The following is a 72,089-nucleotide window of genomic DNA, read 5'->3' on the forward strand; positions in this document are numbered from 1 at the left end:
GTTGCCGCTGGAGAGAAATTCTTGAGGGACCTGGTGCTCAGGGCAGCACGCCACCACATCCCCGCTGGCCGTATTCGCCACTTCACTCCCTCTCTTTCCCCCGAGTCCACTGCCCTAGCCGCCGAAAGAGATTTAAGCCGAAAACAAAATCTCCCCCCAGAAGTCATATCCCAACTGAACTGTAGACTCATGAAACAGACAGCAAAGGACAAAGAAAATAAATGGCGAGAATTCCTCCGGACTTGCGACTACCGCACTGGTGCCAGAAAGTTCTGGAAAGTGGTACGCTCCTTAAATGGATCTAAGCCCGTGGCAGGAAGACACCCCATTACTTTTGGTTCTAAACCCATACACTCACCTCGTGATATTACCAGCTCTTTTAACAAACAATTCACCAATGCCAGACCCCACGCCTCTGACAAACTCCTTCGTATAACGAGAAGAAAAATTGCCAAACTACCACTGTCAGACAGCCCAATTTTTACCCCTGAAAATACTAAACAAGCCATTGCAGACAGCAAACCATCGCGAGCGCTAGGTCCCGACGGCCTCTGTAATATCCATCTTAAACATCTCGGCCCACTTGCTACTCAATACTTAACATACCTTTTTAATATCTCTTTGTCCGAAAACATTATCCCCCAAATTTGGAAAAATTCAAAAATTGCACCGCTTCCAAAGCCCAATAAGGATCTTAAACAATCAACATCTTACAGACCTATATCCTTACTCTGCCCAGCAGTTAAAATTCTGGAGAGGCTCGTTCACCCCATCTTTACCAAACATCTCCCCAACGCCAAACACCAACACGGCTTCCGCCCTTTTCACTCCACCACCACAGCTCTCTCCACTCTCGAATTTTACATTTCAGACGGTTTTAACCAAAATCGCCCCCCTAAACGTACGGTACTGGCCACACTTGACTTATCTAAGGCTTTCGACATGGTGTGTCATCGCTCACTTGTGGAACTCGTTCATGACACTCCCCTCCCAAGAAGTCTAGTCCGCTGGCTAAGTAATTACCTTAATGGTCGACAGGCTGCCACCTCATTCCGTGAACACACATCCCCCCATCGAATAATCCACTGTGGCGTACCCCAAGGTTCTGTTTTATCACCCACACTCTTCAATTTTTATGTCCATGATGCACCGCCACCTCCCGATAATGTAAACCTTGTTTCGTATGCAGACGATTTCCACCCCTTCGCAAGCAGTTCCAATATTGATATCGCCTCAAACTCCCTCAATAGCTACCTAAAAAGGCTCTACGATTTTTTCACCTCACGCAAACTAAGTTTCGCGTCCTCTAAAGGATCAGTTACACTTTTCTCCTCTTATAACAAAGAATTTAATAAAACACCTAGTGTTCTTTTAAATAACGAGGCGCTACCCCTAAACAAAAATCCAACAATCTTAGGGGTGACATTTGATCCAACACTTTGTTTTGCCACTCACTGCAAACAATCCGCTGAAAAGGCCAGACGCAGGATCGGAATCCTGAAGGCATTAGCAGGATCAACCTGGGGTCACTCCAAAGAAACCCTCCTCCTAACTTTTAAAGCTTTAATTCGCCCCATACTTGACTATGCAGCCCCCGCATGGTCCCACGCATCAAGTAACACCTCCATAAATTGCCTGCAGGTTGCCCAAAACCAATCCCTTCGCGTTGTTACTGGATCAAATCTAATGAGTTCAACTGCCCACCTGCACAGTGAATCTGAAATCCTAACGGTCAAAGACCACCATACCCTTCTGTCATCTCAATTTTTTATCTCTACCTATCGTTCCCACCATCCCATTAATTTTATACATTCACATCCCCCTCCTCCCCGTCTACTTCGCCCCTCAATTATAAGCTGCTTCAAAGAAGACACCCAGAAAATTTTAACCGACTTTTCAGTCTACGCAAACCACCCTCTAGTTCTGGACGACCGAGACGAAGTCTCCACTTTTATTTTTAACTACTACAAACCAATTTTAAAAGACAACCATACCTCCCTTGTAACCAAGTTCCTAGCCGAAACCCCTCCGTCTAAAGTTATTTGTATCCCTCCCCCAAAGATTGACCCCTCTGAAAAATCTCTCCCACGTCCCACGCGCTGTAAGCTCTCCCAACTCCGGTCTGGCTACAGCCGGCTCCTTAACACTTACCTATCCCGCCTCGACAGCTCCATCTCCCACCTTTGCCCAACCTGTTCCCTTGCCCCCCACACAACATGTCACCTTTTCAACTGCTCCCAAAACCCCTCCCCACTCACCCCAGCAGACCTGTGGCTTCGGCCGGTAGAGGTTGCTAAGTTCCTTGACCTGGAGACAGAAGAGCCCAACCCGACCCGCGTGGGCTAACAACAACAACAACAACAAGACGGAAGTAAATCCTGCGTTTATAAATCCTTCGTTTATTAACTGTCCAGTTAGTTTGCCTCAAATAAATTTGGAACGATTGTGAGTGCGGGATATTTTGCAGCACGTAAATAATTCGCGTATGAGCAAATATTGTTCAGTTTCTCAACAATTTCAAACTAGTGCAAGTTCACTCGCTAGTCAATCCGAAACTTTTCTGACTGATTCTCGCACGCTGTAAATTTTCTCTGTAAAATAGGTATGAGTAAAAACAACAACTCAAGCATACATATTTCTCACGTTCTCGAAAGTCGGAATAACACGAATGCTCCTATCAGGTGAAAACCATAATTGTTATCACTTCCCTTCAGAATTCATGGAATAGTTTTTGTTAAAATTTTAGATGAACTTGAAACTTGATGAATATTCAAAAAAAACGTTGTTTTTTTTTAATCTTCCACCACGCTCTATGAAAAAAAAACAAAGTGATGCAGTTAGCGTATAGCATTGTAATATTAATTTCAAACACTTGCCTCGTGTAAGTTTGGAATAATTTTGAGCGCAAATAGGTAGCCGCCTACGCCTTAGTACCGCAAAATATATCGAGCCTTAGTTGTCTCAAATTAGCTAAGTTGGCTATTTTTAAACCTCTCAACTTTACGGAAATTGATTGTAGATGATAATTATAAATATTTGAACTTAAAACGTCAATAACTTTCAAATGGAATAGAAAAAGTCCGTTTGAAAGCAGCTAGTTTAAAATGTCAAAACTTTGACTTATGAAAAAAAACCTCGCCTGGCTAAACAATGTTATTCTCTTTGAAAGTCGAAACAAACTCAGACTATTTTTTTTTTAAAAAACTGGGTTATTTGTAGTTTGAACATGACGAAAAAAAACATTTGCGGGAAATTTAACTGGAATCTCTTTATGGACAGTTCACTAATTTTCACCCAAAATGCTTCGCTCAACTAGTTTTTTGTAAGCTTGCACAAAAACAATTGAGCTATTTCTTCATTAAAGCATTCAAAAAATTAGTCCCATTAATGGCCGAAAAAATCAATTTGGATGAAATTTTTGATGCGTAAACATGTAATGCGTAAAAAAGGCCGTTTTAATAGAATAGGATAAATTTTTAGAGCGAACATAGTTTAGGAAAACTTTTTACCAATTGTGTTTTTTTTCATCATCATTTGGCCAAGTATGAGTTTTTTCGTCATCATTTTTGGCCACGCATGAGGCTCACTTTTATGCAATTCGTTCGACAATTAGTCCGGCATTGTTGCACTTTTTGATCTTAAAGTTATATGTTATTTTTTAGAGAGAAGCGCAAATAGGAAAACGCGATCCTTTGTCTAAATTTTTAAACCTTCCAATAATGCCCGAAAATGGCGTTTGTGGCATACTTCGCCTAAATAGTGCCTGGTTAAGTTAAAGAGCGTTTTACAAGTGTTTGTGAGAGTTCAAACTTTCAATGTGGTCGATCAAAGAAGTATTCAAAAAAATTTTAATTTTAAAACCACCCCTCTCCTAGCAAAATCCTAGATCTGCCTCCTTTTTCATTGTGTTGATTATTTGAGTATTTGTCTGGAGGTTTTCTTGCCGGCTACTAATGTGTGTAAAACATGGAATTGAGTATTGTTTTCTTTGAAAAATCTGCAATCCAGAAAGCATTTAGATTGGTTTTGGTGGAGACCTTTAAGCTTATCGGTCAAACTAGTAAATTCAAATCTATAATAATCTAATTTAGACGCGATTGTCAATCAAGGTGAATTTAGTGGTATTTGTGAACAAACTTCATTGCAAAGGTCACCTTCTACTGGTTGTGCAGTTCAAGTGTGTGTAAATTCCGAGCGATTTGGGCAAACATTCGTTTTCATGTCGAACTTATATAGCCTGAACTGAAAGTTTTTGAAAGAAAATCAACACCATATAAGTTGCAGCGTGAAATTAGCCGACTTAACCAAATTGAGACACAAATTGCGTAAAGTAAAATAAAAAAACATTAACTTTTAAACAACAAAAACAGCTAATTTTTTTCGTAAAAACGGAAATTCGGGTATTTTTCTGATCTAATTTGTATATTTTTCAGGTGTAGTCTAGCTGCCTAGATTTTTTACTACTATTCTTAGCGAAAGAGTTTATTGTAGAAGAAAACTCTAATTTTGAATCGTTCTACAAAATTGAATTCGTCTCTGCTTATCAGTTATTTGATGTGTGTGATTTGCTTGTTCGGGTAATATTTGGCATCTCATTTGACCTTTTAAGTGGTGATGTCCGAAGTTGGATTTACCTCAAAAGGTCAACAAAAGCGAACTTTGAGATAAAAATAACAAGATGAAAGAGATTTAAACTCAACTTAGTTCGCAATTTAGACTTTGGATTTGAGATTAAGAATTAAACTACTAACTAAACACACCCCTCTAGAGTAGTGTAATTAATGATTTGAAGACTGGGTGGGGGGAGGGGGGCTGAGGAGAATTCTCTATCCAAACGAACAGAGATTTTCGCTTCGTTTTGAAATTTCTTATCCTGACAACCGTGATTTTTTTGCTGTCAATCCTACAAACTTTTTGCAGTTCTCATAAAATTTAGTATATAAACCGAGGAATTACTGGTATCTAAAAACACAAAGTTGATCTGTTCAGATTTTCAGCTCGAATTCAACCAAGTGTTGATTCGATTTAGTTCAAAATGGCCTTCATTTTCTATGCATCGGCTCTCAACTGAGAAGCAGGAATCAAAAAGTATTATTTTGTCAACATGATTTGCATAAATTTCTAAATATCCACTGAATTATTCTATCTCCCGGTAGACGACAAGAGTTTTTTAATGGCAGAAAGTTCGGACCAAGTTAACATCCTCCCCCTTAAACCGATTTAGGAGGGAGGATGTTAGCTTGGTTCAAAGCTGGAATTATTAGCTAAACAATTCTTGTTAACGATTCACCCCTCCTAACAGTTTGTTTGATTCCAAAACATGGCGTGTTGTGAATCACAACAAATAGCGCCATTCAATCCAAATCAATTCAACCGTATTCCGTGTCTGAAGCGGTTGAAAAAATGCAAAAACGTGCAAGATTTAGGAAAAATAAGCTGGTACAAGAGCTGAACAGTTTTTGTTTCTCTTTAGTGGAAGAATGGAAGTGGAATTGCGAACAAAAAATGATTTCAATGGAATGCGACGACGTATCATATCATTGTTTTTATTTTATTTTTTTTCCATTTTTGTTTAGGAGGTCATTTATCTTGCACATGTGTGTCTGTGACACTTGTTTGTTCACGGGAGGAGCTCCCCTCACTCACAATTACAATTACCCCGCCGACAGTATCTAAGAGCAGAGAAATAATTGAAAAGCACGTAGAATAAGGAGAAAAATAGAAAAACAACAAGGGAACGACAGTTGTTTGCTGAAACGAAACTACAGTTCAATTTTTGACTTCTTATTTTCAATTATTTTCTCGCTCTTTTTCTCTCGGTCTCTCGCTTTTGTTGCGTTTGTTGATTCATCAAGCCATCTTGTTTATTTGTGATTATCAGGTTGTTCAAAAAGAAAAAAGCTGAAGAGCTTTTACCTTTCATACAAATTTTCATCAGGTGAAAATTTGAGAGCGTCTGTTTGCAGTTTCATTCGAATATTTAGAACTGAAACAAACTCAAAAACAAAAATTGATTATTTATCGCGTACCTACTAAATTGGTGCAAAAATTGGTGCAAAAAATACAAAACGTTCATAACTTTTTCTCAATTCAAAACGTTTCTCAATTTTCTCAATAGTCCTTCTTTTTCGTGTGTGACAAGAAATCGTAGTTCCTGCTCTTCAAAAGTTTCCGCAAGGTTCGTACAAAATCATCACGTGTTGTTCAATTTTCAGTTTGCGTTTCAAGTAGCATGAAAAATTATACAAGCTTCTTTGCTTTCTAAATATATTTTCATACGTTTTCGTAAATATATTTCGCCAACTTCAGGGCCATATTAAAAGAAGTGGTATGGTATACCATCCTCTTTTCAAGTTGGGTTTATAAAAATTGAGCTCTTCTTGATTTTGATTTCGAACCATGCAAAACCTCTCCTGAATTTTCGACTGCAGCTTGAATCAGGACAAGTTTTTCGCATGAGACCTCGCTCGAACCTGTCTCAAGCTTAATTTAAGCAACTGATTTTATGTTAAACAAAACCCGAATACAATGTTTCATCCTCCGGTAGATCTAAAAAAAAGTTTCAAACATTTTTTCAAAAAAAATGTCTGGAAAATTTGCGTTGCCGCGGCAGCTCAAATAAGGTCAGAAAAGGTTTTCACTCCAAATTATTTTGCCGTTATTTGTAGCTCCTTATACTGAATAAAAAAGAAGAGAAACAGTAAAGTTCAAAAGTGGTAATATCTCAAAAAATACTTTCAAAAAAGGATAGCCGGTTACTGTGCAAGTAGCACAGAACTTTCCGACCACAGTTTTGAATTTTCAAGTTTTTGATTCCCAAAATTGCGCTAAAAAACTCCAAAACTACTTTTACTTGAGTAAAATTAAGTTTTCACGGCTTAAATTAAGCTTAAATAAGCTATTGCATTTATTAACTACCTCACTAATCAGCTCGAAGTTAGACCAAAAATCAAAAATTTCACATCGGTTTTTCTCGACACTGTGAAAACTTTTTTGAAATTTTCAAATGTGTCGTTCAAATCACGACTAAAAGTGCTTCAATATGATAGATCACTCAATCTTGTCCGATGATTATTTGTGGCAGCTGATTTTGCTTGGAAAACAAAAAGTTGAAAAAAAACTAAAACACCCGAATACAAAGTTCCTACCCATTTTCAATGGTCGGAACAACAATCTTGCTAGAGAAATTCATATGCCATAAAATTCATTTGGTTGCACAAGCGAAGCGTAGTATATTAGTAGGCAGAATTTTTTCTAAACTAACTCGCAAATAAGAGAGTTCCTTTGGTGGCACTTTTGGTATATTGCAATTTAATCATAATTAAGCTTCTTTAAGCATAATAATGGCAAATGTTGCTGCTTTATTTTTGGCTATTGTTAGGTCCTGTTTTAAAAAGTACATGTATTATGAAAACTTATGGGATTTGTTGTTTAGTTTTTTTTGCGACGCTTGGAAAATTTTTGCACTTTTCGCAGAACTTTTCAATAGGGGGATTTTTGGTATATTTGATTTGAATTCTTCATTTTCTCAAAATATAGAAGCACAAATCTAAGATGAAAGTTTCAATAAAAAGAAACAATTTATGGGGCCTCGCCTTCTCAAGCAACTATTCTGTTAATTTGGTGGGAAAAAAATGTTTGGCCTCAAACAAGCCCATTTTTGATATTTTGGTTTTTTTTTCTCAAAAGGGTGTTATTTCTCAAAAACTATCCGGCTAAATCGTAGATTAAGGAATTTACCCAGAAAAAAATCTTTTATGCGAATCTGATCTGCGCAAGCGGCCATGCCCTTCTTTTTGAAAAAAAATCTGGCCTTAGAAAATGACCAATTTGTGAAAGTTTGCCCGTTTTTTGTAAATGTATTCTTTTTTTTTCTTCAAAAAGTAAGCTGCTGATTTTGATGTTGATAGTTCATTGAAACTAACATGGTAAACGACTTTTCCCTGCGCAATATGTTTTAACCTGTTTTGTATAGAAAAGCTCATATGGACTTCGGAAAAATTATTTTTTAAGTTCTTACCGTTTTTTAGTAATTGAGGCACTATTCTCGAAAACTCCTAGCTAAATCTGATATTCAGTGTTCAAAAATGAGGGTGCGTAATTCTTCAATCCAAAATTCAGATTGTGGAAAGCAGAGGCTATTCCTTTGCTTTAGAAGAGAAAAGATTATGAATCTAGGCAGCACAGCAGTGCGGAAGTTCAACAGTGCCGAAAATAATTTTATTGTTAATCAGTGCCGAAAATCTTTTTTTTTTTCATTTTCGGCAATGTTGCACTTGGGCACTGTTGAACGCCCCCAACTAAATCAACCAGTGCTATCAGTATGTTGTTCTCAGCATTTATCCAAAAAATATTACAGAATCGCAAAAGTACGAAATTTGGGTGGAATAAGTAAAAAGATTTGATGAAAATTTTTGGTCGATTTGATGAAAATTACTCAATAAAGGGCTATCGCAATATGGGTCAACTTGTAAATTGTCATATATCAATTGCATTGAGACAGCAGCTTCAGTCGGTGTTTCTCAACCCAGTTATTTGTCTAAACTTTTCTGTTGAAAATATCCTCTGATCTCTAGACTTTACTTTTCGCAACTTTTGCTATGTTGTCATGTATCCGTTCTAAAATGATACCAAAAATGCCTATTACACACGGTTAATTTCCTTTAGAGGATAACACCGGCTTACAATGCCCTCAGAGCGAACGATTCGATGGTTGCTAGAATTATAAAAAGCGACAGCAGAAAGAGCACGGCTGTGTATTTTTGAGGCAGGCAGCAAGTCGAATTTCGATCAGCAGTACATCAAAAAGTTTTAGTCAAAAAATTACTTTGATGCATAATAGGGTCTTTGCAGTGTTTTGGGCGTGCTCGGAACAATCTATTTGGAAAGAAACAAAAGAGGAAATAAAGAAAGATAAAGCTAAAGAAAGAACATCAGCAGGGTTAATATTAGAGCATGATAGCAGAGCATGATCCAACATTAAAAAGGCAAACTTCAAAGTTCGGACAGTGTTCGACGCATTTTGACACATTATTGTGAGCAATTGTGAGAAAAAAAACTGAAAAACGAAAAACTATAAGATAAAACCGTCGGAGGTGGGTTTTAGATGAGCTGTATTCATTTTTCTCTGCACTAATTTAACAATCTGCTTTTTTGATAAAATTGGTCCCATTTTTGAATAAATTTTTTTGTTTTCCATATCATTATTTTGAGGGCACGGAACGGGTATAACCGAAAAGACTCATTAAATGAAAAGGTTGTTCGTATTATGCAGATGCCTTCATTGTTCCAATTGCCCTTTAGTTTTTCCTTATAACTTTTTGTCCTCAGTTTTTTTCCGGTAATAAAAGAAATATTTTGTTGACTTTTCTTCTTCCATCAGCAATATCATTTAATCAGTTGCAGTGATATAACTTGAGGCTAATGAGGAATTATTAGCATTTGAAAGGCTGGAGAATTTTTAAGCATCAAATTTACCCTTAAAAGCGGCAATCATAATAACAGTCTTCTGCCAAATCGGCGCCCATGCATCATCTATAACTCGATTTCGTCTAGTATTTTTTAAATTTCTTGTTTCCTCTACCTTTCCTCGTACTGCTTCAATAATTGATTCGATTTGATGGCCGAGCGGCGAAAACAAACAAACAGTTGGTTGTTTGGTGTGAACAAAATGGTAAATCATTGATTACTCTTCTCTTTTTTCTTCCTTTCATGCTCTTCGCTGTTTTCCTTTTCGATCATCCAAACCGATATTTGTTCACACCGCCACCATTTTTTTTTCACTTCATTCCTCTTTATCATCGTACATTAAAAAAGAATGGGAGCTACTGTACTGCGATGGCTGACGTTTTCAAAATTTGCAACCAATCAAAAACCTTTAAATTGACCAAAACTGCTTGTTTACAGATTTTTAAGCTGAAAATTCCTGAAAAATCATTGGATTGTTTTTCAAAAAAATAGAGCACAGTGAGACCTGTGAAAGAAAAAGAAGCGGTCCAAAAGAAGAATTACTTGAATAAATGTTACGCAGCTACTAGTTTTTTGACTAATGTCTACGCCATTTTTTCGGGTTCTTGTAACAATAATCGAAGGCCTCGTCAAAAAAAAATGTTACATTTTTGAGATCTTGTTATATATCCCCCCATTTCGATTTTCAGAAATTCAAATTTGGTGGCCACATTTTCAATAGCTTAAAACAATTTTCAGAAAATATATATATTTAAAAATTTTTACGTGGGTATTATATAAATAGTGAGTAATACAAATACGAACGCGCGAATGTGAAAACTCACTTAATTGTTGACATTTTTGAAATGCATATTTAATGCAGAAATGGTTGTCAAAAATAATACATGCATAGGGTGGAAATTGTTAACTAGGTCCAAAAGGGGGGGGGGGATAGTTAACAAGATCCCATTTTTGCATTTCAAAAATTATTTGATTATAAAGGAGATGCCTTCTCGTTCTAGGACAGGGCTTGGAGCGGCACACAAAACAAATTTAACAGACTGAAGTTATTTTGAGCGTGTGGGCGTCAAATGTATCAAAATATGTCCTGAATTTTTTGCAACAACCATCCCGCTTTAAAACTTACATTTTTCATTGCCCGAAAAACAATAATATTTGGCCGAGATGGGGGCATTCAACAGAGCCGAAGTACAAGAGTGCCGAAAATAAACTGATTGTTCAACAGTTCCAAAAATGATCATTTTCGGCACTGTTGTACTTCGGCACTGTTGAACGCCCCTTTTTGTATATTTAACAAGTGGCATCAATTAAAATGGCCACTTTTGACTTTTCAACTTCAGTCGATTTGAATTAATTTACTTGTAAGAGATTTGGGATGAGTAAAAAAAATCAAAATAATTTTCGGCACTGTTGAACAACATTTTGATTTTCGGCACTGTTGTACTTCGGCAGTGTTCAAAACTTACATTCTTTTGCCCGAAATACAATAATATTGGGCCGCTATCGCGACGAGATTGTCTTTCTTCCACTCATAGAATAAACGCAGTTTGTTTTTATTGTGTTGTCTTTTTTCGCGCTCTTGTGCCCTTTCTAGACCGGTATTTCAGCAGACCAATCTTTTAGCATAGAAAATGGAAACAGATCAAAAATGGAAACAGGTCTTTTAGCAGATCAACATGCAACTGATTCACACGCGCACTACGCCAGATTGTAGACGCAGGGGAGCAAGCGATCGCTACTTGCCATAGCTGCGTTTGAAAGTTAGCTTTCTTCTGACAGTTGATTGTTTTCAGTCTGCTAAAAAATTGGTATGCTCAAAGTCTTATTACGTAAGATTTATATCCTGTAATATTGTATGTATTGTATTATGGTAGAGCTGCCTGTAGCCGATAAACTTTACTGCAGACGGCAAAAGCAGTTTTTTTTTTACTAATTACTTCAGAAGACTGTTTTCTGAATTTCTGATAATGTGGTGGGTGTCCGAAAATTAAAAGATTAGTAGGGTTTAAACGTATCCAATATCCGAATCAAGAGGAGTATAATTGCACTTGTGTCAAGAAGAAACTTTTCGATAAAGATCGCTGTTGTTTCATGCGGTTGGGTTTCTCTTTGAATTCAAGTCTCCGAACATTACGCGACTATCGGCAATTTGACCGGGTCCATGAATATTAAGGTCACCATACCAGACTAAATTAAATACTTGGGATCAAGTTAACATCCTCCCCCCAATTAGACCAAGTTAAGATCCGCTACCCCCAGCGTTCAATAAATTAAATTTGCTGTGCTGCATGTAAAAATGCTAGATTCTGATTGGCTCAAAGTTCGAACTCAGAAACAAGTTAACATCCTCCCTCCTAAACGGCTTTGGGGGGAGGAGGATGTTAACTTGGTCCAAAGTTTGTCTAATCTTGAACTAGTATGCCTTTTAAGCTGACTGCCCGCTCACTGGCTCTCACTGTAAAGTTTACTTGTTGACCGAGCGAACGCGCGGCTTGAATTTGTTTTTAAGGATTTGCATGCATTATGATAAGATAAACGATACGTGCTCTATTTTCTTTGCTCTTTTCTCTGTTATAGGTCGAGATTTAGTGCATTAAGCAGATAGATGTACTTATCGAGCGGGAATAGAGTTTAAAAAATTAGAAACTGAAAGTTTGAGTTTTAGATTTATTACTGCTATCTATTTAAAATTCAGGTCCTAATTCAAAATAATGGTAAAAATTCTAGAAAAACAAACATTTGGTTGAGTGTTTTTGGGACGAATAATACAATGGATTGTAAGTTGCGATTACTCTCCAATTCCCGAGGCCCGTAATCCTTTTTCAATATGTCCTTTTATCAATTTGTTCTTGTAGCGGAACCGAACTACCATAACATCACATTAAAAAAGAGAAATGGAACAAGAGATTCTTTGTGAATTATTCTAATAAATTACAATACAGCCGCTAGCACAGTAAGCGAACAGCAAAAATGCATTAAAAATTTGCTCTAGCGGTCGATTTTTTACTTGCACTTTAAACCAAAGGCCAAAAAGAACGATCTGTCCCGTCCTGTATTGTATTCTATTCACCGTATTCGCTTATGCTCTGATCTTATAGGTGACTGTTTATTTGTAGCTTTAAAAACCGATAGCAACTTCAATGGCCAAAAAAAGTGAATGAATTAGATAATTCGGTGCGCGATGGTCGTTATTATAAACGCAGTTCTTGATTATTTAACATTGTTAATATGAAGAGGTTAGTACTTCACTTATAGAAACAAGCGTTCGTTTTTTGAGCATAAATTTATTTGTACATCGAAGCTTATTCAATTGAGGTGAAACAGGTTCGTTGCTTATTTCGATGCCCTGATCCTGAACCCAAAATTTAAAAAAAAACCAAAAACCGTTCAAGAATAGTTGGGTCCCTGGTAAAAAAGCTAGTTTGAATAATGGCAAAAGTATGCTAGTTGGGTCTGAAAAATCTAGATGGGTCTCTGTCTCTGAAGAATTTGCTTGAGCTTAAGATCTGCAGGGAACAAGTATGATAGTTCCCTAACATTTTGGTGGGTCCCTGAAGCAATTTTTTTGTGCTTAAAATGTTCGGAACAGGTTTAGAATTTGTTGGCTTTCATACTTGCTTTTTTCAGGTACCCAACTATCATACTTGTACCATCTGCAGAAACAAGGGTGATCATTAAAAATGAGGAGGAACTGTGTTCGGGTGTGTTAGTGTTTTTTTTTTCACGCAAACCACAAATAATCATCGGAATGGGCCGAGTGATATATCATATTAAAGCCCTTTCAGTCATAATTCAAACATTAGAAAAAAATCAATAAAAAATTCCCGGTGCTGAGAAAAACAGGTTTGAACTTTTGGATCAACCGTACAATCTCCTCCCTAAGTGACCTACCCTGGAATTTCCTCCCCAAGCATGCATTCTGAAAAAAAAATAATTCTGAAAAACCATGCATTTCATGCTAACTCGCAAAATGTATATATATATTTTTTTTTATACAAATAGTATATTGATTGGATACAGAATTAGTTAAATTGACGTTTTAATGAAGTTTCGATAATTAAATCCGTTGTTGGTGATATAACTATTCTATTCTAAGTGATTGTGGTGAAAATTCGTGATTAGAGGTGGGGGGGGGGGGGGGGTCGAACGATTAATCCGAAATTTTTGAGATGTAGTCTAATTTCGAGCTTGTAACGCGATCAAATACTGCACGTCAAATGGAAATTGACTTTCTTCCAGACTTATAGGATAAAAAACTTGATTTTACTGCATCAAAAAACTAGCTTTGGGTGTTTCATTCAGCGCTTATTTGGAAATGAATGTTTTCTTAGAATTTTTAAAATTATTCTACAAAAATGAAAAACAAAAGTAGTTTTTTTTTCACGTTTTTAATTGGTATTCAATTTTTAAATACAAGTGTAGATCATACTTATACACTTATTTTCTACGCGATCATATAGTTCTCGAATCACAACACCCACTAAAAACGACACTAATTTGAAGAAAGTTTTAAAAATAATTTCCCTTTTTTCTATGAATATGGTAGGAGCATTCTGGGCTACTTGCGCAGCAACAGGCTATCCTTTTTTACATTGGTTTTTGACATTTTATCAAAAATCGCGTGGCCCATTTTTCATACTTGATATTTTCAGTGTGCTTCGTTAATAAGACGACATGCCATGAAGACGACATGCCATTAAGTCAAATAAGTGTTTCTACATGTAGAATGAGCAATTCGAAATTAAGCCGTTTAATTTCATCGGAAATACGGTGTGGAGAATTGCGTATAGCGTCGTCGTAAAGTCCCATCAAAAGCGGTTGTCTTAAGAGCTGTCGTCTTATTGACCGGTCACCTATTTTAAGGGACCAAACTATCATGCTTGGATCTACTTAAGAATCACGTAGTATCTGCTAAACAAATGCCACCCCTATAAATAAAAGCCGTAGAGCGTTCTGTTCAAAATTCGAATTTTGCTACATCCTGATTGGTCGAAAATTTGACTTATGTAATCTACCTAGCAATTACCCCACCCTCTTTCTTGAAGGGGTTAATTGTTAAGTATATCCTCATACTTGTACCTGAATGACGAGTCCGCAACTTTTCTCACAACCTCAATAATAGTTTAAAATTTTGCATCAAATTAAAACTCTCCCGTTTTCAAAAAATGGAGGGGTATTGTTAATTAGATTAAAATTGACGAATTTTCGGACAATCAGAAAACAGTAAAACTAGAATTCCCAATAGAAAGTTGTAGTGCCAATTTACTGTATTTATTTATAGGGCTGGATATTTTTACTGTAATTTACTGTATTTTTTCTAATGTCACTTTATATTAATAGGGGGATTTTTTTAAACTAGATACCATAGGGGGAGTTGTTAAATATATCAAATGTTTTTTTAACCCTTTTTGCCGAGCATTTTAAAGACCTTAGAAAATTTCTTCAAGGGTCTTTTGTTATACGGCCCAATTTTAGAACTCTTAATTAACCTTCTGTTTTTATTGAAAACGCTGAAGTTTCTTTTCGCTGCTATTAATTTTAATCAACCAGATTTGAGTATCAAAATAGCAAAAAAATTAGTTTTTGGGCCGTATAACAGAAAAAAGATCCCCATGTAAAATTTACGCAACTATAATATTAGTAGCGAAAGTTTTTTTTTTATGTATGGATCTCATTACTTGTACGTAAGGATCCCATCGCGTATTCTTTTTCCGTAGGAAATTCGTTTTTTTTTTCAGTTTTGGTTTCTGTTGAGCTCAGCATAAAAAATCGCAATGCGCAAAAAGAATAGCCGTTTGCTAAGCAACTAGCACAGAAAACTGACCACCTTGATAAATTTGTGCCGTTTATTTGTACGTAGTTTGATGAGAAAAAGCTTATAACGTTAGAAAATCGGTCATAATTGACTACAATGTAATTTTTGCAGGATTTTTGAATTTAAAAATTTTAATACCAAGAGGCGCCTTAAAAAACATTAGTAACAAAAGTTTTTTGCGCCCTAAATAAAATTGTTGCCTATTATCGAGGCTACTTGGTTCACTCGAGTTTTTCACGACTGAAAGGGCTTTGATATGATATATCACTCGACCATTGATAAAATGTGCTTACTATACGATGCTTCCCTTTTGGTGAAATTTCATCGCGTCAATGATCAAAGCTTCAGGCAAAATATACTATCTAATTTTAGAAACGAATTCTTCCGATTATTTAAAAAACGGGGAGGATTTTTGTATTCGGGTGTATTTTAGTTTTTTTTTCTTTTTTTATTTTTCACGCAAAATCAGCTACCACAAATAATCATCGGAGAGAGTTGAGTGATATAGCATTTTACAGCCTTTTTAGTCGTGATATTTTGTTTTAATAGCTTACAATAGTTTGTTTTAATAGCTTAAAAGCTTTCAATTGCTTGATTAAAGCGGTAAAAACTCAGTTTTTAGTCGCTTAAACTTAACTTTTTTGAGTTGTTCAGCGCTTTTTTGGAAAAAAAAACGTTAAAAATTTGATAAAAATTTTTTAAAAAAAAACTGCAAAAAAAACTTTTAAAAAAATTCGAGAATTTTTTTGTTTTTCTAGTCATTTTTGAATAGAAATTGTTTTCCAATTTGGTTATTTTACTATGACTGTCGAATCTGATAAAACTGTAGTTTTTGTTCAGATCTTTTTATCACACCACGCAGAAAAAACGACAATAATTTAAAAAATAAAACTTTTCTGTTATGTTTTTGCAAGAGTATGGTCGGGCCATTCTGTGCTACTTGTACGGCAACCGGCTATTCTTGTTGTTACTTCGTTTTTTTCACGTTTTCTTTTTCTGATTGGCTATTTCCCTTTAAGTCATCTGATTTGCTAATTGATACATAGCAGTGGAAAATGTTTCACGCACACCTCACCTCTCATGTCAAATAAATGCACACAAGAGCAAGCAAACAGTCGCTACTTGCCAATGCCGCTTTACTTGCCGATTTCACGTAGTATGCAGTCTTTTTTTTGTAGACAATTTAAAACTTTTCGATTTGTTGAAGTTTAAAGAAAGTTCAAGTATAATGATATCTTTTACCCCATAGAAGAATGGCCCAATGTAGAACGGAGGAAGTAAGGCTGGGGTCTAATAAAAAATGTTTTGACATGTTAATGCGCGCTCAAAACCTTGTTTTCTATGTAACAATCCAAGGTGTCCAGCTCTCAAAGAGAAGTGTGCTTTTGTTCTCTAGACTAGTTTTGATAATTTTATTACGCATCAAAGCAATTGAATCTTTGATTCCAAAATTTAAAAATGCGTTTAAGTTCTAGTTTTATATGGACAGAGCATACGCAGAGTTTTTTCCGCGCTCAGAATTACAAAAAAAATTGAGGCTTACTTCAGAGCTAGATGGATATCGCTTCATTTTGATGTTAAAACCAGGTCCAACTATGAAATTTTCATGAGTGAGGCAGTATTTTATGACGATTTTAAGCATAATTTTTAATTCTGTTTTCTTGAAAGTTTGATAATCAAAAGGTTCCGTGATTGACTGTGTTCTGAGCATTTTGTTTAATCAAACGCTGATATTACAGTCAAAGAAGCAAATGCAGATCTAAAAGTCAAAGAAGCAAATGTTTCATCTGCCTTTGAAAATTTGGTGAATCGGTATTTGCTAGAGTTTTACTTCAATTTTTCTGTGCACAACAATTAAGCATTGGAAAATTGTGTCTAATATTTGAAGAGGAACTTTGTATTCATGTGTTTGAGTTTTTTTTGTTTTGTTTTCCACGCAAAATCAGGAACCACAAATAATCATCGGAATGGGTCGAATGATATATCATAATAAAGCCTTTTCAGTCGTGATTCGAGCGACTTTCAAAATTTTTTAAAAATTGTCGCAGTTTCAAATTTTTGAGCTTTAGTCTAATTTCGAGAGTAACGCGATCGAGTAACGTTTGTTATATGAAAATTTACTTTTTTATAGACTGTGGGCTCACCAAACTTAATTTTAATAAAGAGAATACTTATTTTGGATGATTCGGTCTGCGCTTATTTGGCAATAAAGGTTTTCTAAAAAAAAATTAAATGACAAAAAATGAGAATTTTTTTAATTTTAATTTTTTTCCATTTGTTGTTTGGTGTTCAATTTTCGAAGAAAAATGTTATGGACTTACCTAATTCACTAACTTTGTACGCATTTGTATAGTTCTCAAACCACACCACGACACTAATGTGAAGAAAAGAAACGAAAAAAAAACTTTCTTTTATGATTATTGTCGGAACATTCTGTCCTACTTGTACAGCAACGGCTATCCTTGTTCTAATTATAATTTCAGACTGTATTTTTGTAGCTTTGTTTTCCTCTCACCTTCCCATAACAAATTTTGAGAGTTGATTTTACGTCAAACAGTTTTTGATTACAATTTATTTTGGCTTAACTTCATCCTTTTGTGATAAGCCGACTAAACGGTTGATATGCGAAGCGTTATAGAGCAAAGAGGACTATAAATATTTCTTATTTCAATTTGCGCCACTTAAAAATTGCTTTCACTGTTTCACATCGTGATTGTCAGTTAGTTTCTGTTCTATTTATGCTTCTTTTCTCTTGAATCTAAAATCGGTCATTTCAATTTCACCTCTATTCAAATTCCCTTTTTCTTTTTTTGGCTCTATCATGTTAATCGTTCTAGCGTCGTAAATATTTGGTAACGACGCTAAATTAAAGCCATCGTTTGTTATTTTTGCCTTTTGCCTGAAGCAGGAACTGAATTTCCTCTGATAAAACGGTAGCTTGTTTTTATCAGATTGTTTTATGTTCTACTTTCGAATACAAAAGGTTGGGGATGTAGGGAGTTTTATTCAAGCACACCAATTTCATTCCTCGAGCCCTTGAGCTCTGCTCAACGCCTTAAATTGCAAACTTAAAAAGACCCCCCTTCCTCAGGGTTTCGACCCCCTCACCAACCAAAGGGTCCCTACAATTTTCTAAAGGCATTAATACATAATAAATTTAAAAGGGAGCGCGCCAAATCAACACAATTTTTTGGTCAAAATTTTCCAAAAAGCCAAAAATGCTTTTTGACCTTTTTTTTCAAAAACTTATCTACGGCGCAAAATTTTTGTCAAAATAGGGTCAAAAATTTACACAGAGGCAGCGCTGAGCTTTGCATCTCTTGCGATTCAAAATTGAATGAATGCGTTTAAAATCACTGAAAAGAAAAATTAAAAAAAAATTTGGAATATCGATTTGTCAATAAAAATTATTAAAATTACAAAAACAGTCCAATTTATCCGTAAAAAATTTACGTAAAAAATTTACCTGTACAGTGAGCTTTCGGAATGCAGGAAAGAAGCGGAATTTTTGCGGAACTAAGCCGACAAAATAAGTAGACAGACAGTTATCAAACTAGCCGAAAAGGTATCGGCTGGAATGGAATTCCTGAGACTTGGTCGTCTCAAGCAATGGTGTTACAGCAACTTGGAAGAAAGCTGAATCTTCAAAAAAAAGTCGGACTTCGGGACTAAGATGCAAACAATAAACAGACGGACGATATTCCGAAAAAGCAAAGTTTGCAAAAAAAAAACAAGTCGAGCCGAATCTTTTGCTGTTGTTGTTGTTGTCTAGGTGCCCGTAGTTTGGCCCTCCTTTTGTCCGTCGTTTGTGGCTTCTTCCGTCTCGAGTTGTAAGAAAGTCGAAAATAACAAAGTCTCTCTTTTTTTCATCAAACGACGCAATAAGAGGTCACTAAGTGGATATAAAATAAGCTGCAACCTATAAAGCCGAAAAAAGACAAAAAAAATTGAAAAAAAAAATGAAATTTTAACAAACTGAGTTTGTAAAATTACAATCAACATAAAAAGCAAATTTCGAGCATTTTTGGCGCCTCTGAAATTTTTTATACATTTTTTTAGCAAATCGAAACAACCCTAATAATAAGCCTTCCTAAACCATTGAAAACTTGCCTCTGCCCCCCAGGTAAAGTTCAGAGAAAGTACGGCGAAAACGCATGTTTGGTTAACTTTCTGGACAGTTTGTTGGATCGCGCGTCTCAGTGGTTTTTTGGTTTACAATGGGCGTGGTAATATAGTATCTTTGGATGGCGAGAAGGGTTTCCCCATTTTCCAAACCTTCCCCTGAAATAGAGTACAGTAGTAGCTCAGGGGCATAAATCTTCAGGCTAAAAGCCCAAGTTTAGCGTTGAATACTAAGCTGCATTTAGTGTTCTCGAAGGGGTTTCCAAACATGGCGCTTTTAGTGAAGATTTCTGCCATTTGTTTAAAAAGCCTTTGGATCCACAAGATTTGTTTAAAAATCCCTTGGATTCAGTACAGATCCAGCCTTTGCATCCAAAACATAAGAACCAGACCTGTCAATTCAAGGTTAAAAAAACATGTTCAATTAAATTCCCTCCTGCCCACAAGAGAAATAAAAGCCCGAAAGAGCAAATAAAAACCCTAATTTAACTAAATCAAGAAGAATGAAAAGAAAAATCAGACAAACAATTGAGAGCTTTGCTAATCGAAGCACCATTCAATTTTAGTTCACCTGTTCTATTGAAACAGGTCGCAGCACAGCAACCACTGCTGAACTTCTATTCAAAATTTACTTTCCCAACAGTTAAAATTTTGTTCCCTCCTCCGAATCAATTTTGCAAGGTCTGCAGCAAATTTTACAGCCCAAATTATCATGAAGTTGTGATACTCTCATCTAAGCCAAGCTCCATTTGGATTTCAAATTGAACTGTTTCTGATTTGAATTTTTAAAATATTTTTATTATTTTTTTAAAAAGTCAAAATCAAAAAGCAATCCTGTCATGGAGCGTCAAGGAGTTTATTTTAGATTAGGAAAATTGCAATAAAATCAGGATTTTCGAAAATATTGTCGACTTTTTCTAGGTCGATCAAATTGATTTTCGGAGCTCGAGCTCTCCGAAATCACAAAAAAGGCGAGATTTTGAAAGTTTTTAGCGCTTATTGGAATTTTTTGACGAAAAATCGTGCTCTTTTGGATCGCGCTCCCTCTCAAAATTAGCATAAATTGGCGCCGAAATTGTTTATAAATTTTTTAAAGTCTGTTTGCCAAAAATGGAGGTCACAAGCAAAGTAGTGCCAATGGCGATGGGTTCCAATCCCTGAAAGAGGCGTCCACCCCCTCCCCCCCCCCCCCCCCCCCCCCTACATCCGCTACAGTATTCACTCTCGATTTTCTCACTTTTTATTATGATTTTTATTAAGCAAGTAAGCGCTTATTTCTAGCCTAACTTGGACGAATTAGTTCTCACAAATGGTAAATAAGAGGTTTGAATCCCATTTTTTAATTACAATTTTTTACCTAGTTTTGTATTTTTTTTTGCTTTTGCTGGCTAAGTTTAATTTTTTTTTCATATTATTATGAGTATTTTGTTACTTTTATTATCACTTTTTTTAAAATGTAATAATTTTTTATTATTGTTATCATTATCATTACTATTGTTCCGATTTCGGAATATTTATGCTTGGGCAGGGTTTTTCATATAGTCAATTTTTGACGAGAGTTTTATAAACTATCTGAAAGATATTGCTATTCGGAGTTCAAATGTTAGAAAAACATATTTCACCTGAGATCATTTTTCCCGTAAATTTATGGTGGTTTAGAAATTGCTGAATTTGGCCAATTTGGGATATTTAACACGCGATATATTGCGTTCTTGTAACATGGGTTCTTTGAATTGAGGCAAGCCTTTTTGTCTCATTATTCAGACAGACGCTAAAAAACACTACTTTGTAGTTCACATTAGCGTCTGGTAGAACAAATTGAAGACAAAAAGTTATTAACTTTTTTCATTATATTCGAGGATTTCGTCAATTTTTCAACCAAAAAGCTTTTTAACTGTCCTTAAAGTGCAGTCGTATCATGCAGGGCTTCGCTCTGATATACGAGTAGTCTTGTTATAATTGATACATGTGTTTTATGGTTATCATGGCTATTGTTCCGACTACGTAGATTGAAGGAGCTTACAATCCAATTGTTTTTCTACGCAAAATCAGGTACAGTAATCAATTCCAGATGACGTAGGTTGATACATCATATTGAAGGCCTATCATATGACATTTTGAGCTGTATACAAAATTCGGAACGTTTTAACAGTGTCGAATCCGTCCCCGTCCCCCCCCCCCTAAATCCGCTACTAAATGAAACTGTAATCAAATCCTTCCTTTCCACAAAAAATAAACAGAAATTGGTCAGATTTCTGAAAAAAAAAACTAAAATCATTTTTTTCTTCATCTTTTAAGGATTTTTTCTGCAAAGTTAAGCGTGGTGGGAATTTTCTGTGGTATTTGAACAGCAACCTACCATTTTTATTTTTGTTTTTCCTACTACTTATGGATAGAGAACGAAGTTTGGCCTATGGCTAAAATGATGCAACAATTCTTTACACTGCTGAGAAAACTCAGACTGATTATTTTGTTTGAAAAGTTTTTGAATTTTTTTTGCTATGATTGCTGTACTGTAGTGTTATTGGAACTTTTCGTCCTTCATAGAACTGACCATTTTTGTTTATTTTTGATGATTATTTGTTGATATTATGAAATAAAAACAGAGAAATCATGAAAAAAAAACTGTTAAAGCATGTATTTTCTCCGAAATATCTCTCTCTCTCTCTCTCTCTCTCTCTTTGTTTCAAGTGGCCTCTAGAATTTATGACTAAGCTTAGAAAGGCCTTTGAGGTTTCAGACGAGCCTCAATTTTGACGGCGGTTATCATGTTTGCGCACTGCTGCCGCACCCTGTTGGCATTGAGGTAATGGAATTGTGAACTAGTCTGACTAGTGGTTATTCACTGCCAGAGTTTTCTCTAGTTGTTTCTTTCCTCCTCCAATTTCCAAGAAAGCAAAACAAAATATAGCCCGGATTGAAATCCAGTTTAGGCGATTTATACCTTTTCCGGTTATTTCTACTGTTTCTTTTCCGCTGTTCCATATGATTGAATTATTATGATAGCTGACTTTTTTTAGACAAAACTGATGGGACCTCAAAATGATTTTGTTTTTCTAAAGTTTTAAAAAACCTTGTAAAAAAGCTTGCTGTTTTTTTTGGTTGTTTGGTCACAGAACCAGAACTTTTGCAAGATAACCTTTCGGCAAATGTGGTAAAAGTTCATAAGCTACTGCATGCCCGGAGTGTAGTTTTAGCTGAAACGTTTCAAATGAGTTTCTACTTTTAGCAAAATAAAAGAGTAAAACGGTGGTCAAATTTGTACCGGCGGCAAAGAAAATACTGGTCAATTCAGATCAATTGGAATTACTTTCAAGTTTCAAACATTTGCTCAAAATTTGCTCTCGGCTTGAACCTCAAAGTTCACAAATGGTAATTAGGAGGTGGAAAAAATGTTGGTAATATTACCATCAGTTCATCATGCTGCTTTAAGCAGAGAGATGAAGCAGCAGAAACAAAAAAAATGAAATGTTTTAAATCAAAACGCCATTGAACCAAATTGTTAGGCGCAAATTGGTTCTGTTTTACAAAATAAGGACTTTTCCAAAGTTTTCAAACCAATTTTTGATTAAGATGGGTTCCGTCTGTTTTTTTTTGTAATTTTCAATTTAGAGGATGTTGCTCGGGTGGCGAATAGCACGCGTGGGATTTGGTTATGATAAAATTAATTGTTACAGTAAAAGGTAAAGGTAGACTTGCTGCTAGTATTGGTATTATAAATTGGCAATCTTCAGATATATATTTTCTTCTACTGAGTTCACTTAGTTCGATTTGTCTGCCTGTGGTAATTGTGTTATGTAAACTGAAAGAGCGGCTTTTGCGGCTTGTTTTGCGGAGCGATCGTTTCAAACGTAGATTTGACGACACTGTTTGCTGAGACGACAAGAGGCCGCTTTCCTTTCTTTTGACCGCTAAGGCGAACTTTAAGCCCACCTAGAGCACTACCGCCATTACCACTGCCGTAATAAGCACAACCATTACAGCCCAAATCCTTCCACCGTTCACCCTCGCCCCAATTACGATAAACTAATACTTTTGTATATCAGCATGAAAGTGCCCACTTCTAGATTATGATTCGCCAGTTCCTTCTTAGAATGCCAAACTCTATATTGCTGCTGATGCCGCTCAGCTAAAGGTAGGTGGTGATCAGTTAAAAGCTTTTTAATTTGAACTCATCCCTCATCATCTTAATAAATTTATGACTGTTTACTCGGCATTAAATGATTACTGTTTTATTTATTTTAATTTTTAAAACAATTTTCTCTGGCTGTCGTCTATTTTATTTTTACATTGCGCGGATTTTTTTGTACAATAAATTTGTAGTTGAGGGGTAAAGATGTTTCATTGTTTCGACCACTATCGAACAAGTGAGACGAAACTATAGCGTAACTCGCAGGGGTCAACTAAGGTAGTAGTATGAAATTAAAGCCTTTTTAGTTGTGATTCGGATTCATAAAAAAAATGAAGAAAAAAAGTATCATAAGTATATTTTGTTCATTTTTTTGCAACGATATCTATGGTCAAAACGTTTTTGATTAAATGTGAAAATACTTGGTGTGTTTGACTTTCGAAGTGTCAGCTGGACTGATTTTGAGGTTTGCTCTAGCATTGGTTGCTTGTGAGAAGCGAAATACTCTTGGGTTGTGTCCTACTTCTCTAGCTACTTCTCATTCTGATTCTATTTCTAATGTGCTCACTGAGAACTACCTTTTATTGGTGGCCGCGGCTGCTTCTGCTAATCGAACCAACAACATCATCAACAACAATAATAACAACAACCGTTTCAAATTGAGGACTGCACCGCCCCCTCTGATCATTGGCTCTTCTCACCCCTCCTCCCCCTCAAGATCCTCGGAAGCCCTTCATTGTCACAACTACAGTTACCATAGACCCACCCAATTGCCCCGCTCAGTCCATATGGGCGATCCTAAAGCCCCCTCTGTCCCTACGGTCTTCACGGCAGCTACTCTTCTTGGACTGAACTGCAATCCAAGCTCGGATTCTATCTACAAATCGACCCCCTTCTCCAATCCCAGACTCAAACTCCACCCCCCTAACGGACCCCCCAATCAGTCCGCGGTCACAGCTACTGCCCTAGAGGACATTCGGAGGGAAAGGTCGCTCAATAACTCCTCGTCTCACAACAATTCCAACCAGGTCACTACTTCATCTCCTACCTCTATCCATTCTATCCCTAGAGCACCCCCCAAAGCCAAAAACCCACCCTCGCCATTGTCAGTGCCCGTAGCCCCTCCCCCATCAAAACCTGCCTCCAAATCGCCCGACCTCGACGAGAGCCCACAGTGGGAGGAATGTGGTAACAACCCCGCCTCTGTCAGCTCGAATTCAGACGCAACAATTGTGAAGCTAAACTCCGAAGGAAAGTTAAACTCCCCCGGCTACCCAAGCGCAGAGCAAAAACGAACACATCCAATGGATCAACCGAATAGCATTAGAAAACCGACCCGACTCAGTTTAGGCGAAGCCTCGCCCTTTGGAAATGGAGGACCCTTCTCGGAACCGATGATCGCCGGTTCGAATCCCGAAAATGTTCGCTCTGTAGACGCCTCTCCACGCAACCTGAAAATGGAGCCCAAAAGTGTGCAGTTTTATGAGAACTATGACGACAACTGCCTTCCGCCGAACAAAAGGCGTCGGCGATTTTCAGTAACAGCTGCTGACATACCCATGCCCCCTCTATTGCTCGAACCCGGCTCTATCGGGGCTTCATCTGGGGATTACAACTCACCTCCGGGGGGTATGGACGACGAAGACTACGACAGGGATTCCCCTCCCCAGAGTCCGCTGGAGTTGACGGAAGCTGACTCGCCTTTAGTTCCGAGGAAGCGAAGAAGACATTTGTTGGGTAAAAACGGGGAGCCGCTGGGTGTGTTAAAGTGTGCCATATGTGGTGATTCTGCTTCCGGCTACCACTACAACGCGCTCAGCTGCGAAGGTTGCAAAGGTAAGCTGCACTCCCCTCTCCCATCGTCCAGTGACCAAAAATTGGTGATCATTCATAAAACTTGTCGGTCCGACCAGGCTATAAACATTGACGGAAAGCAAATAAAATTTAGATGAAAAGTCTGAAAACTTTAGCACCCAACATAGTTTTTGTTGTAGTAACCCTCTAGCACAAAACAGCGGCTTTTACCTGTTGGTTGATTTGTATCAATACCGGTCTGTCTAATATAGGCAGAAGTCTGCTTGAAAGTTACTACTGACGGACCTCCCCTATTTCGATTTTCAGAAATTCAACTTTGGCGGCCACATTTGCAATAGCTTAAAACAATTTTCAGATTTTTCAGAAAACAATATTTAAAATTTTTTACGTGGGTATTATATAAATAGTGAGTAATACAAATACGAACGCGCGAAAACGAAAACCCACTTAATTGTTGACGTTTTTGAAATGCATATTTTATACAGAAATGGTTGTCAAAAATAATACATGCATGAGGGGGGGGGGGGAGGGGGGTAGTTTACAAGGTCCAAAAAGGGGGGGGGGATAGTTAAGAAGATCCCTACGGCTCTTAAATGGTATCAGACAATGTTGCAGTTTCAATTCTACGTGACATTTAAAATTTTATGTTTAATAAGCTTCGAAGTGAAAATACTATTGCTTGGGTTACTATTGTGTATTCAAATAATTGAAATGTTACTATTGTTGAAAATATATGTTACATGTTTAACCACAGCTTTCGGAGGTGCTGGCAAATTTTATCAGCAAATGCCAGGAAAAAATGCAATTGTAATTCGAGTTTATTTTCGATAATTTTAAAAAATCAATTTATCTATCCTATAGGCTTTCCCCTGAGAAAACGCGATGAGCAGATTTTACCAAAATACCAAATAAAAAAAACATGGGTTGATAAAAAAAACGAGAGTGCAACGTGAACGAACAGGCGCCCGATATCACCGAATAGTGTTCTCTTATTGCCTTACCCATCACTCCATCTTTTGTGTTTCTATAACAGTCGTAGAATATCTTTACCCTCTCTTTCTCCCTGACATACGACACCAAGCGGGTGCATTTGTTTCCTTTGACCGCGTGATCGAAAAAAAAGTGCGATGAATTTTAAAACAGGGCAAATGAAATTGAAATCTTCTATCGTCAACCGCTAAGCCTGGTTTCATTTCCTGTTTCCCGCCACCACTACGCCTACGACTGAGTGCAAATCAGTACGCTGTATTCCCCTTTATTCCCCCCGCTAAAGGGTTTGATCTGTTTTGAACCAAACACGACCACGAGCGGGTGTATAATTTAGCCGCATTTGGAGTAGTTGTACTAAAAGACAAAAAAATGTATTTAAAGTTCAATCTCACCTCAGTCTTACCAACGCACGGAATTGAATCGGAGAGGAAATCAAAATAGAAAAAAAAACATTTCACTGACTTGATTTTCAGAATTGAATTCATACGGCCTAAAACAGAAAAATAAGGAAAAGCTGCATTCACATGCACATCTATTATTGGGATAAACGGCTGAAAATAAATTTTCAGTTACCGTTTGAACTTGCAGAGGAAATGAGGTACATTTATGTCAACTATGCTTTTTTGAGACCAATTTCGTGTATAAAAATAGAAAACGTTGCCATATTTCACACCAAGATTTCAAATCTCTATGCCTGACTATTTCTACGGAAGTTACAGACGTTTTAAAACTTCGATTTCTCAAATTTGATTGATTGATTGATTGATGCGCATTTCATTACAACTTTTAATTATCGGAACACAACACGGGTGGTGTCCCCCTCATGGATGGAAGGACCGAATGATGGGTTTTTTTAAATTATTTTCAGCCGATCTGAATTGAGTATTTAAAAATCTCAAAGAAATTGCGAAAATCTCAAAGAAAGCGAATAAATCCAAGCCTTGGAAACTAATATAGACCGATTAGAAAATAAACAGATACACGAATTTAAAAATATCGCAAAATCGAAGGCGGTTGTTGGGAAAAACCTAAGACCGATTTAGAAAAAGTGAAACAAACAATTTTTTTTGTATATCTGCATCACAACTTTTCTGTGCTTCTAAAGCTCATATGCTGTTAAAAATGACTTCGATTTTCTGCAAAAATCAGTTAAAGAATAGGAACGTCTAACGTTTCGAACATCTAGAAACTAAATTTGGGGCGTTACGGCAGTCTGTCGATGTACAACAGTGTCAAAAAATTTTCCTAAGTCGAAAATGAAAAATTTTGCTCAGCAATGCCGAAAAACGAAAAAATACTTTCGAAACCTTGATTTCTGAATGATAACAGGTCAAGCACAAATTTTTTCAATTTCTCCCTATTTTTTTTGCTTTTCCTCACCAAAAAACGTAATAGGACTTTTTAATTGTCAAGCTACTTGAAAATTTATTTGAAAAGAACTCCAAAATTATCACCGATTGGTTTCGTTAGAACAAATTAAGGTTTCAAAATGTTTTGCGCATTTCTAAAAACTGGTTTGACAGACATTACTCATTAAAATTAAGTGGAAATTGTTTTATCTGCAAGCTTCAGTTATCACCACGAAAAGTTGTTATTTTCCCATGGCGAGAAACAAAAATCTAGAAGCTGTATCAAAGTTTTTTGATAATAGAGACATAACATCATAAACTAAAAAAAAATTAAAAACAAATCTAGGGGGTCCAGCGCTTATTTTGCCCGTAAGAAAAAATCCTGAACAAAACTGGTTGGTAACCAAACATTATGGATAATTTTTTCATTACTTCATTGGTAATTGATTACATTCTTAACCGGGGGCTCGATAAAATTCTTGTCTCTTTGCTTGAAAAAATTGGATAGCGTTCTGAGTCATTCGCAAAATCTTGTAAAATTCTGACAAAATTATCGCGCAAAAGCTTGTGTTGTTTTCTCTGATATAAAAATCTGTTTGTATCAGGGCGGAGTGTTATCTACTGAAAAATCCTCCTTTAAATAGAATTTTTTTTATTGTTGCCTAATCAAGGCAGCGTTTTTTCTTAAACATGAATTCTATTTGTTTAATCTACCAATTTATTTAATTTAGAGGCCTCTTTTTTTTGAGAATTCTGATTTTCTCGCATTTCGATCAATCAAAAATTTTTCTTTTTTGTAACCACCTAAAAATCTTTTCCTATTTCTTGTGGGGGGTCGGGCGGATTTAAGGAGCTGCGGGGGGGGGGGGGGGGGGCGGACGCCCCCTCTCGAATTCGACCCAAAGGGTCCTCCCTTTGTACTATTTTGAGATGTCCATTTTTGGCTGACTGACCCTAAAATTTTCTAAAAAGTGCGTAAAAACGCCCTTTTTGGCCTGTTTTTTTCAAAATTTTGCCTGCGGCGCAGAAATTTTGGCAAAAACAGGGCCTTTGTAGTGCTTTGGGAGAGCTCAGAAAATCAAATTGGTCGACCTAAAAAAAGGTCGACAAAAATTTCGAATTTTTTTTTGAAAATCCGCCCCCCTCGAAAAACAGCTCAAATATGTTTCTATTTTGAACTGATAGTATCAATTATTTCAGTTTGTATAAAAATCTTCCCTTCAAAGTCGCTACCTAAAAAAGAGATTTTTTTCTGCTGAAAAGCACAAATATGTAACACTTTCTTGGAAAGTTGGAACAAAAAATGCAATAATTCATGTTCATGATTCGACCACTCTCGAAGACCGGGAATTGCATGCGGCACTCGTTGTGTTTTATCCGCTTGATTGAAAAACTTCTCTTTTCTTCAAATAGCTCGTAGTAAATCAAGTATGATAGCGAATTGAAGCAGTTCCGGTTGTCTAAGAAGAAGTAGTCTAAGCGTCGAGAGCTGATATTTTTTACGATAATTTTTTTCAAATGTCCCATTAAATTCTCAAGATGATGGCCATTGATGTCCATTTAAAAACAATTTAAATAAATTTAATTTTTCATTTAAATTTCAATTTATTGAAACATAAAATTATGAGCGCACTCATTTTAAATGATAAATTTTTAATTGAAAAAAATTGAAATTGCTCCAACGGGATTCAATCCGACGCCAAAGTACAAAGTTTACTTTTGTCAGTTAATTTCACAGTTTTGCGGAAAAAGCAAATAATTTGAGTTTTTACAAAACTAATTAATTTGTGTAGCCATTATATATTCCCGAAAATATGCTTTAGAATTCTTTCCCACAATTGGCGAAAAAGGCATTTATGGCAGAAAAGTTATTTTTATAGACTGTTTTAGACGTGGTGCGTAATGAACAGTTGTTTTTTTGTTTTTTTTTTTCATTTTTTTTGTTCATTTGTGATCTGCTCTGTGTAGGTTTCTTCCGGAGGAGCATCACGAAGAATGCGGTGTACAAGTGCACGCGGGGTGGCCAGTGTGAGATGGACATGTACATGCGACGAAAATGTCAGGAGTGTCGCCTCAAAAAGTGTCGCGAAGTCGGCATGCTACCCGAGTGTAAGTCATGACGCAAAATGAGAATCCGAATTCAATTGTGTGTTACCGAAAAACTTCAGAGATGTTTAGGCACAAGCAGAGTATTGTCCCGCTTAAAGCGAAAGCGGCCGATCAAGCAGTATAAGCGAAGCGGTAAAATCTATCGCGAATTTTCCACAGCAATAACACAAGCGGTAAAGCGGGCGGTTTGAATTTTCAAATTTCAAGAAGTTAACCGAAAAGGATTGCAGGATTTTTTAAAAACTTAAGCTCAAGGAGTCGATATCTGTATTTGAACATATTTTTTGAGGAAAACTATTTTAACCGCTGAAATGGTCTCAATAAAAAACCCAGGCATATAAAATCGCTGCGCTGTTCATTAATCGTACAAAAGTTTCTTCTCAGCTCTGCTTCATTGTGAAGAAACTTTCCATAGTGAAATTTGCGAAAAAGATCAAGCAAATAAGCGGTACACTTAGCTAAGCGAAAAGCGATTTTTAAAAAAGCGGCGATTGCTAAAAGCGGTTTTAAAAAGCGATGACAATACTCTGGGTACAAGTATGATTGTTCGGTCCGTGAAAAAAGCAAGTCTGAAACATGGGTTCTGTGAAATCAAAAACACAAATAAACAAGCGCTGTCAGATTTATCGAGTGTACCTAAGATCGACAAACCACACTTTGAAAAGACATAATGCCTCAAAAATATTTAAGATAAATATTTTATTCATCTGAATGTCCCAAAGCTTCATTCTAGAATAAAATCTATTCGAATACTCTGAACTTCTTGTACTGCTTCATGTTACTGTTTTGAAAGCGTCAGTCCAGATCGATCGCAAAGTTAACTTGTTAAATGTGTGATACTTTTTTGTATTTTGTCAGCTATTCCAAAATAGAGACGGTTTAATGTTTTAGGCTTGCTAACCCCAGAACAGTGCAGATCGAAGCGTCAACGAAAAATGTTGAAACAGCAGCAGTCGGGAGGTGCTGGATCCTCGGGACTCAACATGTCACCCTTGGGCGGGTCGGGAGGGGTGAACCCCTTGCGGCACTACATGACGTCATCAAATGGAATGGGGACAACACAGCACCACCTGTCACAACAGCAAAACCAGGGGAGCTTCGCGGCGGACCCCAGTCCCTCCCCCAATTCTAGTTCGGGAGGCATGCGCACCCCAGAAAACAACACTTTTAGTCTGTCCCAGTTGGGAGGAGAGATAGGGGGTAACTCCTCTGTTCAAGGTGCAAATCAAGGCGGCTCTTTGGGATCCTCAGTCATCGGCAGGGATTGCAGAGGCGGCGGTGCCAGCGACTCCTCGACTGTCTACAGAGGCGGCGATGGGTCCAACCTAAATCACTCAGGTATGTCCATCTCAGAGAGTTCTAACCACACTGAACAATCTCTAGACTCAAATATACAGCGTTTATTTGCTATTGGAAAGAAAATAGAGCAACCAAGATTCTATAACTCAATTTAGATAGATTGTTTGAGTTGATTGTTTTTATATATAAACTTGAGTTTATATTCATTAGTAGCTGTTAGAATACAGGGATCTATGGCATCCCTCTATGGTAATCCCCATCTCGCAAGAGGTTGCATAATTAGAGAGATCAGACGACTAGTGTGTGTGTGTGTGTGTGTGTGTGTATGTGTGTGTGTGTGTGAGGGTGCGTGAACTGTAGTTAAAGAGACCCTAATACAGCAATTTAAAGTCGAGAAATCAGAAGAATGCAATTCGTTGTTTCATTTCAGGAACTTTTGCTGGCGAAGAACCGAAAAGTGGACAACTCAGCAGCAGCAGCAACAGTAGCACAGGAAACACTTCTAGACTACCTCACTTCTCAGGAAATCTGAACCAGCGCCACAACAACTCGAACAACCCAACACAGCCTCCTAGCCAAACAAACCACTCAGGGCACCAACAGCAGCAAAACAATGTGAACTACGGGGGGCTCAACCCAAGCCCCACCCACCACAATAACAATATCAGCAACAGCAACAACAAACATCCCTCATCCGGATCCGCAGTCGCCGCCGCCGTCGGGGGGACTACTGCTCCCAACTACAGCCCACTCCCCATGGCAGGCGTGTCGGGAGGGGGTATAGGGTGCACAGCCACGGTCGCAGGGGGAGTTAGGGACACTAATACTGCTTTAAATCTGATAGAAGAAGACCAGGCTAATTTGATCAAGCGCATTCTGCACGCAAAGAGGACCTACAGCTTCCCAGCCAGTGAAGACATTTTGAAAGTCACGGTGAGATTGAAATGATCAGTTTTCTTTAAAAAAGCGAAGCGGTGCGTTAGATTACGATATCATCAAAAATGATTATTTAATTGTTCAGAGATTTGCTAAAAATGCATGTGGCCGGCATCTTTCTATTAAAGCAATGTTGATGTCTCTACACGGCATGATAACATCTTCCAAACTAACTCTGCGTTTCAGATGTATGCACTATTCATTGCAATTGGTATGCTTCGACGACTTGCAAAGCAACTGGTTATCTTATGATTTTTTATTTGCCTTTCAATTTCGATAAAGAGCTAAAACATTCTGATTCTTTTTCAAATTTTCCTGAGCTCTGGCACATTGTCTGGACCTCACAGGTATCAAGTAACGATCACATCACGTTAGTCTCGAACCGATGACCTCTAGCTTGAAACTCAAATAGAGTAGGCTCTTAACTACAACAACTGTTCAATGTCAATTGATTGGAAAACAACTTAGGAGTCTAGTATTGTGTGTTTAGCCGTGGCCTGGCCTGCCGGGGGAGGAGGAGGTAGATGAGATGGGGGGCGGGGGAGTAAGTGTGGAGGAGCAGGCGAAGAAGCGTTTCCAGCACATGACAGAGATCACTATTCTGTGTGTACAGGCCATAGTCGAGTTCACCAAGCGCATCCCCGGCTTCCTCTCTCTGGAACGCAAAGACCAGATAATCCTGCTGAAGTCGTCCGCAATTGAGGTAAGTGATATTGAGTCATTGTAGTTGATGTTGTTGTTTTTGTTGTTGTTGTGGTTGTTTTTGTTGTTATTGTGGTTGTTTTTGTTGTTGCTGTTTTTGTTGTTGTTGTTGTAGACACTTAGTCTTTGCTTCTGGATGTTTGGTTTTCTGCTCGAAGTCATCGATATTGCCTATTTTAACTACAGTGCTGATTTGAGTTATCCAGAAAAAACGAATAAAACTTGAAATTTAAAACAAGTGTTTTCCGAATTGGGTTGACTGAAGACAAAAAAAGATGAAGATGAAACTTGCTGAGAATTTCAGCAAAAATAATATCATGCAATTGATTTTGCGAAATTCGGGGCCAATTTTTTACCTCAAAAATGACCATTTTCAGCTTTTTTTAGTCAGTCCAAAATTACGCCAAAACTATTGGTTCGGTTGCTGACAAAAATATATCAAAGTGAGCGTCTTATATAGCCCAACAAAATTAAAGGAGGGTTTAATCGTCTCATTTTTTATAACTCAATTTATTTTCCTTTGATGCTAAAAAAAGTGATTTTTTTCTTAAAAACATATATTAGACGTTTCGAGCAAATTTTTGGAGATAATATCTTTCTTTAATTCTGTTGGGCTACACAAGTGGCTCACCTCCATTTTTTTGTGGAAACTCGGGCTCTAAATTTTACAACTTCAAATTGATCTTCTTATAGAGCCCAAAAAACTTATAGAAGAGTTTTATCTCGGAAAAATTTCAGCAAAACACTTTTAAATTGTTTTCAAATCAAAAATTGTTTTTTTTTTGTACAGTAAAAAGGACACTTTTTGTCTATAAAACAAAAATAAATTAATTTATACGGTTTCTTCGAGATTATATCCTTTTAAAAGTTTGTTGGACTATATAAGAGGCTCACTTAGAAGTAGATTTGTCAGTAATTGACACTGTAGGTTTAGCGTAACTTTTTTTTGACTAAATGCCAAAATTAAATCATTTTTGAGGTAAAAACTTTGAGCCTGAATTTCAATTAAAAAATTATACCGTATCAATTCTGCTAAAATTTTAAGCAAGTTAGGTTTTCATCATTTTTTGTCCAAAGTCAACCCAATTTCAGAAAAACAGTTCAAGTTTTGTGCACTTTGAAATTTAAATCGGCGCTGTATAATTCGAAAAATTTATGCATGCAAAAAAAATCGTTTTATAAGTTCAAATTTGCATAGACTTTGAGTGAAAAATCGCAATTGATCACAATTAATTCAGTTTGCTCAACTTTTTTGCAAATCTCTATAATTGCGAGTCAGATAAAAAATCAATTATAAATGGCAATCCGCCATTTTGTAACAAATTTTGCATATAAAGTTGAGCTTTCAGACAACCTTGACATGTATATTTTATCTGAAAAATAAGTCTTGGTATGCAAAATGTTTCTGAAATAGGCCATTTGCATTATTTTGTTAATTATTAATTTTTTTGCTACTCAGCAACGGCAGCCCTAGTCCAGAACTGACTGTCTTTTCCATACGGCCCTGTTTTTATGATTGGAGAGAAAAAAATTTTTTGGGAGCTCAAAAAATTATATTACATTTAATAGCCTCATGTATTTTGGCGGCGGTCTTTCGTAGGACTTTTTTTCTTCAAAAAATACGAAGAAATAGAATCCTTAAAAAAACTATCAATAAAAAAATTCTATCAAGACTCTCTTAATATGATATCTAAGCTTTCACAATGTAAGGCCAACGGTGTGCGACAGATTAATTTTTTTTTGTTCAAAATGCGGTGTTTGTTGAAATGCGGTGTTTTTCCTGATCTTCGATACAATTCGCTGAAATTTTCAAAATGTTTGTCGAGCTTTGTGCTAGTCAAAACAACGCTGAAACATTGTTTGATGTGTTTTGTAGGTGTTGATGTTGCACAGTGCCCAGTATTACGACTCAGAGGACGAGAAGTTACTAATGGCCACTGGCATCCGACTGTCCCGAGAGGACCTGGCTAACTCGGGACTGCACGAGTTCGTGGAGCCCATGTTCGACTTCGCACGCTCCATGGCAGAGCTCAAGCTGGACGAAGTCGAATTCGCACTCATCATCGCGCTCTGCATTCTCGCATCAGGTACAGCAGCATAGTCTAGACACTATAGTAACACGTACAAAGGTGCGCATGTTTAAAACGGGGGTTTGGAGGTCGAATCCCGTAGTCTCCGCAGTTTTTTTCACAGAGCTTGTTTTTTCAATGCTTAATTTTGTATTTGCTTGAACTGTAAAAGCAGGGTGCCCGATAAGTTGGTTTTAATCCCCCGTTTTAAACATGCGCACTTTTTTACGTGTTACTATAGTGGTCTTTTTTTGGTTTTTTTCTGAAATCGGTTATGGATTTATTGAGAAAAAAAAACATTTTTATTAACGCTTTTTTTATTAACGTTAACAGCTCGAAATTTTTTCTCACTAACTTTGAAGGGTAACGCGCGCCATAAAAATGCGTTTTTCTGTCAAAATTCCCAAAAACATCACTTTTGGCCTGTTTTCTCAAAAATCTGTCTGCGGAGCAGAAATTTTGGTCAAAATAGTGTCTTTGTAGTGTTTTGAGAGAGCTGAGAATTCAATAATCAGAGTTCTTTAGTAAAAATATCAAGTCGGTTTTTTCAAAATCTTGTTAGGCAGCCTGTTTAAAAGCTTCTTTTTGCCGTTTTTTGTTTGTTTGATCTAAGGACAAAATATTTTCTCATCGTTTGAGTCGCAATCAATGAAAATTGTTGCACATTTTTCAATTATGTTAATTTTGAAATTTTTGAAGCTTTCTTTCGAATTTTAATTTTATGTTTTTCTCATGTGTGTCACAGATCGGTATGGACTCACAAGGCGAGACACTATTGAGAAGCTACAAGAACCCTACCTGGAAACCCTGCGCGTCTACTTGAAGCAACGTCGTCCAAAGGAGATGCTCATACTACCAAAGATGCTGATGAAGTTGACAGAACTGCGATCGATAAACAACCAACACTCCGAATATCTATTTGGCCTGAAGCTTCGCGACCAGGACCTGCCCCCGCTGTTGAACGAAATTTGGGATCAATAATAATGATTGTAGATACAGAATATTATCAATGCTGCCCCCTACATGAATTCCAATATCATTACCTCTGCCCTACAGTATTTCACCCTCTGCTGTTTTTTATGCATCTGTTGAAGCGAAAAGACTTCACACGAGGTCAAAAACACTCAAGAGAACTGTGCGCAGAAGTTTATAGAATGTTCTTCAGGCGTGCGGATGCTGCATTAGCGTTGGATCAAGACTTAGTCACACTTGGTAATGGTCATATTCTTGTAGTTGTGCTGCGGTGATAATTCACAGCCAGATGAAAATAAATAGCTTCAACTCGATTACCTCAGCTCTTTTCTTCTTCTCGTTACCTTATACCCTGACGACATTCAACCCCATCTTGTTAGCGTAGAACCAGTTTGCTAGTACTCAGACAAAATCATACAACTCACTCTGAAAACAACAAATATGATAAACAACTAACGTGACTTCTTCATATGACAAAAAACATTGACCGGAAATATTCTGTATTCTTTTTTTTACAACGACTATATGACAATAAAACTCAGTGAACTCTTTTTTCGCACTTTCAGCGAAATTGTCAATTTTTCATTTCCAATTAACTAATTATTTGTCCGTGCTAGTTTGTTTGAACCCCGCGGCCGTCTTTTATTTTTGTTATTTTTCAATTTCGTCCTTGTGCTGTTATATATTTCCTAATTGTTTTCTCTCATATAATGAAGAATATGAACATGAATCCATATTCAGTTTGACATCTGTTTTTATTTGGAAACGAAATCTCTACTTGAAACGGCAACCTGAAATCGGCTATTAATACCAAAAAATAAACAATTAGCACCACACTTAGAGCTGTTCTCTAAATCGAGACTCATAAATTGCCGTTTTTCTTGTCGATCATTTGTTCAGGGTCTACTTCATCCGTGTAATATTTGTAGTATCTCATGCAGTTTGAATCCTGCATCACAATTTGTTCTTTTTTTTGAAGTTTTTCGACAAAGTTTGATCCGCTTTATGTTATTGAAAGCAGAGATGTACTTGCTGCAGAATTTATGTTTTGTTCAATGTTATCCTAAACTGGAGATATCTTTCTACTTGTACCAAGCCAAGTCATTCGAGTTATGAGGTCTTACAAAATTTAGTTTAATGTCATATGTGCGATATTTTTCTGCTTATGATTTTATTTTACTCAATTAACTATTTGGAATAAACGTTTTTCTTCAACACTCACCATTAGAAGACACGAGAATAGCAAGAGATGGACCATTTTGATACAAGGTTATGAGGTGTCACCATTTTTCTGATCGACAAAAAGATTGTAAGGGACCGTTAGAATATTCAAAAATGAGCATATCCCACCATTTTGAAAATCAGTCATGAAAAACTTAGAGGAGGTTGTTAACAATACTGAAATGAAGAAAGAAACCGAAGCGAGGAAGAAGATAAGAATTCATTCGTGTAGAGGTATCATAAGAACGTATCGAAGATGAAGCTGTTGATACCGCAATGATAAATACAGTCAGAATAAATGGCAGAGAGGAAAAAGCTAGGGGGAGTACAATGAACCAAGAACTTTTCTCAGGACCAATTATTTTTTTCAGGCGATGCAAATTCAGATCTCAAAAACGATCTGAAGACTTGAGCTACAAACTGGACTTCATAAAAAAAATTGTTAAATCGACTGATTATGCGCAATGAAACAATATCAGTTTATTACTAATAGGGGATAGCAATTCCAATTTCCTCAATGTAAACTCAAGAAGTGTTTCAACTTTGCACTCATCCAATTTAATGTGAAATAAAAAGCCTTGCCTGCTCATCCAAAAATCTCAAAAAATAACTTACTCATTGATCAAAGTTTAGAAGGTTGCATTTGTAAAACTACGTAATAAGCTACGCAAAAAAAACGCTTAAGCTTCGGCACTGATATTTTTCAAAAGTTTTCAAGACACTTTTTCGAAAAAAAAATCCAAAATAAGGAATTATTTGTTAACATGAGATTATTGCACATAAAGACTAAAATTACTAAAATGTGAGTTTTTAAAGCTACAACTATTGAAATCAACAACCTTTAAACTACTCTTTTGGCTTCCAAAAAGAATTATTACTAATTACCATAGTCTTTTCAATTTTGTCTGTTTTTTGATATTCAGTTACCACTTTTCAGAACCCTGAGCCTTTTCTCAAGATGTCGAAAAATTAACAAAGATGGGAAAAAAGAAAAAAATAAGCAGTGATCTGACATGGGAAGAAAAGTTCGAATAAAAACTTTTTTAAAAAAAGTAGAAGAAACAGGAATAATCATACCAAATGTTTTATACTCTGAAGCGTTTTTAATTTGTTCTCACCTGTATTAAAGTACAAAAAAGTCAAGTGAAAATGTAGTGAATGTAAACTTAGGCAAAGGATAGGTTGAACCGTTAGTCCTAGGACCTGCCTTGCGGAGATTCACTGCAAAAAGTGCACAATTAGTAAAAGAAGTGATGTTCATGAGGGGGAAAGGAATTAGTCGTGGAAGATTGACACGAGAGACGAATTATCGAGATCCCGCGAAACAACTGTGGCGTTGAGAGGCAAGATGTGAAGATGTGGGTCAAGTGACAGTTGAAACTGTGATTATGGATAATCCAATCATCAGTCGACCAGTTTAGTTCAGGAGGAGTTCGCACAACAGAATATTACTGAGAAAAAGACCCCAAAAGCGAAGAAGAACACCCTGGTCTAGATGATGAGACCACCTCATCACCTTGCGGGTAATTTGATTAAATTCATCTTACAGATCAATGAAAAATGGTGGAAGCTGGTTTGACAAAAACAGTGAGAGACTAAAGCTTATAATAGCAAAGTAAGTTAAATCGCTTAAGTATGGAATAAGACAAATGCAAAGATGAAACCGAATGGAGTAATCGAATTGAATAAGCAAACGATACCAAACAGTAACTTTTTAGGTTTGGTAGAAGAGATCCAATTCAAGCGAATTTATGGTATCATTACTAGTCAGAGAATGCAAAAAAAATTTTAACTAACACTAAATACAGTAGACAACAACAAAATACTTCAATGCAATAACTCAACCAATGTTATATACTCCGCGACATAAGTTTAGAGACAAAACAGTGTTTTTAAAACCATTAATTTCTCGGCAACTTATAACACTAGAAACATGAATTTTGGTACGGAGATAGACGAACATATCAAAGCTACGGAATATTTTAATAGTAAATTGTTTCACCTCCTCAAGCTAAAAAGAGCTCGAATCTTTTTGCAGAGATTTCATCAAATTGACTTTTGTTTTTCGTTTTAGCCGACCAGCAGCTGCCTGGATTTCCGCTTTGAGTTGTTGTTTCGTTTTGAGTTGTTGTTTGCGGGGCATTTCTTCCCTACTGTATCTTTCATGTACTTCCAAATATTTTTAATTGTCGAAAGATCGGGGGAGTTTGAAGGCCATTGCATTATGACAACAATTTATTTGGTCCTGACACCATTTTATCGTGAAATTTGATGTATGCGCTCTAGCACCATCTTGTTGGAGAACCCAACCTCTGGGAAAAGGGCGTTGGCATGTAGCAAGAAGTCTTGGAGGACCAAACAGTACGCTCGGCTGTCGATATCAGTACTTTTGGCCTCAGCAATTGTCAAATACACTCCTTTTTCTGAGAGGGCAGCCCAGACCATAACAGACACGGAAAACTTCGGGACTGGTATTTGATCCACATTTCTCGTTTTGTCCAACATTTTTGAGTCTTCCCGTGAAAGTAAAAGAGACATTCGTCTGTAATAAAGATGTTATCAAACAAAAAAATTGCGTTTTCCTAAGCAGAATTCAACTCGTTTTTTCATATGTTCTGTCAAAAAGGGCTCATTTTGTCTCTTGATTGTGTCAAACCCAGACTTCTTCAAATGCCTCTGAACTGTTCCGGAAGCAACTTTGATACTTTTTCTTCTTTTTAAAATATTGACTGCTTTTTCAGCTGCAAGAATTTGGATAGTTATTGATGGTTTGTGTGAGGCTCCGCTCATCATCAAATTTGAAAATATTTGTCAAGTTTGCTGGGCGGCCTTGTCTTTTTTTTATCTTGCACCGATTTTTTTTTCATAATTGCCAAAACTATTCGTTTTACAGTTGCTCGAGACAAGCCTGAGGCTTGTTGCAGAAATGCAGGTTCTTTAAGACCGCAATCGTTAAAGTGTATGAGTTTTAGTTTCACGTCTTTAAACGCCATTTTGGAGATAAAATTCAAATACATTTGATTTTTCACGCGCGACGTTTAAACAAAACACTTTTTACCGCAAAACTATGACGCACGATAAACAACTGCATGATAATTTTTTTATGAAAGATTGGAAATTGAGAACTGTTTAGAGGAGAAATTATGAAAGTTTAGAAAAAGTGTTTACTTCTTGGAAGACTGAAAAAAATGATTCAGATTCTTCTGTTAAACTTTCATGTGTTTTTAAGATACCATGTGCTAAACAAACAACTGTAGACTAATTTTCCTTGGATTGCCACATTTTCATAATAGTAAAACTATACGCAGTAGACTAGACGATGATGAAATACTTCAACCTACAACTCAACCAATGTAATAACTGGTCAGCATTTGATTTTTAAATCTCAATAACTCTCTTCAATAAACCTGACCAAAGTATTTGGAATTGAAAATATGCATGACTGCAAAATATTAACTTTGGAAATTGTTTTTTTTTTGATAGAAGAAAAACGTTTAGCTCTATTTTGGCTCAAAAAACATTAAATTGAAAAACAAATTGGCCAAAGTTTTGATAAAAGTCCATTTGCAATAAGTTCTACAAAAAAATTTCAGGATGACCGAGCAAAATAATTATCGCCCTCACAATCATAGATGTCAAAATAAAAGCAAGATTAATTTTAGAAGCAACAACTAACAAAAACAACAAAGTTTTAACTACTCCCTGCGCTTCCAGCAAGAATTAAAGCTAATTACGATATTCCTCTATATTTTTGTCTGTTTTTTTCATAAATAGTTGAAGTGTTTCTTTTGTTCAACCCTCGCTAAATTGTGCGATAAACTTTGTGAAAAACAAAATTAATTTTTTTTAGCGTTCCCAAGATTTTTATCTAATGAAAATGAGTCGATGAATCTTAAACGCACATCGAGTTTCAAAAAAGTGCCTCTGAAAATTGTTATGATAAATTGTTTTATCTATTTTCAAATTTATCATTAGCAAACGCAATGTTTTTTTTTTTTAAATTTGTTGCAATACAAGCCAATTTTTACTAAAATTTACTACAAAATTTCAGGTTATTTTTTCAGACCATGTAATATCGGGATCTCAAAAACAATTGTTAAACACAAAGTTAAAAAAAATGGAACTCATGGAAGAAAAAGTTGTTAAATTGATTGATTATGCGCAAAACAGTTTCAGTTTTTCTCTCATCCATTTAACGTGAATTAAAAAGCCTGGCTCGCTCATCCAAAAATCTCCTCAAATGATTACTTAAAAACTGATCAAAGCTTAGAAGTTTGAAATTGTAAGAATTGTTTAACTTTCGACACTATAATAGTTTCTCAAAAATTCTTGAGAAAAACATTTTCAAAAAAGTCAAGTATGAGGAATTCCGTAATAGCATGAGATTATCACACATAAAGACATCACATTTTTTTAAATCTAATTTTAAAAGCTACAAAAAACAAAACCAAGAACCTCTAAGCTTCTACTTTGGCTTCCATCAAGAATTATTGCTAATTACGTTAGTCTTTTCAATTTTTTTGGTTTTTTGAAATTTAGTTGAGGCGCTTTTTTTTCAATCCTTCCTTGTATATGTGATACTTTTTAGTGAAAACTAACAAACTTTACGCTACCATGGGTTAAAAAACAAAATAATTTTACCCGGGTTGGCATAAGTTTTTTCTCATAAGAAGGTTTGGTAACTTTGTTTGGTGATCGTCTGTAAAAAAATTTCTCGTAAAGTAGGATATTTTTGACGAAGAAAATAAATATTTTTACGTTTAAACTGATAAAGTTTAGCATAAAAACATTCAAATGTCAAACACAATCAGACAGCGGGAAAACAGAAAAGTGGAATTTATTAGAGAAACTGTTTAATGACTTAATCAATGGAATCAAACAACTTCAAATTGCTCTTATCGAGATTATAAACTTCAATTGATTACGTTATAATAGATCATAATTTAAAAAATTGAACAAGAAAACTGCGTAATGAACGTAAAAAAATTTCAAACCTATTTTTTCAAAACTTTTGATTATAACCATTTTCAAAAAATTTTACAAGGAGATCCATGATAACGGAAATGATTATTGCACTTAATTTCATAGAACTCTAACTAAACAAAAAATTTCTACAAGCTACAACTAGGAAAATCAACCAGCTAATAACTATAAATAATTTTTTTTCATGAACTGGAATTGGTTAACCTTGAAAGTTTTTCAAATTTCAGTGTTGTGCCCCTGATATGTACGTAAATAATTGTTGTTTATATTTTCAAGCTTATGAATATTTTTCTTGATGTTTTCACTTCAAAACTGTTTGTGAAGCGAGCTTAATTTTATTGCGTAATACTCCAGAGTTTCTCGTTTGCTTAAGAATATTTTATGCAATTAGATGATTTTTGAAAGTATTTATTCGGTGATCAAAAAATTCTCTTATATCATAAGATTATTGACAAAAAAATAAAACTGTTCATATAATAAAAAAAGACTGAGCCAAAAAAGTTTCAGATATCAAACCCAATCATAAGTTCTCTTGAATCATAAAATTTTTGACAGAAAAATAAAATTGTTCATATAATAAAAGATATTTAGCCAAAAAATTTCAGGTCCCAAGCCCAATCACCAACCACAACCTTATAAAAAAGAAATAGTTGAAGAATAAATTGTTAAACTGATTAATTATTCGCAAACAAAAAATTTATATTGGCTTGTATTAGATGATTACAATTTCAAATAACTCTAAACAAAATCAAAAAATTTTACAACAAAAGCTTTACCTGCTCATCTATAAAATTCCGATGGTTATTTAGTAACTAATCATTGCTTAGAAGATTGAAGAAGAAAATCTTAAACTAAAAACTATGTAGAAAAAACTTTAAGCTTTGTACACTGAAACCAATGTCTATTTTCCATAATTCCTTCAAGAAGTTCCATGATAACCGATATGATTATCGCACATAGCTTCACAGACATCAAAAAACTGCGAAGTTACTTTTCGAAACAACATTTAACAAAATAATAAATTTATAATTAATTCCTGGCCTGAGCTTTCCACAAGAATTAATGCTAACTACGATAATCGTTTTTCAATTTGTCTGTTTTTTGATGTATAGTTGAATTGTTTTTGTTTTCAATTTTCACTAGTGTATGAGATATTTTGTTCATAAGAACAAATTTTGTGCTACCAAGTGTAAAAAACTCTCAACAAAAAACTAATTTTTCTCGGGTTTTCACGTTTTTTTTCTCATAAAATTGATTTGGTGAATCTAAAGCGCACTTAGGTTTTAGATATAGTACCTCTTATATCCCCAATGAATAACTATTTTGTTAATGTTTTTATGTTATTATTATCTTATCTGCTTATAACAATTTAATGATATTCATCCAAACCTTTGTCCGGTGATAGAAAATATAAAAAGTTCTGAACTGTTGGAAAATGTTGACTACAAAAAATAAACAGCTTACGTTTAAACTAGTGAAGCTCAACCAAAATTTTCAGATCCCAAACACAAACATTAACCACAAAATTTAAAAAAAAAGATTTTTTGAAGAAAAATTAAATCGATTGATTATGCGCAATCAAACCATTTCATTTTGTTTCAATTTGATGGTTACAATTTCAATTACCTCAATGCAAACACAAAAAAAATGACACACATCCATTATACTTCCAACGTGATTATAGAAATTGTGCTCGGTCATTCAAACCTTGAAATGACGTAACGCCTGATCATTATTTGGAAGACTGAACACGAAAGTCATTCATTTTCATGTCTTCTGTTAAAACAGACCAGTTAGCCAACTTTTTTTGGACAGAAATGAAATTGCTTGCTATAGGTGCAATTTCTGTAGGAGTGCTAAGAAAACAGTTTACACTAAAACTGCCGAAAAAAAACTGGAAAAAAGTTAACCGACAACATTGTTCAGTTTTTTCATTTGTAATGTTGTTAAAATCTAAAACAAAAAGTAAATCAATCTGCAGAATATCAATTTTTTTTTGATACTTCAAACATTAAAAAATTTCTTGATGATAGTTTGTTTCAAAAAACTTTGAATTTTCATGAATGATTTTCAAAAACTCAAAAAATCACAAATCGATTTCCTTAAACTCAAAACCTATAAAGGATTAGCCATATCAAAAAATCATGGCAAAAATCAACCTCAGGACAAAATCTAACTTTGGAATCTCTTAAAAACAATGAAATTGAAAAACAAAAGTAAAAGTTTCCTCAACCTGCTTGTTTTCTTAGAGCTTATTGTAAAAAAAAAAACATTTTCTCCTACTAAACCTAAAACATCTCCAAGACCGTATAATTTTTCAGCATAGGCGCCACAAAATACATTCATAAAATTTTCACTCTTTTTTGCAATTTTTCCTGGTTATCTGAAGAGTATATAATTTAAATTGAAGAGGACCAAAGTACAAAAAGAGAACTCAGATACGATCCTTCAGTTTTATAATGAAAATGAGCGCAGCTTCGGAAGCAATCTAAAGTAGCTTCACAAAAAATAACGATTTTTTTCTCAGTATGTACTTCAATACATTTAAGACAAAAAAGAGAAAACTTGTCAAAATCAGGATGAAACATTTGCAAGTGAACAAAAAACATACGCAATAACACTGCATCAAAAAATCATAGAGAACATAATCACACTCAGTTTTTTAGAGTAATTTAAGATAGATGGCCTTTGATTTATCCAAGAGAAACTTGGCCTACGAATAAAAAACTTTTAGCCCACTCATAGAAGTCAAAACAACTCAAAAAAAATGTGTGGGTCGCAGCAAACAATTTTTCTAACAATCTTTTAACTCATCCACGGACTTTCAGCAGAAATAAATTTTATTTACGAAGTTCTTTTTTTGCTGGTGTTTTTTGGGAATTTTTCTATAATTTTCAGTCTAAAGCTAGCATGTCTGATAATTGATGTAAATATAAACAGTTTTTACCCTGCCATAAAATTGATGAAATTTTTTTTAATGTTTCTAATGTTTTTGATCAAACTTAATGGCGCAACAAGTCAAGAAACTCATTTACACAATCAACTGATAGTCATTCGATTCAGCCCGGTAACCAAAACTAAAAAAATTCCGGTGATTTTAGAAAAATTTGACAACAGTTTTAATTATATGTTTAGGCTACAGAAATAAGGACAAAAAATTGTGAGATCGTATTCCACAGTTACCAATAAAAACAGATTTTATTAGGTTTTCTCATATCCCTTTATTACGCGCATTCACTAAATTACAATTTGATTTTATAAGGCCATTATAATTTGTTAAATTTCAATTTGAATGTGAATAAAAAACATTCACACTCATTCATAACTTCAAATGATTACATAAAAAAGTATCCATTTTCAAAAGATGAAACGAGCTAAATAAAAACACATAGCTACTTATTGGTTAAAAACAAACTACTTAGCCGAACTTTTTTTGATGAAAAAAAATGCCTGCTAAAACTGTGGTACCGCCACTGCTCTTGCATCTGGAGTAACCATATCATGGCCTTGGCGTCATTGCTCATATTGTTATCTATAAATTATATTATGTTATTATGTGATTCAAGGTCAGTCATGCGTGACCTTTGTTGTTGATGACCTTTGCTACGTATGCGGAATTAGTAGCAAGGCGTACAGTTAGCCACTAAGTCCAGGCTAATAAAAAAAGATGGTTTCAACATTAAATTAAACTCTTCGAAACCAACATTGTTTTCAACGTAACAACACACGAGGTTCTATCCGGTATCACATGGCGCAGCCAGCAGAATCCAGTTTTATGTCTCAAGACAATAGGACAGACATGGGAATTCCGGTATTCTGGGCTTCTGCCAATTCAGACCCAACGTGGAATTTTGAAACCTGGTTTGACCAATTCCTATAAGCTGTTACGGTCAAAGAGAATGTGGATCCAGGAGTAATGTTAGAAGAACCTAAAGTAGTTCTGGAAGAACCTCTACCTACTCCTGAACCACCGCTACAAAACGAAGATGCTCATGCAGTAGCCGAGAGAGAAGCCACGAACAGATTGGCACGGGACAGAGTCGTTCTAGAAAATGAAGAACGGATTATGAGAGGACCCAAAGTAGGACACAACATATTCTATCACGAAGTTGGAAAACGTCTGACATCACGATTATTTCTCGCTTTGGGCGCAGAAGGAAAGAAAAAATTTATACAGAAGAATCGGCATTCAGAAGTATCAAAACTTGGTTTTCGGGAAATAGTGCGATTAGCCAAAATCTCATTTGAGAAGACAAAATGTATTACTTATGAGAGATACAAATTGTTTACCCGATCATGAGTGTTTGGAGATGGACATCTGAAAACTTGCCCAGCAATGGGAAAATCGTGCAAGAATTGCAACAAACCAAATCATTTTGCAAAAATGTGCAGATCAGAGCAAGTTAACGAAGTAGCAATTAAAAATTCTAGTTCTTAAGAGGAATGTAATTTAATACAAAATTTTTGATTCCTGTGATGAATTTGAGATAATGGCAGTAGAAGAGGATTTAACCTCTGTTGCAGCAATTGAAAAAAAACATCAACAAACGAGTATTAACAAATGGGTACGCAGAAGGAAACGACGAGAAGAATGGGATGAGTACATAGTCTGAGACCGTTGAAAAGGTTGACGTCCAAAGGAATCCACAATCTCACCAAATTAAAGCATTGAAGGCTTTGGTGAAGATTGATAGTCATATTTTGAATATGACTATAGACACGGGTAGTCCAGTATCATTTTTGAATTGGGCAACAACGAAACAAATTCTGGAAGGACCTACGAATTCCAAATTTATTCCGGCGGAGAAGCTTAACCTGTCCGCACAGTTTGTGGATTACAATAAACGTCCTATTTTGATATAAGGAGCGTTAAAAGCGAATCTGCGTTCAGCTGGTTGGGAAGTGTTCGGAGTGATACTATTAGTCATGGAAAGACGTATGCGGTGTATACTAGGTCAGGATCTTCAAGGAAAACTGGGGATTCAGACTACTCAGAGAGCAGCTCCAACACAAAGATCCAGGTTTGACGTGCTACTGTGCGAGCAGTCAGAAGGTTGGAAACAAAAATTTTATAATCAATTTAAATACCTTTTTGACAGACAAGGGGAGTCAAAGAATCATACTGTGAACACAAAATTTAAATATCCTTTATGTCCAATCCAAGAAAAAGGTAAGAGAATCCCTATACATATTCAGGATAAAGTAAAAGCAGAGTTAGAAAAATTGCTTGCGTAAGGACATATTCAAAAATTGGATAAATGTACAAGTGATTGTTTTATTGCTCCAATTGTCATCACAGTTAAGAAAGACAATTCGATTAAGTTAGCCTTGGACGCGAAACCCATCAACAGACAATTGTATAAAAATAAATATCAGATGCCAAACGTGGATGAACTGATAGATGGGGTTAATCAAATAATCACTGCAACAGCAGAAAGTACGCTGTATTTCACCGTGTTGGATTTAAAGTATGCTTACAGTCAAACAAGGTTAACCGTGGACACTGCAAAACAATGCAATTTCAACATCGTTGGAGGTCAGGCAACAGGAACGTATAGGTTTCTGACAGGCTTTTACGGGCTGGCGGAAATGCCCGCTGAATTCCAAAAGGCGATGGATAGAACATTGAATCATTCTAAAAACACCTTTTGTTTCCTAGATGATATTTTAATTCTCTCGAAGGGAGAAGAAAAGGATCATGAGAAATTGGATCGAAATGTGTTACAGAAGTTGGATGATGAAAACCTTGCATTAAAAATTTCCAAATGTGAATTTTTTCAGCCCTCAGTAAATTGGCTAGGCCACAATTTATCGGCAGAAGGTATAATACCAAAATAACGAAAACTGAGGCCATTGCAAATTTGCAACCTCCCAAGTCACTAAAACAACTTAGATTGTTCATGGGTAGCATTAATCATTTATCTAAGTTCATTCCGAACGCGGCTAGTTTAACCGATAAACTTCGACCATTGCTGAAAGAGGAAATTGAAAAAAAAAGAAAATGAAGAATATTCGACTACCAGTGAAAAAATTTGATTGGAACAGCAAACACTCCGTAGCTTTTAAAAAACAGTAGCCAATATCGCTTTGTTAAACTATTATAATCCATCTAAAGAAACTCGGGTAAAGTGTGATGCAAGCCATAGTGGTCTAGGTGATACACTTGACCAATGGTCTGAAAAAAAACGAGTGGGTACCGATTGCATTTGCATCTCATATCAGAATTCTCAAGAAAAAAAATATTATATTAATGAACTCGAGCTGCTAGCAGTAGTTTGGGCTGTAGATCGCTTTAAACATTACTTGTTGGGAAAAGAATTTGTCATAGCAACAGATCACAAAGCTTTAACGTCTGCTTTGGGGGAACATAGATCAAACAAAACGTATCAATCTAGACTAACTAGGTGGGTGGACCGATTACTACCGTATCAATTTAAGGTTATCCATATACCTGGAAAGGATATGGGTATCGTTGATTACCTCTCGAAAGAGCCCAATAGAGAACCATGACCTGAATCTGAAATAGATGAAAGGTTTGTCGTGGCTTCGATTGAAAATTTTCACTAAGCGCTTGACTGTTTGAGCAGTCGGCTCAGTGAAACGGATAGAAAGATTGACGTTAATATTCTAGAATATTCTGAAATAAGAAGCGAAATTAGCCACTGTAAAGGAAACTCATCACATGGTTGCTATGGTGACCAGTTTCTTCAAAACTGGACAGAGCTCGACCAGAACGAAAACGGTCAAAGTTCACGTTTTCAAAGAGAACAGAACGAGAAAAACACACTAAACAAGTTCCCTCGTACTAAACAGTCAGAATCTTAAAATTCAGTTCAAAAATTTACAATAAAATTCCAAAATATTCGGCGATCACTAGAAAGATGGATAAAGTCCAATCGGGGTCAGGCAAGTCGAAGAAGATAACGAACAGACAAAATGAAGAGAGGAGGGACAAGTTGACAGGGCAGGTGACAGAGACTACCTTTTCACGAACACGAATGGTGAAAAGAGGCGCGTGCAGCAGACAAGACTCGGACACTTCCGATTCAGACATACCACAAGTTGAGTGGCGAACAGTAAATAGGTACATCAAACCTAAAGGACAAAAGGATATTGCATCTGCCAACTCAGCAGCGACGAAACTAATTTCATTTTGGGATCTTATGGGGGCAGAAAAGTCCGATAACCCAAAAAGTTTACTCGAACTCGAAGCGCGGACAGTTTTGGAAGAAAGGGACAGACAAATCCAGGACTTTGAGACAAATGTGCAAAGAGAAAAACCACCGATAGTGGAAGTGGATATTACCGCTGAGAGTCCGTCAGAGAGCCAAGAAGTCAGTGTGATCGGGACGAAAAAGATAACCCACAAATCCAGGAAAAACGACTCTCGTCTAGCTGAGACGAGTAGAGAAGATAATCTCGACAACCTCACCAAGTTGTTCGATCGAAGCCTGTTAGCAGAGTTGATCTCTAAGAATTCCTGGATGGATAGACTTCGGCGAGTAATTGAAAGAAACGATCATCATAGTTTCGAGTTGAAGGGGCCATATACAAATCCTCTCTGGCACCAGCTGTCCGTGGTGGATGATTGTATATTAGTTGACAACAGGCTGGCAGTTCCGGGGCAATTGCAGCAAGCTGTGCTGAAGAGAATTCATCGCGGTCACCCAGGCCAGGAAGCGATGCTAGATGTTTCGAAATACCTGTGGTGGCCGCACATGCACAAGGATATAGTCAATCTGGCGGAGGAATGCAGAAGTTGCACCCGCTACTGTATAAATGCTAAGTACATCATACCAAAAAATGCTAGTAAACCTCTTCCGCTGCTAACGCAGCCGAGTCAAGAAGTTCAGCTGGATTATGCAGGCCCACTTGAAGATCATTAAGGAAAAAATATATACTTGCTGGTAGCAATAGATATGTATTCTAAATTTCCTTCAGTAAATATAACTAAATCAACTAGGGAAAAATCGTCGACGAAATTTCTTTGCTCCTATATTGACATTCACGGAATACGTGAATCAATAAAAACCGACCAATTTTCTGGATTTAAGGGTAAAACTATGCGAAAATATTGTTCTGACAATAACATTGAACAAAAATTCTGTCCGGTCGGGGATCATCGCGGTTGTGGTTTAGTGGAACGTACTTTTCAAACTATCAAGAAACGACTGGGAGTTATGTTACTAGAAGAAAATGTAACCTCAATAAAACTCTGTCTTAGTACGATAATTCGCTATCTCCGATGGAGTAAACAAAAAACAATACAAATGTCGCCATTCGAACCTCATTTTGGTCAATTACCAAAAACTGAATTTAAAATACTGAGTGACAAATTTTTACAAAATTCTGCTCGTTTAGATAAAGAACACCTGGAACGATCAGCGCTCACCGCTTCGCAACTTCAAAAGCGTATTGATCAGTCTCGCGATGGATTGAAAATTGTCAGAAAAGGACAAAATAGCCGAGATGTGAGCCCACTATTTAAACAACAAGTTGACTCAGCACAGGATCGTGCAAGAGCGCGTGCATTGAAGGAATTATTGGACGCTAATGCCAGGTGGAACCAAACCAGACGTGACACTTCTGCTAATGACCTAGGGCGTACCGTGGAGGAGACGAGGACGATTAATCCCGAGTTACGAAAAGAAATGTTGTTTTCTTGGGAGCGTGGCTTTATCGAGGATAAACCAAAAAATAGCGTCAGTCAACGTCAATGGTCACCCATACTAATCAGAAAAGATGAAGGGAGAAAAAAAGTTAAGGCTTTCACAAAGCCATTAAAAGGAAAAGTCGTCTCAGAAAAGCCCTCAACTGTCAAGACAGCCGCGGGGGCCATATGTAGAAAAAGTGATATTGCCAAAGCTAAGGTCGAAGTGCAGGATAAATTGGACCATTGTCGTTCTCCAACAGGAGAGGAACCCAAAAAGAAACAACAAAAGCAATCTCAACGGAAATCTGGTGATCAGGAAGAATTCGAGGATAGTGGGTCCGATGATGATTTACTGCTACAGCAGCGAACTCTGTATCCAGTAGAGGCAAAGAACAAATTCCAGGAAAGCCCGACAGTGGTCACATCAAAAGATATACTGCAAGGTGGCGGTCTAAACCTAGCGGTGAAAAGGGCCAAACCTAACTTGGCTGGACCCTTCACCAAACCATCTAAGATAAAGTGTGGCGGGGGCACAAAGGATTTGAAACAAGTCAATACTAAGAATAAGAGCGCTGCCGCAGCAGAAGAAATACAACAACAACAAGCGTGTTCGTCAAGTTCAGCGGTGGTTCCCAAATCAAATTCTACGCCTCATGCAATACAACCGGCAAGACGAAAGAAATATCCCGTAATACGTCTCCGGAAACCATTTTGGACACTTTCAACAGTAAGGATTCAACGACAGCGGATTGGAATCGCTTGGCTGACCAGGTGCTTGAAAGAGGAGTACAGCGTACTGGGCAGATATTTTAAACTCAAAAGAGACCGCGGGAGATGAGGTTTACAATAACCCACCAGGTTTCTCAGACGAATCTGAGGAAGGAGAAACGTCTGTACGCAGAAGCGGGAGGTCGAAAAAAGGACCGAGTAGATACGGTGACCCAATCAAACACTCTGTAAAGTCGATATCATTCCAAAATGACCTCTTAGATTTGAATCAGGCCGCATTAGAAGCATACCGAATTAAACTCGCAACTTTTAAACCCGATTCGACGAATTCGGTGGAAATGAAATTTGGTCTACTGGAGAAACATCTCTTTAGAAGAAAATTCGACAGCGAGGCGCTTGATATTAACAGGTCTTGGAACGCTGAGTGACGGGTTCCACTACACTTCGAGGAAGAACACGAGGAGAAAGAAGGGAAGTGATGAAACCAAGTCATTAAAAACAAATGCACAAGGGACAAAAACAAAGCCAAAATTTTGTTAAACTGAGTATTAAAACTCCTATGTATTTTTAAAATTTGATAATGTATTATAAAATTTTCTTGGTCGAGGAGGTATGTGGTACCGCAACTGCTCTTGCATCTGCAGTAACCATATCATGGCCTTGGCGTCATTGTTCATATTGTTATCTACAAATTATATTATGTTATTATGTGATTCAAGGTCAGTCATGCGTGACCTTTGTTGTTGATGAAGAGACTCAGTTCTCTCAACTGTAGCAAGGCGTACAGTTAGCCACCAATTCCAGGCTAATCATAAAAGATGGTTTCAACATTAAATTAAACTCTTCGAAACCAATATTGTTTTCAACGTAACAACACACGAGGTTCTATCCGGTATCACAAAAACAAATGCGCAGAACGCAAAATAAAAAGCTTCACATTGAAACTTTAGGCATTCTATGTATCGACCTGAAAAAAATATCATCTGAGCTGTCCCTTCTCTGATTGGCACTTTTTGATTTATCAATGATTATCAATTGTGAGTGCACCCCTAATTTACAAAACACCACGATTAAGGAGTGCAAGCATGATTTACTTTGATTCAAACATAGTTAATTGCCTCTGAGAAACTTTCTCGACGCTTCTTGCTTTAATTTTCATCAAATTTGAGCCTCTTGGTACTGCACCGCCGCTGTTGAGTTTTGAGTTTGTTGCACTGGATTGTCAAAAATCAATTTCGTATTTTCCGTTTGAGTTTTTTATCAAACGAAATAATTTAATAGGCTAACAGTCTTTTGTTCTTCATCAAGTCAGCTATTTTGGAAAAAGCGGATGTGTAAAGTCATTACTCACAAGTGCCAAATGTTTTGTAGCTGGACCAAGTTCACAAATTTCTTTTTTATACGGAGCGGAAAAAAATTGTGAGGTTTTTTTTATTTTTCTTCAATTTTTTGATATCCATCTTCAAGATATCAGATGGAATTTTTGTTATGAAATAACTGAAAAATTTCGATTTTCCTTAATTGTCTGAGAAGAAAATGAATTTAATCATAGAAGAAAACCTAATTGATTTTATTTAACTTAAGACAAACATAGCAAAAGCTCAAAGAAGCTCCAGAAAACTGGAAAAGTTTATCATTCAGAAAACTAGGACAGAGCGCATGTGATTAACTTTAATTACAACTTCCTTGCGCTAAGACTAAAATTTTGAAGTTCCCGGATTTTCCTAATCTTAATCCTCCAATCAAACAAAGTAAAAAAGCCAACCCTGTTTTGTTGTATTTATAAATGTAAATTTGGTTTAAAAAAACTAAAACGAGTGCAATGACAAAAGGGCTGAAGGAACTTTGCTCGACATTTAATTTTTTATGTTGGTTTTGGTTAGTTTTATGTTGGCTGATAGACTCATGGAACTTGTATACGTCTCTGAGAATCAATCGCGTCATTTTTCATATTGGAAATGATTGGAAATCTCAAACCTCACAGATTTTTTGCCGGATTTCTTATTTTTTTGTTACATTCGAACAAATATTAGACTACCAGCCCTGGTCAAATTTGCATATCCCTGTGAACTTCGTTCGAACAAAAAAATTGCAAAAGGAATGCTTAACTGACTTCAGCCATTTTGCTCGTTATCTAATTTTTTTTTGAGGCATTTGGTAGACTCATTAATCTGGTATATGTCACTTAGAATCCGCCGCGTCAATTTTGCAAGTAGGTTGTGAACGTTCACCTTCCAAATGAGCGGCTGATTCTTGAGCTCAACTGCCTATGGTTTGTAATTCAGTCATGGTTTTGATATCTAGTCTATCCTCATCATAAGCAGTAGTTGACGTGACGACAACATTTCCTTCTGGCAACTGATTTTTTGGCTCAACTCTAAAATCAGGACGGACATCATTCATCAATTTTGCCCTTTTTCGAAGCGTCTTGTATAAGTTTTTTCTTTTCCGTAAGTTTGAATTGGGAAGTAAAGCTGAAATTCTGGGTTTTGATTGTGGACATTTTCAACCAATTCGTTTGATAACTTGTCTACAAAAAGTCAAAGGTGGTTGATCTCGTCAAGAACTCAGTTAATCAGATATCTTATTTTTCTTCACCTTCTAAACCATTTACACAGAGATGAAGTGTTAGATAGCCAAAAAAACTTCCGTCAATTTTACGTTTGATTTTCTGATTCGAATTCTCGAAAACTGCGTCTAATGTGGCAAATGTGCTTTGAACCTGGTCTCTGATCATAATCTCCATCCTTGAGTCTAAGTACCATAACTGGTTTTTCACTTCTTCGTAGCTTTTTTTTCATGTCATCCCTGTCCTTCCTGACTTTCCTTTCTCTCTCCTTGTTAGTCTCCTCTTTCCAAGAACGTACAGAACATATTGAGTTGGGATGAACTCATAGAGTAATTTCAGATAGGGTACACCGTCTGCTCGTCACGCTATCTTATTTTCGGCCGGATAGATTCGTGCAACTTCTTAGTCTAATACCGATCTTAATCTTACTCTTATATCTCTAAGTCTCGATAGATCTAGAGTATACTGGTTTTGTTACGAGTCGGTCCCTTGGAGAAAGCAACTAGGTTGTAAGTTAAATTCAAAATGCTCTGGTGCTGAAATTACAAGTAATTTCAGCACTTACAAATAAGTGGGTTGTTAGTTAGCTGGAGTGTGATTGGTTAGTCTTTAATATTTTATAGGGACAAAATATCTAATTTAAAACCAATAATATTATATAGTTTGGATCAGGTTTCATCCATCCTGGGTTTACAGAGTTTTTGTTCCTTTGACTTCTTTCTGTAATGGAGGATGGAAGATTGATTGTTTGTATTTCGCGAGCACCATTTCTCTTCCGTTCTTGGAGGTGAAAGTTCCAGGAAGCTGGAATCGTAAAGATTGTTTTGTCATTCAGCGATGACTGAGACCGTCAACAAAATCAATCTGCTTTCCAAATGGTTTGTTATGATAGTCTGTTCTTGTTCGGTGTGGAGAACTGTGTTTCGATCTGGTTTGGGAATGGCGTGAAGCTCGAGTTTGGAGGGAATGCCTTGTAACTCGGATCTGTACGTATACTTGAACATCGAGATGGTCATTTGTCTGTTTCAATGAAGTCCTTTGCTTCGGAGTCAAGTCTTACTTCAAATCCTTTGAGTTGTGATTGTGAGCGGCATATCGGTTGTGTTCAGCCATTCTGTGGGTTGAGTGTGATGAGGTCGTCTTAGCTGCTTGATGCTTGTCTTCGTGATTGTGTATGGTCTATATTACTGCATTATATAATTTACATAAACAAATGTTTAGTTAGTTCTTCTTTTTAGGTACGATTTTTTTATTAGTTTTTATCGCAAAAGCTTTTATTTTTAGTTCAGTTATTTTGAACGAGTTACTCACACTTGAGTACCTCTTATTAAAAATAGAAGTGTGGGCACAAAGCGTGGAGCCTATTGAGTTAGGACCGAAGTGGTTAACTCATAGAGTAATTTCGGATAGGGTACACCGTCTGCTCGTCACGCTATCTTATTTTCGGCCGGATAGATTCGTGCAACTTCTTAGTCTAATACCGATCCTAATCTTACTCTTATACTATCTAGTCTCAGGGTGTTTAACTAGTCTCTGCTAGGCTCAATAGATCTAGGGTATACTGGTTTGTTGCGGCTGCTGAAGTTCTCTTGGAGAGGCAACTAATTTCTAAGTTAAATTCAAATCTCTCTGGTGCTGAAATTACAAGTAATTTCAGCACTTATAAATAAGTGGGTTGTTAGTTAGATGGATCATGATTGGTTAATATTAAATACTTTACAGTGGTAAAATATCTAATTTATCCAATCATAAAATATAGTTTAGATCAGGTTCCACCCATCCGGGTTTTACAGAGTTTTTTAGAATTATCTTTCTGCAATTCAAAGGATGGATGATGGACGTTTGTATTTTGCGAACATCGTACTCTTGTCCGGTTTGTCTTGTTAGAGAAGTTCCAGGACGCTGGAGTTAGGGACATCAATCGTTGTGTCTTCTTGTGACAACGATGCTGTTTCCCAATGAAATCAATCTGATTTCAGAATGGTTTGCTATGACGGGTTTTTTCTGTTTTATGTAGAGAACTTCTTTTGTGTTCGACCTCGTCTGGGAATGGCGTGGAGGTTGTACGTGGAGGGGATGCCTTGTAACTCGGATCTGTACGTATACTTGAACATCGAGGTGGTCATTGGTCTAGTTCAATGAAGTCCTTTTCTGCGAAGTCAAGTCGTACTCTAAATCCTTTGAGTTGTGATTGTGGACGGCATATTGGTTGTGGTTGGCCATTCTTTTTCGAGTGTAGTGAGGTCTTTTTGTCTTTGGATGTTCGTCTTCGTTGTTGTATGCTGATCTATATACTGCAAAGTATAATTTCCATTTTATAAAATTTTTATTAGTTCAGTGTTTTAATTATGATTTTGGTTAGTTGTTTTCACAAAAGCATTTTGTTTTAGTTCGGTTATTTTGAAGAGTTACTCACCCTTGAGTATCTCTTATTAAAAATAGAAGTGTGGTCACAAAGCGTGTGTTACAGCGCGGTGGGTTAAGCCGGCTATTAAGCATGCTCAGGACGTCCTCTTCTGGTGGGTTAGGTCAGGAGTGAGGGTATGATTGCATGCTGCTTTTTATGGGGTCCTGTTTTGTGTTAACCTTTTATGTCATGTTTGTTACTGGTTTTTTTCTTTTGCTGTTTGGTTGTGTCCTTTTCTCAAAAATCAAATTGTTTGGTTTATGTTAGTCTTTCGACTTTTTGGTGTTTTATGCTTTCTTTTTTGGACTCATCAATAATCTTCAAAAGAATAAATTATCGGTTCTTTAAGCTGGTTTAATCCGGTTTGGGTACCGTGGGTTTTCTTTTCTTATTCATGCTGTTAGTTTGTGGTTTATGGTGTTTAGTAGGCTGCGTTGGTTAGTTTGAATTGTTATATAATTCCTTTCCAACCGGGTTAAAAGAAAGTTTAAAACTTGTTATTACTAGTTTGAGTTGTTATTAGTGAAAATTAAAACTTGAAATCATTTTTTAAACAATTCGTCGTGGGCGAGCTGTGCGAGTGTGGATAGAATTTGTGTGCGAGTGAATTGATCTTGAAAAGGTTAGTACTGCTGACATTTGTATAGATTTACTGCTGAAAATTTTAAATACACTGCTTTGTGGAGGATGAAATTATTAAATTATTTTCATTGTATCTAGATTTACTACATGGGGAAAAACTGAATCGATGAAATTACTATTGTGGAGAAGAAAATTTACTGCATCATTTATTGCGGTTTGTTAATAAAATCTAATAATTTACAAAAGAGTTTGCATTTTTTTTAATTTCTGTTTTCTGTTAGTAGATGATGGTAATCTAAAGACTGAAGAAAAAACATTGAATAAGAAATGGTTAGTTTGATTTGAATTTTTTAGTGTTAAATTATTTAATTCATACTTATCTAGTCATCGGGGAAGAAACCATGAGGGAAAATTTTGTGTTTTGCATCTGATGTGGGTAGTAATTTTGCTACTTTGCGAATGATGTTTTCAAGCAGTGGCCAAAGCAATTCAAGTGCTTTGATGGTGTTTAGTTCTTCAGTGCCAATAGAAAACTCGTGATTGGTGTGCTGGATGAGGTTAAAAAGCTTGTGATGATATTTAGTATTGTGAAGAAATTCTAATATTGGGATTTTTACAGGTTAAATATATTCATGCGGGATAATGAAGGGTCGGGATTCTTCTACATTGAAGGTCTTGGTGAGTAGACAAAATACATTCATTTGGGTTATTTGGTCGTAATTTTGAAGGATGCCTTGTATGTTAGTATTTTTTATGCAGTATGTGAAAAGTAAAAAAAATGGTGATGTGTACTTAGAATTAATAAACTAAAATCTATGGTGGGGTTGTCGTGATGGTGTGTGTAAGTTAAAGTGATTTTGAATGAATCTATAGTAAGTGTAAGTATGCGTTTGTTCAGTTCTCAACATGATGTCGTGAGAACAGTGCAGATCTCGTTTTTTTGGAGTGAGGAAGTGGAATGTTAGTGAAAAAATTTCAAATTTGTCGTAAAATGGTTCATAAGCTTGGATGTCGATTAGTGCTTCGGAAAAGATGTGGTCGTGTTTCTTATCCATTGAGCTTAGTGAAAAGATGTAGGGTGATCGGATGAAAAAATTTTCGGTTAGTTGCGGGTTAGCGAGCTTTTCGTCGTCGAGAAATTGATCTTGGTTAGGTCTGATGATATTGTGGTCATAGTATTCGATGGAGTAGTCATTTGTTTGGGGTGCGGTGAAAATCTTTAATAGCTTTTTATATCCTACATGCGTAAATTGTCTAGGTGTAAGTGCTGTCGTTAGTATAAAAAGGTCATTTTTACTTTTTTCTACTTCTTGAGGTGTGTTAACTAGTGGTATACAAAATGGATTTGAGAAATAATAAAATGATGTCCAGTGAAGCGTGGCAATTAGTACATGTTCATCGACATAGTGGGGTTGTTCAGTGTGAGGATTGGAATGACTAATGGTATATTGAGGAAAGAGGGGTAAGGAGAATTGGAGAAATTCGGGAGTATTAGTGTGATCAGGGTGATTTACATAATAGCGGGCTGTTCCCGGTTTGGATGGGAACGGGTGGTTTGGAAATTTTCTTTTGAATGTTCTATATGCACGGTTAACAGTGGATGATGAATGGGTTGATGTTGAGGATTGAGCTAAAGAGGGGTATAATCTGAGGAGGGTGTAGGAGTAGGTGGGTTTGATGATGTTATGTTTGACGATAATTGATGAATGGTCAGGGTGTGAGGGTGTTGTATTTGTTGTTGTAGTGTTATTAGGTTATTTAGTTCATATGAGATTTGCGTGGTTTCTGGGGAATTGTTGTTGGAACGTTCATTGGTAGTAGGTCAGAGTTGCTAGGGAAATATGAGAGATGGTAGAGGTGGAATCATTCTGGGATTGGGAGTGAATGGATCGAAACGGGGGTTGAGAAAATGTTGATGGGCTGGGTTCAGAGTTTGCAAATTCGTCTGGGGTTTCTATATCTGAATTATAAAATTGAGAAATTGTATGAAAAATGGTGATATCTGAGTTAGCGTCAGAATCCATGCCGGATGATGTGTTAATATGGGGTGATTCAGGTGGCGGGAAAGCAAAAAGTGGGATGATGGGAATTGGATTTTGGAGATTGGCTGGATGGGAAGTTGAACGGTGAAGGAATCCAATTTTTCGGCTCATCGTGGGCTAAGAAAATGATTCTTCTGAGATTGAAAACTCGTTGCATGTGGTTGTTCGATAAATTGTTCATTTGTATCGTCGTTTTGAGACTGTTGTGTTATTATGTGTTGAATTGGACTTTGTATATGATTTGGTGTTGAATTTGCAATATTTACGAGTGCTAAATTTTTGAAATTTCGTGGTACTAGTGATAATGGTTGACTACGATTGAGACTTGGTAGTTGTGGTGTGGTGCTGTGGGTAATGTATTTGTAAGTTGTTATGATTCGTCATATGTGTTTGTGTAGTTGATATTTTTGTGTTGTATTCTTTTATTTGTGCATCTAAAAGTATTTTATTTATGGAAGTGGAAAATATTCCAAAAAATCCTGCAAAAAGTATGCGTGCTACGCTTGCTTGTCTATTTACTTGTGGGTGTATTGCGCATGTGTTATAGATTCTTTTTATTAACAGAGAGAAAATAAATCCAATAAAACTAAACATTGCGTATAATATAGTCAATCTTTCTAAGATGTATTAGGGCCATCCTAGAAAGGATAAAAGTTCGTTTTAAGATTTACAAAACTAAAAATTCTGATTGGTGATATATCTTGCGGTCGGAATTTTTTGCCGTTGAAATAAATATAATCTTTAATGTCTTTGAAAAATCCGCTGTAATCTTGTGCGTAAATATCTGAAAATCCTGCTGTTTCTGCAAGTTTACGTAAATTTTGATCTATTGATTGTCGTTGTATAGTGTCCATTACTGTAATAGTTCCTGAAATTTTGTATACGTATGTGGTGTTGTATGTCTGGTTTTGAGTAAATGTCAATCGACTGTAAATCGATATTTGGGTTTCGGGCAATAGCTCTAATGCTTTCAGGTGAAAACTTTTTTAGTGGTGGCATTAGTGTTGGATATGGTTTGAGTAGGTAGTATTTATCTTCGTCAGGGTTTAATTGTACAACATTGTGGCTATATTTTGATCCACATGGGACTGCTCTATCCCAAAAATAAGTTCTTCTTGAAAGTGTATCAAAAAAATATATTTTTCTAGAATATTGGGATTCTTTTATAACATCGTTTATCTTCAAAAACGTATAAAGGTGATATTTTTTTGGTACAAGTGTAATACCATAAAATGTTGCCTTCATAATCAATGAAGTTTGATCTTTTTCCGGATACTAAATATCCTGCATATGGTATTTATAGAACTGCTAGTGCTAGTGACTGTAGAATTTGTGTTCTTTCAAGTTCACATAGTTGATGTAGTGTTTCTAGTTCTGATAATGACATTTTCTGAAAAGTTCTGCTATTTTGTAATCTAATTTCATGTCTCAATGTATGTCATAGTGAATTGCGCCAAAACATGTGCTGTTCATAAGTGATAGTTTTTGTAATCGTGTACTTTCCGAGTCTTGTGGTTTTAATTTTCCACCGATCTGTCCTGCGTTTTTCTGAATTTTTACTGAAACGTAGGAAATTTCATCAGTGAATGAGCGAGATGTGGCCATGGGGTGTACGACTAAGTTTCCTGTATTCATGTTGAAACCATTTTCGTATTCGACAAGAATTTTTGAATATTGAATTTTTATAATTGGCTTGTTGTATTTGCATGCAAGTTCTGTTTCTGGGTATATTTGAAATGGTGTTAATTTATTTTTTATTTGGTGGATGTTTCTAAATTTTTGATTTGTATTTCTGATCTGGTCACGGTTTCCATTTTCATATGGGATTGATTCAATAAAATATTCTTGGTGAAATTTAATCATTCTAGCGTGTATCTTTGCTACTTGAAAAACTGTACAGAATTCTTCGGGAAACCATACAATGGTTGCTTGTGTGCGTGTTGTAGGATTGCAATATCCTTGGTCGTTTTTACAAGGGACTCTAATTCCTTGACAAATAATTGTATCGTCTTTTAAGTCGCGTGTAAGTTGTACTTTTTCAAATGGTTTTTTCCAATCGAAAAACATTTTTTCTTGGTATCCTTTATTTTTTGTGTCTGCTTTGCAATTTGAGGGATTAATTATTCCAATGTGGGGTATCCAATTTTTATCATGAAGATCATGTGTTAATCTTCCGTGTGCTCCATAGAAGGGGAATTTTGTATCTAGTCGTATGTGACCTTGGTGTTTTTCAAGTTCGGCTTGATGTGCTAAGTCTGGGAAAACTTGAAAATTTGGTGTGAGGTTTAGTCGCTTTACTTCGTTTTTACAGTCTTGAGGGCTGAGATGTAATAATCTTTCGATGTTACTTTGATAGAAAGATTCATGGTCTAGTCTGTTTTTATTTCCGTTTGAAACTTGTGAACAATGTACTTTCTTTTCGGAAAAATGTGCTGTAAATTTGTATCCTGTTAGTGTTGTTGCTCGGGCTTTTGAGTACAATGTAGCTATTACATTCGTGGTTTCTATAGCTTGTGGTTCGGATTCACATTTTGTTACTTGATTTATAGCATATTTTGGTAATGTTTTTTTGTTCGTTTTCTTCACAATCGTTGTGTGTTACTAAAAAATCCTGTGCGAGGAGAAGGTTTTTGGTTTGGTTCGGAAAAAATGAGAAAAGGAAGGTGTTGAAATGTGAATATCTTTAGAATATACATGTGTATGATAATCCTGAGTATGGGTTATAAAAAGTTATATATCCGATTGTCTTTTTTGTATATCTATCGTATTTATATATTATTTCTGTTGTGATAAATGGGGGAGGTAAAGATTGAGCTGTTATATTAGGAGGGTCTAATGGAAATGGGTGTTGAACAATGTTATTAAGTCTTACTGTAAGTTCGAATTTCAGCGTGAGACTGCTTTGTTGTAGTATTTGGATGTTATGTTCTTGTATATCTTTGTGAATATCGTGTCGATATTGTAATCTATTTAGTGCCCAGTTGTGTAGTCTGCTACTTTCTTGATGTTGACCAAATAAGGATGGGGTGCTACGAATGTATTCCAAGCTAATCGTAGTGGTATATTATGAGATGATTGTTCTTTATATCGTGAATCAAGATTTGTAGGAAAATTTAGAGGAAAAATTGATGGTGATATCTGACTTAAAGAAGGTGTTAATTAAGGGAAAGTGTTGCGGGTAATGTTGATAGTGTTGTATCGAATGAAACGTCAAATGGGTTGCTTACCAAATTTGGTTGACCGTGAGGGTATTTGTGCGTTACCCAATATGGAAGACGTTCTGTGGTTGCTGGGGGATTAAAAGGGTTTTCTCTAACTTGTTCTGATGTGGGAGTTGAACCTAGGTAGTCTGATGGAATATTGGAAGTGCGTTGTTGTGAAGCAGTTGGGGGAGTATCTGGTAGTGTGCTACTAGAAAGGTCTAAAGGATTTGCTGTCGGTGATTGACGTATTTTAAAACGAACTCTGGTTGTTTGAAAATTTCTGTTTCGTCTTGGATGTATGATTTTTCTTTTTTTTTCCAGTTTGTTTTGGTTTTGGCTAATGTGTCTTACTCTGTTAAGATCTTGTTGTAGAAGTGGATATATTTTATATGTTGGTTCGTATTGTGGTTCGCTTAAAGGTGCTTGGCGAACAACGGCTTCTAATGGTTCGGATAATCGTGCGTGTCTTTCCTCAAAAGTATATGGATTGTCTTGAAAAGAAATTCGTGTAGATGATTGGGGGTTTTGGGTATTTGTGGGTGTTATTGGGTTTTTAAATAATTAAAAAGAAAGTAATAAAAAATGAAAATGAAAGTTATTATCGAAATTCAACTTTCTTCAATTTTTTAGATTGTGGAATGAAGGTTTTATATTTTTTTCGTGGCTGAATTCTAAGTCGTGATGTTTCTCTATGTTCAGATTTCTCTTTTTGATCCTGTGGTATAATTTTTTCTGTCATTTATCTATTTTTTTTTTGTTTTTTGGGATGTTTGTGTTTTTTGTTGGGGAGATGTTTGGTGAAATAATTCTTTTTGTTGTTTTGTTTTGAAACTCATTTGTTCATCAGTGTGTTGATTTGATTCATTTTCTGAATTGTTTTGAACAATTTTAAAATCTGTGAAAGATTAAATTTGTGTTAATTCACAGATTGCGTATTCTTTTGGGTAATATGGTTTAGGTTATTTCGATGTTGAACAATTTCTTTTTTATTTGAGTCAGTTAGTTTGTAAGTGACATCAGTGGGTTTGTCAATGATTTGATATGGTCCTTTTCGGAGTGGTTGTAATTTTTAAGAGTTCATTTTTGAGTCGTAAAGTTGGGAATTAAAACAAATGATCCAATTTTTAAATCAGCTGCTGGCTTAAATTGTGAATTGATTGGATGATTTATGTTTTGTCTTTGTAACAATTTTTTGTTATTTTCTGATAAATTTCGTTATGTTTTTTATCTCCATTTAAAATTCATTCGGTGTGTGTACCGGAAGCTAATTTTAAAATTTGTGGATGATGAAAGTGGTCTTCATCATGGGTATGTACTGGTAAGTTATAACAAATTGAATCTTTGCTTGGTTGACAATAACCTTGTGCATTTTTATGGGCGTTTGCTGTAAACATTATTGATTTACGTGGTTTTTGGTTAAATACCATTTCATATGGTGACATTCTTAGTGTTGTTGTAATTTGTGAATTATATGATAAGGGAAATAACTTAACATCTTTTGACCATTTAGTGTATCGCGTATCATTTCCATTAATGATACATCTGAGATATTCTTGTAATGAACGGTTCATACCTTCGACTAATCCATTTGTCCAAGGTGCATGAGATGTACGTGGTTAGTGTTTAATGTTATATAAGTGGCATAATGTGATTATTTCGTTATTAATAAATTCAGTGCCCTTGTCTGTGACTAGGGTTTCGGGTAATCCGAATTTAGCTATCCAGTGTTCGTAGAGTGTTGTATATGCATAGTAAGCATTACAATGGGGTACTGGGTTGAGTGCTACTTAGTGTGTAAATGCATCAACAATTACCATTATGTATGAGTTTCTTTCTGAGGATGGTGAAATTGGTCCTTTTGTGCAAATGATATTCTGTGATTGAAATAGAGACTTTGTCCTTTAAAATCCTCTTTTTCTGCAATTTGTTTTTGATTTGGGTAGGGTTTATTTAAATGACATTATATACAATCATTGCATAATATTTTGAGCCAAATTGGTGCATTGGTGAAATAAAAATTTTGGATAAAGTTAGAGTATGTCTTTTCTGATCCTGAATGTCCCTTAGTGTGAAAGGTATGTGAAGTAATGAATGCTATTAAAATCATACTTAAGGGTAGACAGGGTACTTTAAAATCAGTTTTTTGATATTCTAAAATGTCTGTGTTTTCATTTTTGGTAATATTATCGAATTTTCTGAAAATTCTAAGGAGTGTTTTGTTTCCTAAGATTGTGGTGTCAGCTTTGTTTGGCTTAGTTTTGTATTTGTGCCATGATTTTAGCTATCTGATGACGGGGTCAAGGTTTTCGTGTTTTTGTAATAATTCCAGTGTGTTTTTTTCTGTTGTTGGTAGGAAAATGTTTTCTTTATCTATTTTTGATAGGGGTATGGTGTCAAGTGAGTGAAGTAGATTAAAAACTTGATTTATCGAGTATTTTGAATCGTTTGGTAACGGTCCTGATAAATTTATTGTATCAGTTAGGTTTTCCTTTTCTATTAAAGGGAATGGGTCCTTGTTATGTGGTTGTTGTTTATTTCGTGTTTGTTGAGTATTATCTTTGATCCAATGTGAATATGGAATTGGCTTAAAGGTAGATGTGCCTAATAAATCAACTTCATTATGGTTGTTTTGACAATCTAAATAGAGTGAAAATTGTTGTAGATTGTTTATTTGTGATTGTTCTATGTCAGTTTTTACTGCATTTTTACATTCTAATCGTGGTGAAGTTTCATCTTTAGCGAGATAGAATTTTATATTTTGTGGTATTTCAATTGTTGTTTTTCTTGTTAGTAGTATAGGTGGTGTGTTTCTACTATGAGTGTCAGGTAGTGCAAGGTTTTTCCTGCTGTCCATACTATGTGTTAGTTTGGGAATTTCATTAAGAATATTTGAAGTCCATAAACTGTATGGTTTGGATTTGGTTTTTGTGTAAAAAGAAATTTGAGAGTTTTATGGTCTGTAAATAAAACTGTTGGTTGTTTTGATCCAAGTATCAAAACTCATAATCTGTTAGAGTGTGTATCATAGCTGTGCATTCTCTCATAAGAGTAGAGAGTCGTAATTCAGCTTGTGTAAATAGGCGAGAAATTGCTGATATAAGATTCTTTTTATTTGTTCTTTTGTGGGATTGTCATAATGCTGCACCGATGACAAAATTTGAAGCATGGCACATTGCATAAAATGGTTGATTAGGATTTGGGATTGTGTTTGAAATTTGTTCAGTGAGAATTTTTTTGATTTCTTCAAATCGCGTTTGATATTCTGTTTCCCATTCAACATTATTTTGTTGTCTAAGAATATTATAGAATGATTTTAAGTATAATTGCATTTTTTATACGTATTTACTTAAGAAATTTAACATTCCGAGAAGTTCTTTGATTTTCTTTTGGAGTTGTAGGGGGTTGGAGTTTTTGAATTGCATCATTTCGTGATTTTAGTGGGGTTATAGTTTTTTTTTTCTCATGAAAGGTCCAAGAAATTTTACGCGTGTTAAGAAAAAATGTGATTTAACTGGGGCTGCTTTCATGTTTTTGTTTTGTAAAATTTGATGATATTTTTTTAGAACAATGAACTTTTCATCTTTTGTTTGTGATTGCTTAGAGAAATCGTCTAAGTATGTGATTGCATTTCTATTGAGTATGAGTGGTCGAAAAAGTTTGCTCATGAATGCTGAGAAAGTTGCTGGTCCTATGGATATTCCATAGAATAATCTATTAAGTTCGTATTGTTGATTTCCAATAACGAATTGTTTTAATCGTCGTGATTGTTCGTCGAGGGGCATTTGATTATTTGCAACATTCACGTCTGCGGTTGTGAAATATTTTGCGTTTATTTTTGTTAAAATTACTTGAATTGGTTCTATTGGCCAATTACATTTAGTTTATCAATGAGTGAATTGAGATATCTGTCTTCTAGAACTATTTTTAGTGATTCTCCTTTGGCGAGAAAAATAACAGGGTTAAAAGAGGTGTTCTTTTTGGTTGTTCTTCTTTATTTACTGGAGATATGATTTCGTATTGTCCTAGAATGTTAAGTAATCTATTAACTTTGTCATGTAAATGAATTGGTACTTTGCTTGCTCTTTGTTTTTTGAAAACTGAGTCAGGTTTCAAGGGCAAATGTAGTAGTGAATTCAGTTTTCCAACGTAAAATTTAGATGTTGCATAAACTGTTGGATATCTTAACAGTAAATCGGCTAATTTTTCAAATGCATCCTGTGTTAGTTGAGAGTTTTGAAAAATGAACAATGTCAAGAATTTTTGTGTCTGTTCTGTATAGTGTGATATTTTGAGTGTTGGTTTAAAATGAGGTATTTTTGTGAAGTATTCTGTGTTTCTTTTTTCATTGCTCATTATATTAATAATTGATAGTTCTTCAACGAGAATTGCTGATTGACAAATATCCAGTAATTGTAATATTTTATTCACTCTGTATGATACTTCTTTTGTGGGGGAAGATGTTGCATTGCTTCCACAATATCCTACGAGTCCTAAAAGTAAGGTTATTTTATATGGAGAATTATTATATACATGTAGAGAAATGATATCCGAATTTTTCATGTATTTTATGGATGAAATTGTTACTCTAAAAAATTTGTGAATTGGTCTAAATTCAAAGTCAGTCATATAAAGATGTTGTCTGTTTTGACTTTTGTCGTATTAGCGAACTTGTTTAATCAGAAATTCGTAAATGTATCCTGAGAGTGATTTAAGATGTTTTCTTTCTTTATTATAGATGGGGTGAAATTTTGAGAAAAATGGTGGTTGTTTGTTCATTCTTTGGAAGAATGTTAAAGCGGTGTTTTGCATTCTTGTATATTTATCTTTTATAATAATTTTGCTGTCTAATATATTGATAGTTGGTGATTGGATTTCCGTTTTGTGATGATTGGAAATCCAATAATATTGTGTTTTATATATGTGATATGGAATATTTGCTTAAATGGTTTATTTAGGAGTTTGTTTTGTTCCATTGTTTTAGTGTTAACGAGGCAAAGTTGAGTTTTTCCATAATTTGTGAAGGTTGAGCCTTGTGCTGTTGCTAGTCTACTGGTTGTTTTTACAGGTGTTAGTTTCGGGTGTAAGGTTTTGATTTCATTCCAAGTTGGAATATTTATGATATTGGATTCTGCTCCAGAGTATATTAAAAAATTTATTTCCAGGTCTGGTGATTGAAACTCTTTGGGCTTTCTAAAAGAAAAGGGATTGTCCAAATTTTTTCTTTTGGTGGTTCTTTTGGTATATTTTGGTAAATATGATTTGTACTAGAACATGGTACTTGTTCTTTTTCAGGTTCTTGTAATGTCGTTACATCATTTACCATCTGCTCGATTGGTATGTTACTATTTCTGGGTCTAGTGTGATAATCTAAAAGTAACTCCAATTGATTTTCGTAGATATGTGAATGGAAACGTTGTTCGTTTGTAACAGTTTCATAACCATTATCAACTTTTATCATGTTGACTAAAATTGTGTTTTCTGTATCACTTTCACTGTCTGTAGATTCGCAATTAAAGTGATTTAATTGTAATTCAGTAGTTTCCGGGTTGTCAATACCAGGGGGTCTGAATTTGTTTCTTCAATTGTTTGTACTGGATTTATTTGACTTTGATGTTTTAGTGTATTGCTTCTATATTTGTTTTGAGAATCTGGATAACGTGTGTTATTTCTATTAGGTGATTGAGAGTAGTTTCTTTGTCTATTGTTATAATTCGAATTCCTAATTTGTGAATTTTCTCGTGATCTATTTTGATAATCGTTATAATTAGATCTTTGGTGAGTTGATCTGTTGTTTGAATAATCTCGTAATCGAATATTATATCGTTGATTTCGATTATTTGAGTAGCTTCTGTTTCTATTGTTGGAATAATTTCTGTGTCTATTGTACTATGAGTTTCTAGATCTATAATTTGAATAGTGTCTATTCCTAGAATGTGAATGGGAACTGGTATCAAACGAATAGTTTGGTCTGGTTGAGTTTGATTGAGATAATTATTTCGATATTGAGTATTTCGACTGTGTGATCGACTATATCTGTTTTGTGAGGGATTTCGTGATTTTTTTTGGTCTGGTGATCTACCTCTGTAGTTAGAGTTATAAGGTGATTGATGTCTTGAATAATTTGAGCTGTTTGGAAGTGGTTTCCCAGAGCAATTTTGCTGTGAATATTTTTTTTGGTAGGTTTTGATCTTTTTTCATGTATTGATAAAATGATTTGCTTGGTTCTTTGTACTTTTGTGGTTTATTCTGATTGCCTTGTTGTTTTTGTCTGCATTCGGTATGCTATGTCCGTATCTTCGACAATAGTTACACCATTTTTTGAATGATGGTTTACCTTTTAAATTTGGATTTTTCTCAAATATATTCAAATTTTCAGTGATTTTTTTCGGACAAATCTGTCTCTGAGTTTTGTGTTTTATTTATTTGTGTTGTAGTGGTTTGAATATTATTAGCATATTGTAATTTGAGATTTTCTGTTTCTTCTAGTTTCATAGTGATTTCTGCTTGTTCTAGTTTATCTACTAGTTTCCTAAAATTTAAATCTGGCTCTCGAATTCAGGAGGGGTGTGATGCTCTCTTTTTGATTGCTATTTTTCGTAATTGAGGTGTTAGAGTCATCATTAAAATCTCTGTCATTTTTTTGTTTTTATAATCATGAGTGTTTAGTGAGTATGCTTTTTGGACTAGTGTTTCGATTCTTACTGCCAGTTGTTTGATCTTTTCATTTGGTAGTCTACGAGTTTCATTGAATAAAACTCTTTGATGTTGTTTGTTCGTTTCAGAATCAAACGTTTTTGAAAATTCTTGTGTGAATCTTTTCCAGTCTAATTTTATATCTATAGGTAAAACTGAAAACCATTTTTGAGCTGCGCCATCAAGTGTGGTTTGTATTAATGCTGAGCGTCTATGTATCCAATTTTGGTGAAGTGTTGTATTTATTGTTTCCGATCCTGTTTTCAAAATTAAATGTGACTGCATTTAAATAATCTTCTACAGAATATTCGGGGTCTGTACCGGTGAATGCCATCAATGGCTTGTTTGATGTTATTGATGATCCACTCATTAGGTATGGATTCATAGTCATTTGGAGTGATTCTGCGGCATTTGGAATTTATGATAATTTTGTAAGTTGACTTTTTGTGGTTTCATGTTGATGTAAGTAATAAGGTAGTGGGATTTCCTTTTGCATTTGTGTTGATGGATAATAATCTGTTTTTGTGAATAAAAATTATGATTTTGGGATGCGTGATTTGATCTAGGTTGTCGCGTATGTTGTTTGTGTGTATCTGGTTCAAAAACATCCAAGAATTTTTACGCGTGATTTGATCTAGGTTGTCGCGTGTGTTGTTCTTGTGTATATGGTTCAAAAACACCCAAGAAATTTTACGCGTGTTAAGAAAAAATGTGATTTATCTGGGGCTGCTTTCATGTTTTTGTTTTGTAAAATTTGATGATATTTTTCTAGAACAATGAACATTTCATCTTTTGTTTGTGATTGCTTAAAGATATCGTCTAAGTATGTGATTGCATTTCTATTGAGTATGAGTGGTCGAAAAATTTTGCTCATGAATGCTGAGAAAGTTGCTGGTCCTATGGATATTCCATAGAATAATCTTTTAAATTAGTATTGTTGATTTCCAATAACGAATTGTGTTAATCGTCGTGATTGTTCGTCGAGGGGCATTTGATTATTTGCAACATTCATGTCTGCGGTTGTGAAATATTTTGCGTTTATTTTTGTTAAAATTACTTGAATTGGTTCTATTGGCCAATTACATTTAGATTTATCAATGAGTGAATTGAGATATCTGTCGTCTAGAACTATTTTTAGTGATTCTCCTTTGGCGAGAAAAATAACAGGGTTAAAAGAGGTGTTCTTTTTGGTTGTTCTTCTTTATTTACTGGAGATATGATTTCGTATTGTCCTAGAATGTTAAGTAATCTATTAACTTTGTCATGTAAATGAATTGGTACTTTGCTTGCTCTTTGTTTTTTGAAAACTGCGTCAGGTTTCAAGGGCAAATGTATTAGTGAATTCAGTTTTTTCCAACGTAAAATTTAGATGTTGCATAAACTTTTGGATATCTTAACAGTAAATCGGCTAATTTTTCAAATTCATTCTGTGTTAGTTGAGAGTTTTGAAAATTGAACATTTTGTCTCTGTGAAAATAAATGATTTTGAGTATTTGTAAGAGGAGGTTTAGATGTTTGTGGTCTAAATACATGGTTTTAATTGTGTTATGCAAAATTGTTTCTGGTGAATATTCTTTGTTTTTGTGTTGGTTTTGTCATTGGTCTAAACGTTTGATGATACATATGAGAAGTGAATACTTTGGGACAACCGTGGATTTAACCGTTGATTGTAATGTTACCTGTGGTAAGGTTGGATTTTCAGGTCTTGGAGTTGTAAGATTTGGATGTATTGGTGAAATACTTTGTTGTGTTGTTGTTGTTATTGTTGTAACTACTTCTTCATTTGCGAAACGTGATGGTGTTTGAATATCTTGTTGTGTAAGGTTTCTAGTTCCATTTAGGTTTTCTTGTTGTATGAGGGTTGAGTTTAAACTATTAGTTCCTATTCTATCGGGTAGAAATGAATTATAATTTAAAGGTGTTGCGTCAGTTGTGAGTGGACATATTTTAATATACTCTTTGTCAATTGTCAAAATTGTGCTAATTGCTTGACTTGAAATAAAATATATGTTGGTATGTTGAAGAATAGTGGATGAGACCATTCAGGGTCCCAAACATAATCTGATTGTTCTGCTAATACAGTGTCATCAGTTGAATTTTGGAGTCTGAAATTTTTTCTTGCTTGTGAGATTAAATCAATAATATGTGTGAAATAATCAATGATAAACTATGCCAAGATTTTTTGTAAACCGTGTTTAACCTTTTGTGAAACTTCGTTTCTTGTTAAATTTTCACGGTGTTTAAATATTCGGAAAATATCGCAATTTCATGTGTTACAGATGTGTGTTTTGATGTTTGAACTGGTGAAGTTCCTTGGGATTCTGGCTTTTCTAGTATAGATAGGTAGCTATAAATTATTTGAAATACTTCGTTAGTGAATAATGAATTTGCTCTTTGTGAATTTCGGTGTTGTATATTTTTTATGTATTCCGTGAATACTCTTGAAATTTCTATATCTACGTCGTCTGTTTGAAGTAGATATCTAACATGAAACTTACTTGGTGTCTGTATTTCTATGGTATAGATTCCGTACTGTTGTGTCAGGTTACAAATTTCTTTGAAGTAGTGATCGATAAATTGTCTAATGATTTTTACTTCTGGAAATTCTGCAGTGCATGGACTAACTCCTCCTTCAAATAAATTTGCTATTAAATTTTGACAAAATTGTGTTTGCCCTTTATTATAAGTGAGTGAATTGATTAAAAATGAGAAAATGGAGTTTTCATCTTCACTTTCTTCATTTTGACTCATTTTTGTGCTTTATTACTGTCAATTTGTAATTTTCAATGTGTTTTATTGGTTGATTCCAATTGTATAGACGTACTGGTTTGTTTTTGTATGTGTTTTTTATCCTGCGTTTTCCTTGTACTGATGATTGTGATGTAGTTTCTGAGTCAGAAAAATATAAGGTATCACTAATTTGCTAGTTTTTATTTACGGAGTCTTTCAATCTGTAAAGTTCTTCTAAATGACTTGTTTCTGATTCGGAGAATGCGTTTCTTTGCTTTGAAAATCTTCTTTGAGTAATCTGTCTTTGTTTGCTTAAAATTTTTCTTTTGATTGTTTGTCGTTTTGTTCTGATATATCCTATTGACTGTGTGTGTGGAGTGATTACGAGATCATATTTTTCGTTGTTTATTTCGGAATTGTGTAGTTTGATTGTTTGTTTATTTCCTAAATTGTCTAGTGACATAAGGTTTAGGATGACGGATGCAATGTTTATATTAGTGAT

General features: G+C 35.5%; 1 protein-coding gene across 4 annotated transcripts; it reads left to right on the forward strand.

Moving 5' to 3' along the window:
* Positions 1-5,563: 5,563 nt before the first annotated feature.
* On the forward strand, positions 5,564-36,977 carry LOC134840556 (nuclear receptor subfamily 1 group D member 2-like). 4 transcript variants are annotated; one of them, XM_063856457.1, is made up of 8 exons: positions 5,564-6,178; positions 24,012-25,370; positions 29,657-29,797; positions 30,689-31,135; positions 31,527-32,029; positions 32,523-32,735; positions 34,611-34,821; positions 35,549-36,977. In XM_063856457.1, exons 2-8 carry the CDS (start codon positions 24,323-24,325, stop codon positions 35,782-35,784), a joined length of 2,799 nt encoding a protein of 932 aa, XP_063712527.1. In that variant the 5' UTR covers positions 5,564-6,178; positions 24,012-24,322; the 3' UTR covers positions 35,785-36,977. The 4 variants fall into 4 exon arrangements, with proteins under 4 accessions (XP_063712527.1, XP_063712526.1, XP_063712528.1 ...); XM_063856456.1 differs by lacking the exon at positions 5,564-6,178 and adding an exon at positions 12,395-12,704; XM_063856458.1 differs by lacking the exon at positions 5,564-6,178 and adding an exon at positions 12,714-12,792.
* Positions 36,978-72,089: the final 35,112 nt, after the last annotated feature.

Source organism: Symsagittifera roscoffensis, chromosome 2 (assembly GCF_963678635.1).
Source record: "Symsagittifera roscoffensis chromosome 2, txSymRosc1.1, whole genome shotgun sequence".
In the NCBI taxonomy this organism is placed as follows: Eukaryota; Metazoa; Xenacoelomorpha; order Acoela; family Convolutidae; genus Symsagittifera; species Symsagittifera roscoffensis.

Bases quoted from the DNA above. Each gene is read 5' to 3' on its own strand.
- LOC134840556 (XM_063856457.1), top strand. From the start codon at position 24,323: ATGGGCGATCCTAAAGCCCCCTCTGTCCCTACGGTCTTCACGGCAGCT. The intron at 25,371-29,656 runs GTAAGCTGCACT...TGCTCTGTGTAG, and splicing joins CAGCTGCGAAGGTTGCAAAG to GTTTCTTCCGGAGGAGCATC. The intron at 32,736-34,610 runs GTAAGTGATATT...TGTGTTTTGTAG, and splicing joins TGAAGTCGTCCGCAATTGAG to GTGTTGATGTTGCACAGTGC.